Source organism: Mirounga leonina, unplaced genomic scaffold (genome assembly GCF_011800145.1).
Source record: "Mirounga leonina isolate KUSES-001 unplaced genomic scaffold, KU_Mleo_1.0 Mir_175, whole genome shotgun sequence".
NCBI lineage: Eukaryota > Metazoa > Chordata > Mammalia > Carnivora > Phocidae > Mirounga > Mirounga leonina.
In genome coordinates, this window is record NW_023270453.1 from 14,063,026 (window position 1) to 14,133,451 (window position 70,426).

At 50.4% G+C, this 70,426-nt stretch overlaps 2 protein-coding genes across 4 annotated transcripts in view; both read right to left on the minus strand.

Moving 5' to 3' along the window:
• Positions 1-16,094: 16,094 nt before the first annotated feature.
• Positions 16,095-34,950, minus strand: GATA3 (GATA binding protein 3). 2 transcript variants are annotated; one of them, XM_035021678.1, is made up of 6 exons: positions 34,801-34,950; positions 33,716-34,367; positions 30,762-31,298; positions 25,231-25,376; positions 20,782-20,907; positions 16,095-16,861 (listed from the first exon to the last, which is right to left on the minus strand). In XM_035021678.1, exons 2-6 carry the CDS (start codon positions 33,954-33,956, stop codon positions 16,577-16,579), a joined length of 1,335 nt encoding a protein of 444 aa, XP_034877569.1. In that variant the 5' UTR covers positions 33,957-34,367; positions 34,801-34,950; the 3' UTR covers positions 16,095-16,576. The 2 variants fall into 2 exon arrangements, with proteins under 2 accessions (XP_034877569.1, XP_034877570.1); XM_035021679.1 differs by lacking the exon at positions 34,801-34,950 and having other exon boundaries at positions 33,716-34,511.
• A 32,359-nt stretch (positions 34,951-67,309) lies between these two features.
• TAF3 (TATA-box binding protein associated factor 3) overlaps positions 67,310-70,426 on the minus strand; it is a 177,749-nt gene continuing 174,632 nt past the window's right edge. For both annotated transcript variants that reach the window (XM_035021681.1, XM_035021680.1), the window contains exons 6-7: positions 69,271-69,377; positions 67,310-68,495 (exon numbers count right to left, since the gene is read on the minus strand). In XM_035021681.1, the coding sequence (XP_034877572.1) occupies positions 68,381-68,495; positions 69,271-69,377 (222 nt within the window). In that variant the 3' untranslated portion in view covers positions 67,310-68,380. The remainder of the gene's footprint in view (positions 68,496-69,270; positions 69,378-70,426) is intronic.

A 70,426-nucleotide genomic window follows, 5' to 3' on the forward strand; every position in this document is an offset into this window, starting at 1 on the left:
ATGCTCAACTGACTGAGCCACTCAGGCGCCCCTTGGCTTTTCTTCTTAAAATGTCTCTTCTCTTGGCTTCTAAGAGACAGCCCTACCCAGGTTCTGCCCTTGCCTCTCAGACAGCCGTCCCTATTTGCCTGGCCAGCCCCTGTCTTTCCTGCCTCCACCTCTGAAATGGGGGTGATCTTCAAAGTTATGTCCCCGTCTATTCATCTGCATTTTCTGCCCTCAAGCTCTCTCTGTGATCTCATAGTCTTACCATGACTGCAAGGATCATTCTACACAAACCACCCCCAAATGCTCACCTCTTCCACACATCGGTGCCATGTATCTAACTCCCTGTTGGGCAATTTGATCAAGATATCTCATCTCACCAACAACTGAAGATGTTTGGGGCGAGGTTTATTGTTTTTTCATGGATTCCCTGCATCCTTGGGACCTGACATGCTCTTCTAAGAGTTAGGGGAGTGTCTGGGAGGCAGAGCAGGTGAGAATGGTGGGTCCATTTTCACTGACACCTAGTGTAGGCTCACTTGACCTCAGCCCATTTCATCTAATCTGTTCCTAAGGTCTATTGATTTTTCCTTCAGAATGTCTTTCCCATCCATCCCCACCTTTCGAGTTGTGACCCTGAATTAGATGCCATCTATTACCTTCTACTTAGGAGCCTGCCATGGCTTCCTGGCTGGTTTCTCTTCTGCTCATCTTTCTGCCCCCAACCCTTCCTCTACTTGTTGGCAAGTGTGTGAGCACACCTGGACCACTTCTCTGCTAAAACATCTTTTGCCTCCATACTGAGTACTGAAGAAAGCCCCAACCTTTTGACCTACCATTCATAATCTGGCCCCAACTTCCCTTTTCAGATTTTATATGTCCTCTATACTCTTAAAAATCCAGGCAACTCCAGGTGAGGGTCTCCTCCTCTCCCACCTCCATGTGAAGTTCACATCCTTACATCTGCACGGGTTGCCTTTGCTCTTCACACTACTGTGCCTGATGAAATCCTACCTCCCTTCCAACCCAGTGCAGATGACACTCACTTCCCAAATCCTCCTTGATTTCACTCTTTATAATCCACCTCATGCAATACTGTTGACTACAGGCACCGGATTGAAGAGCAGAGCTCACTCATCTTGCTCAACTGAAACAATATGCCCATTGATTAGTCACACCCCTCCTCCTGTGCCTTCCCTTCACCCAGCTCTTTACCACCATCATCCCACTATGTGACTCTAGGGATCTGACTATTTTGGATACCTCCTATAAGTGGAATCATGCAGTCCTTCTATAATAGCTTATTTCACTTAGCACAGCATCATCTCTCCTTCCCATTCTCATATACTGAAGAATTGTTTTGTTTTGTTGTTTTTTAAGATTTTATTTATTTATTTGACAGAGAGAGAGACAGCGAGAGAGGGAACACAAGCAGGGGGAGTGGGAGAGGGAGGAGCAGTCTTCCCGTTGAGCAGAGAGCCCGATGCGGGGCTCGATCCCAGGACCCCAGGATCATGACCTGAGCCGAAGGCAGACACTTAATGACTGAGCCACCCAGGCGCCCCGAATTGTCTTGCTTGTTTTCTAAGGCTGAACAGTATTCCCTTGTATATATATCCCACATTTTCTTTACCTAGGCACCTGTCAATGGACATTTAGGTTGTCTTTATACCTTGGTTATTGTGAATAATGCTGCAATGAACATAAGAGTGCTAATGTCTTTCAAAATCCTGATTTCTGTTCTTTTGGAAAAAGACCCAAAAGTGGATCAGATGGTAGTTCTATTTTTAATTTTTTGATGTACAAAAATTCCAATTTCTCTGCATCCTCACCAACACGTGTTCTCTCTAGCATCATTTTCAAAGGCATTAAACATATCGATGGCTGGACCCTTCTAATAAAACTACTAGCCACCATCTGTTGAATAGCTTTCTATGCCTTGCCCTAGACTAAATGTTCTACCTATGTTACCTCATCCAATCTGCATAGAAATCCCCATTTTACATATGAGAAAATGTATTTTCTACAATCATCTAAAAATGCACAAGTCAGTGATTCTGCCCCTGTGAACTTTATTTAAGCTCTGGAACCTAAGCAGGTAACTGGGACTTTGCCTTGGTGCCTAATTGTAAGAATATCTGAGTCTGTGTAGCCACTAATTCTCTTTATGAAGAGCCACTCATATGGAATTTGCCACTGCTATTAATCAGCCCTAGCCACGAGTCACTAGGATACCAGAGGCTGACGAAGCAGTCAAACCTGTTTGTCTTAATGTGTCTGAATCATATCTTTTTCAGTTTTGAACTTTTATGCATCTTTTATACCACTGATCACCACTGAAGGCATAGGCTAATATCTGGGACATAGTGGGCATGTAATACCTTTATTGAAATGTCCTTTTCCTTTTCAGAATGTGATCGAATCATTGTGTATGTACACATAATACATAACCAGGCAAGTGTGCTTGCTCACATGGAAACACATCTTCCAAAAGTTCAAAGGAGAAAGAACGGGCCTCCTCATCCCCTCTAGGGTTCTAAGACTCCTACATATTTGGGAAAGTCAGACACCAGAGTCTATATGACAACTGATTGCAGACCTGGCGTGAATGTTTTAGAAAACAGGTTTAGTAAAGAGTTCAGATCGCTGATTAACCTTAAAGAAATTCCAAGGACTCTTCCCAGCCTTTTTGTGCTCCACAAGAAGCACAAGGCCAGCAAGTCCACACAGAAGAGAAGCCAGTCTACACAGAGGACAGCACACTCCCCTGAGCCTGCCTCCCCGAGGAATCACGGGGCCTCTGAGCTCTTGCCAAGTCGCTGGCCAATCTCATCATCAGAGAATCAGAGTGGATCTCACCAACATTTTCCTCCAGTAAATTTAGCCCTACATAAAGAGAAGGCAACCCTGCAAAATATCTTCTTTCCCACCCAAATACTGAGCTTCCACTATCTGCTCTGATGGCAGAGGAAAAAAAAAAAACCCACAATCATTTCAAGATAATGAATAAACCTAAACTAATTTATGTTTGGATTGGGAATAACAAGATGGACACACAAGCAGGAAAATGCTTGCACATCCGTGGAGAAACACGTATACACATGCTCCCAGACAGAAGCACCCACTCTTGTGACCATGCTCAGTCTGACTTGAATCCGACCCTATGATCAGAGGCCAATGTCTCCATAATGTTAAGTGTTATTAACTTTTTCTTTTTTCTGAGGATTCCCCTGAACACACGTGGGGCTGATGTTCTGGCTGATATCAACATTGCCAATATTTTACTTGGGATGCCAAGAATATTTTATACATTGCGTTAAATAGCGTGTTGCCTTGTAACATTTTTCAATGTTGTCCAATACTTGACCTTACCCTTGGTTAGACTAGTAACCCTCAGGGGTAACAAAATAGGCCAAGATAGAGCTGACAGCACTTTCTTATTGATTCGCCCTTCACCAAAGGACTTACCGAAACTATAATTACCATGATATCTCATGGTCTTGAAGTGGGAGAACTGAAGCATGAGGAAAGTAAACCTCTTGCCAAGTATCACATAACAGGTGAAACTTAAGGCAAAACCAAGGATCTCTGGCATTCTGGATACTTTGCATCACTTGCTGTCACAAATCTACTGATTCCAAGAGGTAGAATAGAGAAGTTGAAGAATCAGCTCCAAGCCCTTAGCGGACACCCATTTCTCTGCATACCAATGACTTGAGTTCTTGCCCTTTTTGTCAAACTGAAAAAAAAAAAATGAGACCCTGAACTGTACTTATCCTTGCTATACCAATCCTTCAAATTCTAGGGATTTTTTAAAAAAGGAATTTCAGACATTTAGAAATTTAACTTTGTTGGACAATTCTTGGTGAGTAGCAGCCTCCATATTCCTGCTTATTGCCTTTGTAAAGCAGATCTTTTCATTGTCCTATAGCTGCCTTTTCAAAGTCCAGTAGCCACCTCTTGGAAAGTTAAGTCGTTTTGATTTTCATTTAGTTCTGGCTCATTATAAATGCTCTCATTTATTCTACCAGTCCTTGATGGGTATCACTTGAGGTATGCCAATATTGACTTACCTATTCAATGCAACATGGAATTGTTTGGTTTCTGGGATGCTCTGGTGTCAGGAATAATGCACAAGAGTGAATCATAGTGCCAGCCTTATCCTGGATATCACAGATAGTAACTGTGCCACCTTCAGAGCCCCTAAAAAATATAATGGTTGGCCTCCCTGGGATGCAAGACCATTCTTCATTAAGGCTTAAGGCTTCTTATATGAGTCTTGTTGTCTTTAACATATCTAGAAACAGAAATGCACTAAAGCAGTCCTCCCCAGTAGTGTCATCCCGATTCTAAGGCTTCCTCAAGTGTCCCTTCCGGCACACATCCACCCATCCTCCATGATTCCATCTTACATGCTGACTCCAGAAGATTCTCCCAATCTGGGATGTTTATCCTGAATAAATTATTTGGAATCATTTTCCAAAGCTTCAGGTTTGGGGCCACTTAGCATCTCACATACCCCAGTCCCGTCTTTGCCCATGAATGTTCTAGAGAGGCAGTTTTAAGTCCACTGTTCAAGGACCATTGGAAGGTCCCAAGCAGGATTCTGAATGGCAGAGATAGAACAAGGAAAGTGTATCTCTATAGCCCTCTGCTCTCCCTATCCAAATGATCCCTGATTATCTAGGATACCTTTCCTGTGACCCTGTCACTACCTAATCCTTGCCCGGTAATCCACTGGTAATAAACTCTGGAAAGACTTCAGGAGTTAAAGAGATAATAATAACTCCTCAACACTGTAGGCTGAATTGGTGCCCAACATAGTTCTAAGGACATTATATACAGTATTTCACTCAACCTCCAGAATGACTAAATGCATAGAATATTCTCTTATGGCAGACAAAGCAACTAGCACCTAGAGAGGTTAAGTAGTTTGCTACCAAGCGACAGAGCCAAAATCTGCATCCAGGCCATCTGGCTCCGGGATTTACTTTTTACCACTCTGCCATAGCTAGACAATGAAAGGGACAGCGAGCTGCCTGTTACAGGGCCTACTCGCCTTGGCAGCCCAGTCTGCAGATCAAGGAATCTATCTGGGCCCTTCTATCCCTGCCCATTCCCAGATCTTCCATCCAATGGGTGGGAGTCTGGGGGGCTCTGGTGTCCCCCAGGCTGTCACCCTTCCACCCCAAACTCACGGGGAAACTCACGCCTGACACCCCACCTTTGGAAAGTTGGCCACATGTACTGGGTCCTCCCCCTCACTTTCATTCCTTTTTCCAAAGCAACAGCGTCCATGATCCAGGTCCTTGGGAACCAATTTCAATCACTAACCAAACCTGCTTCTTGGCCAAGCCCAGCAAGCCTGGGAATAGAAACCAAACACACCCAGAGGCAAAGTACACAGCACCAGAAGTTGAAAACAGGCTTCTAAAATTCTGTCCTTACGGTAATTCTGTTCAAACCCCAGAGGGGAAAGGGCACCATGTAAATAAAACCCACCATCTCCTTCCCCCAACACTCCCCAAAAGAAAGCAAGACTGGACCCATATATCACAGGAAGTCAGTGACAAGGAGACCTGACAATATGGGGGGCTTCTGAATCTCAGTCCTGGACATTTACCACTTCCTTTCAATACACAGCTTTGGAATGCCCTTCCGGTCCTTGGACAAATGCTCCAGTGTTGCATCTCCATCTTCATTTTGAACACGCCAAGCGGTACCATTTATAAAAACAAACAAACAGAATCCCTGCTTCTTTTTCTAGATCCATACATAGTTCTGACAGGGCGAGTCATATTAATTAGCATTAGCCAGTCACTCTCAGATCCAGGATGAAAGGCAAGAGGCCCTGTACAGCGTACCACTATTAATAATATTATTATTATAATTATATCTTATGGCAGTTTCCCTAACCTTTACTGCTCAACACTGGTTAATTTCTCCATTATAAAAAGTGGGTTCTTTTATTGGACTGAGTGTTTTGTGATTAGTTTGGTTGCGTTTTACCAGCCATGTATAATTAAAGGCGGCAAGTCTCCAAGAGTGCCTGAAAACCCGTTATCCACTCAAGTGTGTGGGCAAGCAAGCCATTTGAAAGAACATGACCACTCTTCACAGGTCATCCAGTAAGAAACTGCATCCTCCTTCTGTCGTGGAAGAGGATTTTGAAACCAGAGCTTCCACGATGGAGATGATGCTGGGCTCCTGATCACCAATGACCACCAAGCAATGGAATCTAAACACAACATGCTTCTGCCAAGGCACGCCGGCTATGAGGCTTTATTCCAGCTTTGACCATCACCTGCCATGAGGCACAGGGCAAGTCACTTCCCCTCTTGGGAGAGCGGGTTCAATGATTAGGCTTCGCCGATGAGGGAGAAGCTGCAAGACAGTTGCTCAACCCAAAGAGCCAAGGGAAAGCGCTCTCAGGGAAAAAGAGCCCGAGGACATAGGAGCACAGCGTCCTTCCCTCAGCTCCTGATTTGGGTGGAGGAGCGGTGGCTGCCCACAGTGGAGACTAGAAGTAGCAACACAGCTCTGGGGTCTGACTGGCTGTGAGTTAGTTACTCAATGTAGCTTCTCTAAGCCTCTGTGTCCTCCTATGCAAACCGGGGATGGTAAACAACTACATCTTTGGGGCCGTTGGGATGATTAAGTGAGAAAACATGGGAAGCACGTAGAAGGAACTCATATGCAGGGTGTCCACCGAGTCTAGAAACATAGGCTAATACATCAGTGATTTCCTGATACTAACTTCCTGACACGATAAAATAATTGCTACGTTTCCAGACTTGGAGGCCACCTTATGCATTAGCTGATATTATTATTCAATAAATTGCACTGTTAGGTGTTGAAAGACACCAAAAGGCCCCTTTGCCAAAAGATATTACATTGTCGACGGCACTTAGGATTCCCATGGGACTCAAGTACTCGCTTTAAGTTTTAAGGCGTTAAAGTCTTCTTTTGCATGCAAAGCTCAACAAAAATGGGTAACTGTAAGCTGTTAAGAGCCATCTACACCTTAGCTTAAAAGAGTGTGTCATCTCTGACTAGCTACAAGCTCGGAGTCCGGAGGGAAGATTAGTTGATGTGGCCCAGAGTACAGGGAGCCTCTCGAATGGGGGTTCTGCAGCTAAATTCGGACAGTCCCAGGAGCTCAGCATCATAGTGACAGATAAGCAAGACTGTAGGTGGGCTTCAGCTCGGGCGGATGGAAGCGGATCCAAGGCAAACTTCACCTTCTTGAATCAGTCACATATTCCCTACCCATAATCCATCTCTCGGCAAAACTCATGGTTCTTAAAGTCAACATCCCACAAAATAAATGCCTGCTCTGCCTTATCAACCTCCGGGAAAACAAACCTTTTTTTTTTTTTTTTTTTTTTTAAGTGAAAGATCATAGTTCACCCCTCCCTTAGATGGCAGTCAATTTTGGCAGTGACATTCTCAGGTCAGCCTTGGTGGGATTTGCCACATGGTGGCAAAAAGGCTCCATTACCACTGGGAACTGATTTAGACACGCAGAAGAGTAACTCTCCCCTCCTACACACAGCCTAAAATAAACTATGGATTGCCGAGGATTCCATTTTGCTTTATTCCCTAGAAGCCTTCTTTAAACATCCCCTAGAGGTACCAGCCCATAAGTTCAGCGAGGCCATGCCTATGCAATAGTGATAGGCAGGGCGGTATCCAACAGGAAGCTGGAGCCATGTTAATTATAGGGCAAAAAGGTTCGGCTGAAGGGCTTCATGGGGCTTCTGTATCAGACATTCCATATTTCATGTGGACGAGTTTGATCCTTTAAGCTCTGAAAACACCAGAGGGCAAACTGTCAGCACCAGGCACAAGAATTTTGCCCTGAACAAAATGACCTTTGAGTCCTTAACTGGTTTCATATTCTTCAGGCTTCTGTGGACTTCTTCCTCTTCTTCCTCTCCAACACCTCACATGCATTTATTTGCTGGAAGGGTTGGCCCTCTGGCCAACAGCCACTGATTAACATCTAGTCTGCCAACTATGTAGAAATGTAATCCTTAACAAAATGGGGAAGTTGCGAGCAAGCCAACATATTGTATTGATTTGCAAACATCAGCCCGTCGTGAGCATCTGTTCTCACTACATTACAGCCGTCTGTCTTCACTGAAAGTCCACGGAGACTCCAAGACCAAGCTGGAACTCTCCGGTCACATCATCGCAGACGTTAAGTTCAGAGGCTGATGGGTGCAAAGCACAGTTCTAAGACATCAAATGGGACATCCATTGACATAAATGGGACTTTTTTTTAAGACGTGAAGTCAAGGTGACATCTTTCATTGGGGATATCTTCATCTAGATGTTAACCATCTTTTTCTCCGTGGTAAGCCAAGGCAGCATTTCCCTAAAGTTTAAGACTTACACACTGTAGACTTCTCTTTTATACTGTTCACGCTGAGGACAGGTATACCAGCTCTCCCGCAGTCTACAGGCCCTTGGGGACAGGCCTTTCTGTGTCTTTGGGTAACTCAGAGATGCCCCTAGAGCTTCAGTTTCCCAGGTCATGACAAAGGCCAGCAGTGTACCTTAGAGGACCAGGGTGATGGAAAAAACGGATTGATACATGCCTCTTTCTTTCCTCCTCTCCTTTCACCTTTGTCCAGCCAGCTGGCTGTCGGGGCAGACACCCCGCCAGCCCTTCTATCTGCGGTAATGGAAAGCAGAGACACCTAATCCCCAAGCTTTGTCTTCGACACTGCTGTAGCTGACAACCTCTACCTGCACCAGAGCCGTCGGTGATGAGGAAAGCATGCCGGCAAAGATGTCGCTGCCTTTCCTCCCCCCTTCTTTGAATGGACATGCTAAGCAGCAGAGGATGGGCTGGATCCGGAGTCTAGAAAGAAAAGCTGCAGAGGTAAAGGGCCTGTCTAATCCCCACAATGGTGGGTCAGCCTCTGATGGCCCCGGGGATGTGGTGCGGGCAGCGCAGCAGTGAAGAGAGTCAGGCTTCAGGCCCCACCCCTTCGGGCCACCACCTGTCACACCCAGGGTCCAGGCCCCGATGCAGTTAAGGAGGCATGGCCCTCTGGTCTCCTCCGTTGTAAGCATGGGATTGAGCCCCAGAATGTGCTCAAGCAGTGAGCCAGATCCGCAGTCACAACCTGTTCTCAGGCACAGAGATAGTCAGCCTCTAAAGGAGGGTTGAGCTCATACGTAGTTGGATTGGATGCTCACTTACATGTATCATTTATCAGGGGCCAAGAGAAGGCTGCTCCCTGCCCAGCTATGTCCTGCCCTTCACCCACCAGAGTCTCTGAAGTTCCATTCGAAAATCAGTGAGGGTGAAATGCCCTCACTGATACACAGTTAAGAACACAGAATAACAGGGGTCTTGGTCATTCCATTACACTCATCATTACGGGAAGCCATCTCGTCAGCGTGTCTCGAGATGTTCACATGAAATGAAAAAGATCACACTCTCACCTCACCTTGGGGTCCAAGGAACCCGAGTCGCCCTGTGAGATGACAGGTGTTGAACAAAACTGCCCTGGGCTTGGGTAAGGGTATTTCTTCATTTCTGATATTTCTTTCACCAGTACCTTGGCATCAGACTGGGCAGCAGCCCGTGGAACCAACTTCAGTGGACTAATGCCCGATGCTGATGGAGACAAGATGGTGCCCTGGCTCCGGATGGGGCTTGTTCAATACGCAGAGCAGAAAAACCCTCAGCTTCATGTTGCACACCCAACCCAGGAGGGGAGAGGATGGGGTCTCCCAAGCCACTTCTTTCCCCAGGGGGAGGGACAGCTACTCCCTTTTGATACACAAGGAGTAGCAGATGTGAGGGTGGAAACCAGAGCCTGGCATGGCATGAGAAAGGGCCACGAGCCAAGGATGCAGGGGGCACAGATCATCCCCAGGTCCTCCAGACATGTAAAGAGAATGAATTTGTGGTCATTTGTTACAGCAGCAACAGTAAACTAATACAGATTTTGGCTTCATGGAGGCATTGAACTTGATATTCACAAAGAGTTCGCCTGGAAGTCAAAGATTCAGGTGTTCCGGTGGATCTATTACCAGGCATCTGAGGAACTTCGAGCACATCCTGTCCTGTCTGTCTCCCACACTCCTACCTGCCCAGAATGAGGTCTGATTGACTGGAAGCCACGATGCGGTCTGATTGACTGGAAGCGATTTCAATTTCTCCTCTGAGAAAGGGACCAATACATGTTCAAAGCAGCATAGCATAGTCATTCGTGTTTCCAATAAAACGCTGAGTGTGGCTTCTGTGCCAGGCACCTGCTCGCCGGGCTGCCAATGAGCACAGTAGACCTGGCTGCTCCGTAGAGGGCAGGCCCTCCATCGCGTGGTGGGCTCTGCAACCAGCTGGTCCAAGTCTACAAAAACCCACTCATCAGAGGTGTGGCTTTGAGCAGGTTACTTGCTCTCTACCCCACAGTGTTCTGATCCATAAAAGGAGAATAATAACCTTCCCACTTAACAGGGCTTTTCTGGGAATTAAGTGAGAGCATCCACTTATGGGCTTATCGGTTAGGAGCTTTGTTAGGTATGTGCACCAAATGGCGGCCTCCCTGCCCATCTTCCCACTCCGATTCCTCGAATTGTCCAGTGTCCCTGTCCCAAGGGTCAGACCAAACACATGACCAGTCCCCTCATCTTTCCAGGAGGTCCCCATGGGTCCAGGCAGGTGTCAGGAGTCGTGGGGTCCTCAGAAGAGTGAACCTAACCAGTGGACCACTGGGAAATTTGGAATTCTCTGAGGGAGGCCCAGCTTGCTGCCACAAGGGAGCTCTGCAGATGCCCCAAGTGAAGACACACTCGGTTCTCAAGTTGGTCCAAGACGGGTCAACTTACGAGCCTAGCACAGGAGGGGTCTGCCTGTGGTAGAGAACTTGAATTTTGGACTGGGTGTTATGGGACTGTCGCTGGAGGCAATTCCAGGCAGCTGCAGCTGAAGCAGCAATGACCGTGGCCAGGGGCCGTGGCTGGTGTGTTCAGAGTGGCTCCTTGGTGTTCAAGCAGTACATGGGCTCTTCTCGCTTTGGCCCGGAAATGCAGGTCCCGATACAGGGGAGTGGAGTCTCTCCCCTGATCACAAGAGAGGTGAGGGCGGCCGCTTTTTACAAGGTGGATTTTACTTAATGATCCCATCCAGTTCATGAAATGGAATTTTAATAACCCTCAAAGAGCAAATATTCTACCCAAGCCCCTCCTGCCCCCCCCAACCTCCGCCCCCATCCCCACCCCGGGCCTAGCAGATTCGTTCAGGCATGTGAGAGCAACTAATGGAAAGACCCAACTGCCTGTGGCCGATTCAACAGCAACCCCCCAAAATCCTGTCTCTTCCACTACTTTGCTTTAAAAAAAAAAAAAAAAGCAAAACAAATTTGCTCACTAACGTCTTCACGAATTTGATAGTCAGAAAAAGAAAGCAAAGGAAGGAAACAAAACTTTCATTTTCTAGAAGGTTTTTATGCACCAAGGCCAAAAACAAAGGAAACCCAGATTGGTTGATTTCTTAGTCGACTACCTAGCAGTTTCGGCATCTTGCAGACACCATCCCAATCTTTCTGCAGTGGGGTCCCCTTCAGATCATGTCAAAGAATTAGGATCCCCGTCCAGGAGCTGATGGCCTTGCATGTGTCCACACACATCCCGAAGTTGCACAATTCTCAGCCCAGAGCTGCCTCCTTCGGAACACACACTCCCCTCCAGGTGTTTGCACGTCTTTGGGCTGGGGCTGGGGCCCAGGAGGTACAGATGAGGGCTTTATAATGCAGGCCTTGTGTTTAGCCTGAGACCTGGTGGGGGCAAGGGAGGGGAGGGCAGGGGGCGGGGGGGGGGGGAGGAGGGACAGTGGGCCAGCTCTCCAAATCCCCACTCCAATGTGCAGCCTGCCAAACTGCACACAGACATGACAGGGGATTGTAAAAACGCACCACAAACAATGTGGCTAATGTACCGGGATCCCCAGCAAAGGAGCTAGAGGGTGAGCAAGGAAGGGCCTAGAGACATCAGAATCCAGATAGAGCACCCTAAAAGGAACAGCTCTGGGGGGACATTGATCTACTTCCTCTGCCTATCCCCTTCTCTAAGGAGAAAGAGAGAGAGGGGGACCAGGAAAATGAAACACTGGGCTCTGGTTATCTCCCTAGAATAGCCTGTAAGCAATTCAGGCAGAATTTCTTTACACAATGGATGACTGAAATATGAACCACGCTGCCAACATCAGCAGGACAAGCAAGTCCTGTGTATTCCACTCAAGAGGGGCCTGGACACATTTCAGAAAGAGTAGGGAAAATCTGCAGACTGGGACACTAACTCCTGTCCTGAGCTGACAGTCACAAAATACAAGTTAATTTGTGTTTTGCAAGATAGGACCAAGGACAGATGGGAGTGGGATTACCCCCGGCCCATCTGGAATCTTATGAACTATGATCACTCTAGGCTTTTAGAATACCCTGGTCTATACTCTGACTGTGGGTGTGAGGACGTCTTTCCTAATAAAGGATAGTCTAAAAAAAAAAAAAAAAAATGGAATCATAGTATTTGTCTTCCCCGGTCTGTCTTAGAGATCATCCCATCCAATTATACAGATCAAGAGCCCATTCCCAGAGAAATCAAATAAATGGCCTCAGATCATTCCGTTCATTGGCGGAAGAGCCAGAGATGAAACCCAAGCTTCCAAACTCTAGGACAGTTGTCCTCACACATTCAAATGATCAATGAATTTCTCTGAAGTCCCAACTGACCACTGCACTGCATTTCTGCAAAGGGTGTGGACACGTCCAATCTGAGGGTGTATGCACCCTGTTTGAGCAACGTGAAATACACAGAAACGAAAATGTGTCCCAGAAGTTCATTTGAAAGAGCAGGAAAGGGGTTGGCGTGCCACTCAGCTGTTTCCAGATAATAGTTACAATGTTTGCTTCGTGGTAAAGATGATATATAAGACACGATCTCATTCCAATGTTTTCTCTTGAACTTTCAATCATTTTTTAAATTTCTAAGTGATTATTATTATTATTATTTCTAATCTCTGCTTAGCCTGGAAATTGAAGGGAATTTACCTAGAGGAGTCAAATCATAACTGCTGTCCAGGAGAGATCACAAAAATGATTCTAGATTTCAGGGTGGATTTGAGGTTGAGGATGGAGGATGAGGATGTGGAATGAAAGAGAGCGTGGAATGAAAGAGAGCATGGAGTCACAATGCTTCGAAGTCTCTGAAATGTAAATGGGACAAGTCACGTTGTGAGGAAAATACGGGAAGCGGGGAGGGAAAGACGGCATGTGAGTTCCTGCGTCTGAATTTTGTGAACAAACCTTTTTTTCCTGAATTCGGGTCAGGCACACAGTACCTGGGAAGGCTTTGCTGCCTTCCTCCACTCAGTTCTTAAGTAAGGTACACTAAAATAAAGTCCTGCGATGAGGACAAAGCTTGAAAAATGGTTCTGACACCAGAGCGAGGTTCAGAAAATAGACACGGATCTCAGAAGGCGGGCTCTGGGTGTCCCCACGTCTGCGACTAACCCAGAGGCCCAGCTGGGAGTTTCACCTCGGGGCCCGTCGTCCATAAAGGGGAATAAGATGTAAATGTCACACACTAAGAGTAAGACACTGGAGTTTGGGTTTCTTGATTTCCTGGTCTGCTTTAAAAAAAGAGAAAAAAAAGTGGTTTGAAACGGACTTCAGTCTAGACACTCCCTAGGTGTGTATTGACTACATGCTAGAAGCACGCAAAATCTAAATTTTTACTTCATGAATTTCCACTGCCATATATAAGAGGGGTTCATAAACAGCAAAAGCATTCCGTAACTATGTCCTTTATTTTTTTAATAGGTTGGCTTTTTAAATGTTTTAAAGAAATCATCCAAATTTGCACATATATATCACACTAACCTCCTAGGGATAAGCTAATGCAACTATCTCAAAAGTGAGACAAAACAGGTTGAAAATCGGTGGCTCAGTCGGTTAAGCAGCTGCCTTCAGCTCAGGTCATGATCCTGGGGTCCTGGAATCGAGCCCCACATTGGGGTCTCTGCTCAGTGGGGAGCCTGCTTCTCCCTCTCCCTCTGCCCCTCTCTACCTCTCTCTCAAAGAAATAAAATAAAAAAAAAAAAGTTTGAAAATTAATTAGGGATACAATTGCCTCAAAAATATCTGAGCAATATTTTAGATCTACAATCTTGTTCTGTGTTTTCTAGATTAAACCCTCTCTCCAACTGCCCTTCTAGTGTCTTCTATTTAAGTGAAGTCAAAAGGAAAAAAAAAAGAACAAAACCACGGAAACACGTGGTAACGCTCTAACGAAGAAACTGAATCATCGTTATCATGTACATTTTAGATCTTTTGCACCATCTTCTAGAAATATCTTAGAATGCCAAATCAACGGACAGAATGATAAAATGACACTTCTCTGAAGAAGGAGTAGGATCAGAGATGCTGTATCACCGCAGTCCCTCAAACAAAACATAGCTGGAGTACTGAGTTTGGGACTTTTCTACGTGTGCGCCCCCCCACCCCCACCATCCCGCCCCAAGAATGTCAAGAATTTGAACTCCCTGTTCTTAAGGTGAAAGAGCATGGACTCAAATCTGTTCACGAAGAAAGTAGGTGGCAGACCCTGAGACATTGGAGCTACACGAGAAAATCTCCCAAATTTAATATGGCAACAGATGATGAGTTCCTTCGGTGCTTTAGAAGTCGCTGAAAACAACATTCCAAGGGCAGGTCATTAAATTAGGAGCCAGTAAGATCTCCGTTTGCATCTCAGTTAAGTCTCTAACTCCTTTATTTCAACATTTAGCTTTAGGTTTAAAATATTTGCTAAGAAAGCAGAGAGGCGATTTAACAGAAATTTTAAAGTGTGTGCCATTGGTTACACATTCTGTCAACAGAGTAAAAGGAAACTATACAGCGTTAAGTTACAAAAACGGCTATTTCGTGTGTCGCAAACATGCCAATAAACCCTCCACTGCCGTGTTATTCAATTCAACAGTAGAAAAGCAAAACAGAGATGAACTCAAGCCCCAGCCCAGCTCCTTCACGTCTTGGAGAGAAGCACGAGGAATCCATCATCTGCAGTCCACCTGTGGATCTCCTCGAGGAAACTGTCCCCCTTGCTCCTGCGAGGAGACTTGGCTGCCCAGGCCCAGGGTCTGCAGCTCACGAGGGGACACAGAAGGTACTCCGGTCCCCCCGAGGGAAGCGGGGGGGCAGCCTCTGGGCTGCAGAGAGAGCTCCAAAGATGCCCGGCTTCCCAAAGGAATAAATATTTGCATTACCTCCTAGTGAATAACTTAACATGTTTGGGTTTTGTTTTTAAATTAGCTAGAGCTACCAGATTCTATAAGAGCTTGGCCACCGCTTCAATAACGATGTTATTTGGTGGTTTTTAAAATATGTTCACCTTATTTTTATATTAGTATTCCAACAGATTGTGTGAAAGGCAGTGATCACTAACACAGAACACAATAGGAGCTAACAGTCAGCCCGGCTGCTCTCAGGACCCCGTCTGTCCGGCCGAGGTCGCTGGCATGCACATCGGGAGCTCATACATCGCTCCCCGGACAGCCCAGGCTTCGGGAGGCGTGAGGGAAGAGACAGATGCTGCTGTACCCTTAGAAGCTAGTTAATAAATATCATCAAAAAACAAAATGGAAAAGAAGCCCTCCAGAGCACAAACCACCTTAGGTCAACTGAATGTCATCTAGTTTATTCAACCAAAAAATTGAGAAAGAAGGAAAATATGAAAACAAAAAGTAGTTCTTAACACTAGCAGTAAATAAATTTGTACAACAATTCAGTCTGTATAATATGATGAAATAAATCTACATCTCTTCTTATTTTGGTGCTTTGAATTATACATACAAACAACAATTACAGGGACTTGTTCACAAAGCGGGGAGGCCTGAGCGAGGCTCTGGGACCCCCTTGATGGCAATGTGTGCATGAGTGGCCACACTGACTGCCCAGAACTGATAGAATTTTCTAGACAGAGGCCCACCGCTTTGAACGAATGATTTGCCTACGACTTTTTTCTTTTTTTTTTCTTTTTTTCTTTTTTTTTTTTTTTCCTCTTAATGCATCCAACTGTGACCAGTGCAAGGAATCAACACTGGCGGTCTGTCCATGTGAATAGCAGACCTAGTTTCTTCTTAATTTCCACACTTTATTTCCCCCGTATTCCTTAAGATTCTTGGCGTCCTTTATGCCTTTCTTACAGCTCCCCAGATGCAATAACGTCTTCTTCAAATGTACAGTATTTTCTTACAATATAAGTTATACGCAATGTTCGGCATGGTTTGTTTTCTTTTTTTTTTCTTTTTTTTTTTTTTTCACAGCACTAGAGAGACCCTGATAAATAGGGAATATGAGTCTGAATGGCTTATTCACAAATGGGATCCAGATTCGGTGATCGAGAACACAGCACAGTGAGGTCCTTTGCAAAAGGGACAACCGCCCTTTTGCTTTCTGCCTTCAAAACATAGATCCATCGGTTCTCGGCTTCATGATACTGCTCCTGCAAAAAATGCACGTAGGAGGGCTGGAGGGGCTCTCGCCGGGAGGCCTAGAAGCATCGAGCAGGGGCTCTAGCCCATGGCGGTGACCATACTGGAAGGGTGGTGAGGTCCGAAGGAGAGGCTAGACGGGGGGTGCATCGGCGACGGAGTGGTCAGCATGTGGCTGGAGTGGCTGAACGGGGAGATGTGGCTGAGGGAGGTCATGTGTCTGGAGAGGGCAGCCGGGTTGAACGAGCTGCTCTTGGGGAAGTCCTCCAGCGTGTCGTGCACCTTTTTGCACTTTTTGGATTTGCTAGACATTTTTCGGTTTCTGGTCTGGATGCCTTCCTTCTTCATGGTCAGGGGTCTGTTAATCTAAACAAAGATCAATTTTTTTTTTTTTTTTACTTTTTGGCTGGCTCTGAAAGGGCATAGGCTTTCACCCCTCAACACGGCTGCTCTGACCGCCCCACGCCAGGGATCTGCTTTCAGGGGCCCCCTTCCTCCCCACCCCTTCCTGTCTCCTTCCTGGGGACCCCGCGTCCTGCAGATTCGGTCTGTGGCCAGTTCGGTCAGTTGCAGCAACCAAGAGATCAGGGGTGAGGTGTTCCATTGCAGAGGGTGTTAATTATGTTCATCTACATCAGTCACTTTGGGGAAAATGTTCCCCAGGAAACTCTGCATTCCCAAGGACTATGTTCTAGAGACCCACCTCATACGATTGCCTTTCTCTGGTAACTAAAATATAGTAACTGGTCTGATTGCACTAGAAACTCTTTCAAGCATTTCATGAAAATGGAGGCTAGGAAGGAATCTTTAAGACGGAAGTAACACTCTGTGCCCTCATCGGAAATCTGCACTACGGACCAAGAAAGCACTGACAATGTGATCAATCTCGAGAGTTGAAGTCCCTCTGCTTGGGGAGACTAGGGCTGCACCCCTCTCCAAACTAACATTCGGTTGCCTCTCTTCTGCCCGGCTTTCTCGCAGTATCAGGTGCTGTAAAAATCCTCCCCTGGAATGTGTAGGTTCTGGGGCCATGTTTGAATGCAGTGTGTCTCTCCAGAAGGTTGGTCCCTCGCCCCCATCACAGCAACGGAGCAATGACTGAAAGTTGCGATTTCTGCCTAGTTCTGACTCTGCACTCCTAACCAGTCAAAGAGCCAACCGACCTGTCACCGAATACTTGCTAATAAGCACTTCGGGGCGTGCAGAACTGAGCTGACATGAAAGCACCCTCATCCTGAAAATTCGAGAGCGGGAGTGAGCTCCAGGAAAGAGACAAGCAAGGGCCTACTCTGAAGGTCTTCAACTAGTCTTCCACATCCGAGACAGCATACCGTCTCTCTCTTTTTTTGAGAAGCCTCTGTCTGTTTTGTTCTTAAAATGCATTTGCAGGGAGTAGGGAAGGTGGGTAGAATCAAGAGAGGGGACTTTACAAAGCAAGCAGAGATCACTCCCCACAAGGAGTCAGAATCGGAGGCACCTCAATGGCAGACAGCTGCCCCATCCAGCAAACCACGCATCTGGCCAAGCATCAGGGAAACGTGGCAAACCACCTCGAGGACGGAATGTCAGGGTCCCAGTCGTTCCTGACTCCTTAGGGAAAAAAGCATCCTCTTCCACCCGGGTCCTCGAGGGTGGAGGAAGAGAAGAGGCTCTCCTGGCTCCAGGATCTACTGTCTGCTCCCCAAGCTGGAAAAGGACAGTTAAGGGAGACAGAAGCCAACAGCCAAGAGCAAAAGGCTGCCAACAACGCTTCTGGAGACAGCAGACACACAGCTTCCTGGGGCTGAGCTGGGAGAGGTCACCCCAAAGAGGGGCACAGAACCACACGCTGGAGCTGAGACCTAATTCCCTCGTGCGCCAGGAAGGTAGAAGGGCTAAAAGGTCACTGCCAAAAGAACATCTCAGGGTTCCTTCTTCAAAGTAACAATCAAGATAAAGACACAGGCTGCACAGGTGATAGGAATCTACGGTCCCATCAAATCTTCCCCCAAGATAATGTCTAGACACACGGCTCTTTACGGGGATATCTAGATATACACAGCCAGATATCGAAATATAATATCTAGTTACACAGATAGCAGCACAAACCCAGATAACTAGTCTCAACACCACCTAGGTACACTGATCCTGAGATAGGTAGTTATCGAAACACCCAGATAAGAAGAAAGGAGCTCCCTCATAGCATACATATACAGGCATCCAGATGGGCATAACAAACACGATGCGATGAGAATGTTAATAGATTATGATCTCCTGTTGTTAGATACACCTAAATTGCCTCCTTTCGTGAAGTCTTGCTAAAGCAGAGAAGACAGAAAAACCACTCCTGTTGGGGAGCAAGGTCCTCCCCCAGCCACTGGAGCCCAGCCACGAAGTCGGGAGCAAGTTAAGAATAGGGTGGGAGTGAGCAGTGAAGATCTGATGAGAAACCGATAGGCTTCCGAACTTTCCCTTAGATCGGACATAGTCGAGACCACATCTCACCATGGCTAAGCAGTCCCAGAAATTTACGGCTGGTTAATCTCCCAGCGTTCCTGTGCTTCTGTGGGAAGAGAAAAGAAATCTCTATATTCAGCCAATTCATTACTTTGAATTGAACTCCAGGACACGCTGAGATGAGAAAGTGTTTACTTTCCACCGGTCCCTATCAGTCCTCACACTCCTGCCTGACCTCGCCGGCAGGTCTGGGCCGCTCTGAAATCAGTCCCCACTCTTCCGCTCCAGCAGCCATGTTCATTGGCCAGTATCCTGTGATACTTGACACTCTGAGTCATAACGCCTTCAAGTACAACGGAAATAAAATAATTTCTGCCCTGCCTGCATCGTGGCTCGAATGTAATCAAGAAACTTGAAAGTTCTTTGAAAACCATAAATTACAGCCAAACACAATCGGGAGAGGCTGGGCCAATGGCTGGGTAGCCCAGGAACTCTGATGCCCCAAATCTTCCAGATTTTCATCACAGATCTGTTTCTCGGCACCGCAGGGAGCAAGTAAATTCCCCAAAGTGAAAGCGGAACTCGGGGTTCACTGCTGATAAGCAAGTATATGCTGCAGTCCGAGGTTCGAGAGGCAGTGACTAGTAAGACCAGTTCCATTAGGCTGGGCATCACACAGGGACCGTGGTAGGAGGGGATGACATGGAAGGCAGGGACCGGAGTGTCACGGGGTCCCTGGACATGGCAACAACTTACTCCCAAAAGGCAAAGAGGGACTAGGGTGCCGGGATCACCCTGAAGAAGTTCTCCTGTGACTCAAAAAAAATCTAACCAGAGAAGCTTCCTCCCGATTCCCAGGTATTCCTGGGTGAGATGAGTTCCCAGCCAGCATGGCCCTGAGCAAGAAGCCTCTTCCCCATTCAGCCCCAGACTCTGCCAAAGTTAGGTTGGCAAAGAGACGTTAGCAGAATCCGAGCAAAAGAGGCGAGTGAGAGAGACAGAGAGAGAGGACGAAATGGCCATTTTCTTCTTCGGGATGAATTAAAACTTCAGGCCTCATGAGGTCACGGCCTGTTAGCCAGAGTTATTTCCGGCACACACAAAAATACCTGATCTTTTCTGTTTTGAACATAAAGATATTACAAGACGGAGCAGGGGGGTGGGTCGGCAATGGAAAGATTAGAAACGACACAGCTACGCCCAGGTGACTGGCTGGTGATTCTCATTCTGCGAAGAAGACACGGGAGAGGAGACAAGAGCTTCTCTTCCCTGGGACGGATAACCCCACTCGGTGGCTGTCCTCCGGTCTCTGCTGGTGAGGACAGAGACATCGGAGGCAATCTGCCAGGCATCTCATTTCCCATCTTTTACACAGAGTCCATGTAACATCCACAGGGCAGGTGAGGTGAGGCTGCCGTCCTCAGCCCTGCACGGCCGCGCACACGACTCCCCTCAATTCTCTCCACCTTCCCCTCCCCTGCTCTTGCCTACTCTCATTCCCTCTTTTGCAAAAAAAAAAAAAAAGTGTCAGCTGCAGGGAAACCATCAAACTATACCGGTTTCCCAAAAGGGAGACTGGAAAGCGTAGGCCAGGCCCCCCTTGAGGCGCTGGATGGCCGCACTGCCATGTTGGTCCACACAGATGTGGGGCGCGGGGCGTCCTCAGCCCCACACTGTCCCGTCTCAGCACCGCCGGGGGGACAGAGCAGGTCCACTCTGACATTGCTGCTCTGAGGCCTGCTGTTTGGTCCAAGGGAGGGCGATCCAATGGAGAAGGGGACCCGGGGCGGGGGACGCCGTGTCCCGGGCACCCCCAGGACAGGAACCAGGTCTGGTCCCGGGACACTTACATTGTGAAGCTTGTAGTACAGCCCACAGGCATTACAGACGGGGTCCCCGTTGGCATTTCTTCTCCAGAGCGTCGTGGTGGTGGTTTGACAGTTCGCACAGGACGTACCTGCTCTTCTTGCTGCCGACTGGGAGTGGGGGGTGGGGGGAGAGAGAGAGAGAGGGCAAAATCAAAACAAAGGTGAAATGGGCTTTCAGAACCACGGAGACACACTGACAACAAGAAAAAGAAAAAAATTATCATTGAAATCAAAACTAGCAAGTGGCCCACATGAAAGTAATAAAGATCCCCAAAAGCCGCCTCAAGAAGAAAAATACAGCCAATCCCCTGGCACAGGATCGAGTTGCACGGTCGTCAAGGGGCCAGAATCTCGCCTGCCACTCTACGGGGCAGGATCGGGAGGCTCAGAGAGCCCACACCACCGCCCGGAGCTAATGGTCCCCCAAGCCTCAGCCAGCAAAGTTGCCCGCTGTTTAACTTGCACGGGTAGCAACTTTGAATTAGCGTGGTACCGGGCTCTCAGGACCCCCGTGCACCAGACTCCCGGGAAGCCGCTTGCAAGGGCAACTGCCAAGAAGATCGATGCTCAACGAGGCCATCACAACACATGAACAGCAAAGGGAGAGCGAACCCAAACATCCAGAGCACTTGACAGCTCCCAAATAAAGAAATGCTGAATTCAAAAGAGAACAGGGGGCCCGCACAGTATGAGAGCGTCCACGCCTGTGTGCGTGCGTGCGTGTGTGTGTGTGTCACGCACCCACAGGACCGGCCACTTAGGAAGCACCAAGCAGGACATCCTTCATGAGCCAGACCCCCAGCAAATCTGCAGCAGCCTTATACTTGCCTGGCCCACACTCCTGGTGACCGCCACCCTCCTTCTCGTTAGGTGGCTTTCAGTTCATGAGCCAAACTGAAAAGCACGGAGAATTCTGCTAATCAACAGGAACCCACCCCCACCCCCCATCCTGCTCTCATTTCATTTCACCTTCGTGAAATTAGGTATTTCCTATTTGCTGTTCACAGAGCCCAAGAGTGGCAGGTCAGATGTCAGGCTCAGCTTGAATTTTAATTATTTGGTTGTGTCACTGAATTCATTTCCTTTAAGAGGGAGATTTTTCTTTCACTTTTTGACACACTTAAACTTACGGAGGGTACTATTCTCTACGTCCACACTCTAAAGAAAAAAATATGTAAACTCAAACACTTTCCAAAGAAAACGAAGTTGGGTCCCTTTTAACATATACCTCTGTCAATTCCTTCTCCTCTTCCCCCGACCTACAAGGACAATTTTAACTACAAAAGAAGTATTCCCCGGCTCTGGACTGAAATATATTATCAAAGCCCAGAGGAGGAGCAAGAATTCAGCTATCTGTGATCTAGAAAACTCCGGCATGTTTACAAGAGCCTGAGATCAAACTAGAGGGATCGTGGTATGCTTTTCCATCAATATTTCATCAAGCAAAAAGTTAGGCCCAAAACCCAAAGCTGCCAGATATGGGCAACCTCGTGGCTATTCTGAATCAAGCCGACTGATTCCCTTCCCTTCAAACCACTACACTGTCCCACAGATAGGCTCCTCTTTCCTACAAGCTTGAAGAGCAGAGTTATGGCTTTTATTTATTTATATTTGGGGGGGTATTCTCTTTTTTCTGTGTTCTACAAAAACCGGGAAGAAAAACCAGCTCTTCTCCGTCATCACTGAGAAAGTCCTACTTTCTGGCTGTCCATTTGGGAAACAGTTCCCCATAGCCCAGGGGCGCCGCCTCTGACCCCGCACGTCCATGCCCACCCACCACTCGTGAACCGTGCTGGGCTGAGACCAGACTAACTGGTACTTGTATACTCTTGGGAAGAAATCAATACAGAAAATCAGTGCTTGATGATTCTGACAACGATGTGATCGTGTGATTATTATCTCCCTGTACTTTTTTCTTGACAACAGATACTGAGATCGAGTCGATTAATATCTACGCAGGCAGCAGATTTCCTAGCTCAGCAGGTTTAAATGTGTGCCACAAGCGCATAATACCAGCTGGTAAAAGTCAAGCTCCAAGCCAGGAGGTCCCTGGTGCAGTCCTTCCCAGTGTATTGACAGTAACGTAAATACAAGCGGCCTCAGAATACGTCTCTGGTCCACAGACTTGATGCGAATTTATACAGACTCTAAAAGCCACACTGTTTGGTTCACTAGCAGGAGACAAAGTACATTAATAAAGCAAGCTCGACTCGGCTGGCCAGTTAGACATACGAAAACCCTGGCAAGACTCGGAAAAAATATTCTATGGATCTCCTCTCTAGTCATTTCTTCTATTTCCTGCATGAGTTTATTCAGGGTTAGATAGGCATCTTACTGAAGAGCTAGCTACATTATGGGCTGGGTGGTCTTCAGCAAATCTGGAAATGTGTACAGCCAAAATAGCAAATTGGGGAGGCGGGGCTGGCGTGAAGGAACAGGAAATATAGGGAAGAAGAAAAAGAAAGTTCTAGGTACTCAGAAAGAAGTCAAACACATCTAAGGGCTAAAAAAAAAAAAAAAAAAAAAAAAATCCTGAATGTGCTCTGAGTCGCTCTCCGGAGCATATGAATTCCAGGGAACTAAAAATACAAAACCACCCAGAACAGATGAGTAAGAAAGAAAAGACAGCTTAAAATGTGACAGCCAATGAACTCCAGAATTAAAAGCAATTATTACTCAGAGTTCTAGAGATTTCTTATGAAAGGCAAATGAAGACAAACTTATATAAAATGCAAGTACAGCCCTCCTATGCAATCTTCCCAGACAGAAGAAACCCCAAGAAAATGTCAAATACACTCTTGCTCATCAACCAGCCCATAGTCTGAGACTTTATACCCTCTTTTTTCTTCTCTCTTTTTTTTACCTTAAAAAAAGTCTAATTATAAGGATGTTACCATGACTTATTTTAACAAGAAAGTTGTTGGTGGTGGTTTTCTTTTCCTCTCTTTCTTTTTTCTTTTTTCTTTCTTTCTTTCTTTTTTTTTTTTAACTAAGGCCAGGTTTGAGTGATTCAGAACATTCTTTTGTGGTGCGATCATATTCATTCTCTGCTAACACCTCCAGCCATTTTTTTTTCAAACACTTGTTCTGATATGTTCAAACATCTTGATGTTTAGGTTGGGGAAGCTGAGTTGTTGTTTATGAGTTATCTCCAGTGCTCAGATATCCGGCAGCTTTTTCCTAGGAAGTTAGCTTTGCACATGAGAGAAAGGAAAAAAAAATACCCAAGTGCATGGGGACAAGTGGGGGTAGGTTGAGAATGCTGGAGAAGGGGGCAAAGATCAGAAGGAATAAAGCCGGGAGACCCAGGATTGCCAAAAATTAAAGTCACGTGGGCACTTCCATCCCTAGAAAGTTTTTCCTTCTTCTGAAAAGGATGTGAAAGGTGTTAAGTTGCACTAAAATCTGATGGAGATGACAATTCTTTAAAATGAACAAAAACACACACTTAGAATTTGATGGATGCTGCTTTATCCACTAATCTGCATGGGGAAATTCCCCTCCTCCCCTCTCTACTTGGTGAATGTCATCACTACAAAAAGCATTTTGATCTCTTGACTGTGGTTAGAGTTATCATTTGCCCAGCCTGCTTTTATTTGTCTGTTACATACACTTGCTATTCAATCCAAGCCTGAGGTTCCAAAGACAAGTTCACCAATGAACTCCTCCTGCTAGTCTTCCTTATAAATTGCTCAAGTATTCCTAAGGGTCAAGACTTTTGAGAAAGAAAAAAGGAGGGGATTAAAAACCATCACCCTCCCGGTAGTGGTTCAAAGGGGAAATAAGAGCAAATGTTACATGAGACCAAGAGGCAAGACAGGAATCACAAGTTTTTCCCAAAGGCATGAGCTGTGGAAAGTCCTCAGTCCTTAAGATCAGGAAAGAAGAAAAACTCAGCTCGATTCAGGGGCTGCTGCTAGTGAGATTCAGCTAATGGGCCCCATCCTTCTTAAAGCACGGGCACAGGAGACCCCTCCGTGGCACTGAACCTGGCTCACTTCCTTGGGGGCCTGCCGCTCAGGGACGGGGTCTAGATTGTTCCTGGTACATGCATCTGCACACAACATCTCTCCGTCTGTGGCACAGCGATTATCAATGACTCTGAACTCACTTGCCCTGGTCCGCTCTCATTCTATTTGCAAACACATTAGAGATTTGATAACCAAAAACCCAGCATCCTTAAAAAATTTGGTAAGTGACTTAGGAAATATGAAGGGGGAAACAAAAAGAGAGAGAGAGAGAGAGCGAACTTTTCTGTATATCCAATTTGAGAAAAGAAAAGGGGGGGCAGGGGGGAAGGATCCCCAAGCAAGCTGACAGGATTTTGAGCTGTCCTGCCAATTTCCTGCAGCAAGCTCTCCTTCCTGAAGAGAGGAAATTAAAAACACACAATGGTTCGTGTTGGGTCAGTGTTTCTGGAGGAGAACTCACCAGCCTTCGCTTGGGCTTGATGAGGGGTCGGTTCTGTCCGTTCATTTTGTGGTAGAGCCCACAGGCGTTGCACAGGTAATGCCCGGTGCCGTCCCGCCGCCACAGCGGGGTTGAGGTGGCCCCACAGTTCACACACTCCCTGCCTTCTGGAAACAAGACCACACATAAGTCACTTATGGAAGGAACACTGACAGCACTCAGAAGGAGGGCATGAGAGTAAAATTGGGCACTTTTTTCTCCCCCCTCTCTGCTCCCTCTATTGGGGAACTTTCCCCCCACCTCCCACCCCCCAACTCCCTTAAGGCGGCTCCCAAGTGGGGAAGAGTCACCCCCTGGCCCTGTCATGGCTTAACCATTCCCGCACACACTCAGCTCCCGCCCCAAGAAGTGGCTCATGAATAAACAGCAGCAGAACCTTGCTCTGGGCCTGCCTGACTTGATGGGGAAGATCAAGTGCAGCCAAGGAAGAAGGCAAATGGCAACTTGAAATAGTTCCCTGAGAAAATGTGAAGTCCTGGACTGTGGCAAAGCAAAACATTCCAAGTTGGTTCCCTCAAAGGAAAACAAAGGGGCCCCATTACCATCGCGGGGTGTGTCTATAGAGATCAATTAAATCCTGTCGATTCAGATGGGGGAAAAGGAAAGATAAATTGATGGCTAGATAAACAGAGAATAAATCCATGAATAGACTGATCAATGGGCTGATTGATTTTGAGGACCCAGGACTTTAGATTTTACTTCCAATAAAACTGGAAATGTCCCCGGCTGGCAAATAATAGATGAAGACCCAGTGGGGTCCACTCATTCTCCCCCACCACCTTTTTTCTCTCTGTAGAAAAGGCCAAGGTTTTCTATGATTTACCGGCCACTGTGACAGACACCAAAGGTGAAGTATGACCCCAGCTGGACCAGGCCAGGAGGTGTTGGAGGGAAATACCCCTGGAGGTATTGGCGGGAGGAAAGAGTCGGAAGGAGCAGCATGAGGGGCAGATCGGGAGAATAGGCCAATTAAAGAAAGGGGGGGGCGGCCTCTCGGTCAGCTTATTAACCAAGGCCTTCCTGCAGTAGCTTTTTTCCCAAAAAAACAAACAAATAAAATAAACAAAAAACCGGCCAGGCCGGTTCACTCCAGGGGCAGGAGAGTGACCCAGACCCATCTCCTGAGGGAAAGCTCCTGGAGAGAATCCCTCAAAATACCATTTTAGGACCACAGAGGAGTTTTGCTCACTGATTTCTTTCCAACTTCTGTGGGAGAAGGAAAGGGAGGACAGTTTCTGGGAGAACCTGCCCAGCTCTTGGGGGGCCTCATCCTCCTGGCAGGCATGTACCAGCATCTCTGCCAACTAAGCCAGACTGGGAGGAGCTGCCTCCCCCCCACCCCCACCCCCCCGCCCCTGCAGGAGGCAGTAGCTCCAATGGAGCCGGTCTCCCAAGAGGAGGAGTCGGGCAGAGGATTTCGCTTTCTCTGGGGGTGCTAGGAGGGAGGTTTGGGAGGATGGTAGGGGACAAAGATGAGCCCCTAAGCGTTGTTTCGTTTTATGAGATTAATCGGCTAATTCCAAAGTACCAAGAAGACAGGGTGGAGGAAGAGAACCAGGCAGGCTGCTTGGGAATCTAGGTGACTCCTTACACCAGGAGAACACAGCAGGCTTGGGGGCCTGTTTGGCCTTTGGAAACCCCTAGACCAAGTATGAGGACGTTGGGGGTTCACACCTGTAAGCCTGTTTTGTTTTGTTTTGTTTTTTTCTCCAGGGACAGGTTCTGGGGAAGGAAAAAGACTTTCAGAAATGGAGGGCTTTGCCTGACATTGGAGTTCATAATGGTGCTAACTAGTTTTTGTCCACTTTCCTTTTAAAAGAAAAAAAAAAGAATATGAGGAGTTAAGAGAAATGTTATATATATATATATATATATATATTTTTTTCCTCTCACCCCCCACCAAATTCCAAAAAGCTGTTCAACCCAGGGTCTACAGAAAGCCTCCCACGAGCCACTGGCCTTCTCCCCAAATTCGGGCACTACTGAGCCAGAAGCACACGTCCAGGTACCCAACAGTATCTACCGGGCCTCAAAAAGGCTTGGGACCAAATTACCTCGACACCTTCCACTGGAGTCAGAAGCCTGCGGCCTCGGTGGTGGAACGAGGGGGAGGCACAGAGGAAGGGGGAAAGGGCGAGTGGGCGAGGAGGTGCCTGCTGCAGCCTAGCCTGGGGACAGGCAGGCCCAGCAGCCCCCGTGCCCCACGCAGGCACCGGGTGGGCCTTTCTGAGGACAGCGATACCGGCCTTTGCTGGCTGGGGCCCCAAACCCACTCCCCATCCGGCCAAGACAGGGGCCTCTCGGTCCCTCGGCACCCAGTCCCTTTCCCGCTGCGCAGGGAGGGCTCGGGCGAGGTTTCGCTGGCCCCCTCCTCCCTCCGCTCCCGCAGCACCCGCTCGGGGTGGAGTCCCCGCTGGCTTGGGGCCGGCAGCCCTGCTCCTAGGCACCCGGGGCTGGGGGATCTCCCGGCCTGACGTGATTAGTCTGATTTCCTTTCCTTTGTCAGCCCAGTGGGGAGGATGACAGCTTCCTTTTCAGAGGGACCTTCAAAACTAGCAACGGTTGCCTCTTCAGCCAGGCTCTGCACACTAGAGCAATTTTCTGTCTTGATTCACTCCGCAAGTTTGCGATTGCCTTGTCTGGCTTTTTCTTATTTTTTTTTTTTCTTTTCTCATTGTTGCCGCTAGTCTGTGACTTCAGCAAACAACCAATTTTCCTAATGGAGGCCCCGACTGTCTCCTGCTTTCTTTCCCTCTCCTCGCTCACTGCCTGGTGTGAGCTGCTCAGACAGATACCTCTCTCTCGTAGGTGACAAGAACCACAGGGCTGCGAGGCCTCTTGACATTCGACAGCCATTTTCAAACACCCTCCCTGCCTCCAGCTGAAATCCTGAGACCGGGGCTGGACGAAAGGAGCAGGAGCTGGGGCCGGAGGCTGCGAAGGGGAAGGTGGGGCGAGATACCAACAGCCGGGGGGTGGGGGGGGTGCCCAGAAAAGGCCCTTCGCTAAAAAGCTTTGTCTTTTGTTTGCAGAGGGAGACCCAGCACTGACAGCCCGGCGTTAGAAAAGCACGAGGTGCCCTAACCACTGCTTCAACCGTTCCTCCAAAATGCAACAACCCTCTCTCCTCCTCTCTCTACCTTAGGCAAGTGCATTTGCACAGAGTTAAAAAAACAAAAACAAAAAACGCAACCACGAAACCCCAGAGAACTCCCTGAAGAACTGCTACCATTTCCACCCTCTACCCAGAAGGGTCTAGAAACCCTCCTCCCCCACTCCCACACTCCCGAAAGTCCCAGCTCCCTAGCTGCCCAGGTGTGCTGTTTTGGGGTTTCTGACTGTGAGAAAGGAATAAGAAGGAGGAAGTAAAAAGCCAAATTGCAATGTCTTCTCTCCTCTCCCCACCTACCAAAAAAGAAAAAAGAAAAAGTAAAAAAGAAAAAAAAATATATATATATATATACATATATATATATAATACAATCGGTCCGTAGGTGCTCCTGGTTCTGGTTTAGGGTAACTGCACCCCTTCCTCCCACCCACCCCCAAATATTCAGGGGCTTGAGGAATGAGGGAGAGGAAGGAAAAGACTAGCCGAAGGCCCGAAGGCGTGCACACAGAGGGGAGAGAAACCAGAGACTCTGGAAAAGTCGTTCTGTCCCCTCCTCCACTCAAACCACCACCCCAGCCTCAGATGCCACGATCTTTCCCCCAAAACTTTGTGCTACCAGAAAAGAGAACTTAAAAAAAAAAAATTCCCATCACTACCTCAAAATGCATCCGTTTGCTCTCTTTGAAATCAGTCCTCAAGCCCTCATCTAATCCCGGCTTTTCTGAGCCAAGCTGAACCCCATTTCTCTGGAACCCTCCACTCCGCGCCCAAGCCCAGCCCCCGGCAAGGCAGCTTGGCCACTTTCCTCCGCCTGTTCTCCCTTCCTCTTGCTTTCTCTTTGACTCCACCAGCGAGCCTACCTCCCTCTCCCTCTGCCGACTTTCATGTACTGAACATGCAGGTCTGAGTTTCTCTGTCAGCCTAACCGCATCCGGACTCTATTAAAGTTCCTGGCGCGGGATAAACAATGCAACTGTCGCACGCAGCAGTCTGAAAATAATTGGATTAGCTAAAACATATCAACTAAATAGAGACAGTCCTGCCCAGGCAGTCGGAGTGAATGTCACCCTGGAAAAAAAAAAAAAACCCTGAAAACTGATCTCATGGTCACTGGGCTCCCAGAGCCCTCCCTCGGAAGTTTTTCAAACCCGGGTTTTGCAAGCCCGGTTTCAAGACTGCTCGTCCCACCCATAAAAGACAAGTGATTTTCACCACTTCTTTGTATATAGGATCTCCATAGATAGAGGGCGGAGGTGAGACGTTGGAATGAGCCAGGACAGAACAGACCCACCCCGAAATGGACCCACCCAAGGAGACAGAACAATCTTCGAAGAAAAATCATCTTTTAAACTAGCTAAATCTCATCTGAGAAAATCCCAAGATCTCTTCACTGCTTGGGTTAGAAGCAACATTGGCAATGGATTATTTTATTTTGAAAGCCAGAATATTTTGTGTGGGTTTGGTGTTGCTTTTTTTTTTTTTTTAAGCAAGTGTCTAGAGCCAGAGAATAAAGATGCAGCACGCTTTTAGACAGGGGGTGCTTTTTTGAGAGAGGATGAGCAGAGGAAGCGGAGACCCACACCTAGGGAATGTCGTTCAGTCTTGCCTACCTCCTCTGGCTTCAGATCAGTAGAGGAATAGGTCCTGAGATGCCTTCCTGCCCCTGCCTGTGCGGCCACCACAGGTAACTGGCGCCCCTGGACTTTGGATTTTCATTCCAGTTTCCCCAGGGCAGAGCCCACCTCTCTCCCAGAACTTAGGGGGGCAGCCTCTTTTCCATGCAAAGAATAGGTCAAGGAGGGTCCTGCCCCCCCCACACACACACACAAATATACCCATGCTTTATTTATCCATGTCCTCTGTTGCCTGCATGGCCCCCTCTGAGCTGAGCCCAGAGGAACAGGCAAATGGGGCTGCAGAGGCCAGGGGGGTCAAAGGAGGGACCTGTGTTTGTTTAGGTTTGAGGAGGTTTCGTTTTAGCATTAAACACTAAAGATTTATTCCCTGGGCTTTCCATTTGGTCTTGGAAACTGACTAGAGGTTCCTGGCAGAACCCAAAGGTCCCTGAGCAGGCGGGACAGGGTATTTGTTTTTGTTTGTCTTTTTCCTTCCCCAGCTGGGGGGCGGGGGGGGGGGGGTTAAATTAGATTCCACTTCCCCTCTGCTCTGTGGACTGGAATGAGATAGGACACACCTCATTCTTTGCCCCCGTTGGAAGAAAGGGAAGAAATCAAATCTCAGAAGGGTCTGGAACACCAACCAGATCCCCCCCACCCCCCAGGGGCCAGACTGAGGCTCCCTCCTCCGCGCCCTGGATTTAGGAGAAAGGAGAGGTGGGAGGAGGAGAAAAGGCCCCGGGGGAGGTGGAGAAGGTTCCTACCTGTGCTGGATCTCGCCTTGGGTCTCGACTTACATCCGAAGCCGGTGGGGGAGCCCCCCAGCAGGCTGCTGGGCGGGAAGAGTCCGGAGCTGTATTCGGGGACGTAGGGCGGGTACGTGGTGATGGGGTGGTGCGCCGACGAGGCCGCCCCTCCCAGGGTGGTCATGCTGCCCCGCGAGTGCGTGGACTCGAGCTTCATGCTGTCGGGCAGCGGCACCTGGTACTTGATGCACTCTTTCTCGTCCTGCCGGGCCGAGCCGGCCGAGCCCGGAGTGGACAGGGACGGGTCCGGGGAGACGTCCTTCGGCGGGGTGGGCGGGAAGGTGAAGAGGTGCGGGCTGGAGTGGCCCGCCGACAGCGAGGAGGACGAGGCCGGGGGGTAGACGGAGAGGGGCCCCGGGGAGCCGTGATGGATGGACGTCTTGGAGAAGGGGCTGAGGTTCCAGGGCGACGCGGTGTGGTGGCTGCCCAGAGCTTTGCCGCCGTCCAGCCAGGGCAGGGATCCGTGCAGCAGGGGCGGGCGGCACACCTGACTCCCTGCGCAGGAAGGGGGGGTGCGGGATGCAGGAGAGAGAAATGCCCGTGAGAGCCGCTTCGGAGGCCCTCGACACACCTGGGGGTTCTCCCCCTGCCAGGGCAATCCCAAATACACCCTGGATCTGCAGGCGGGCCCACTCCTTCACCCAGGCCGCCGCCCCCCGTCCCCCCGCCCCAGGACCTTGGCCAGCACACGCTTTATGCCCGTGTCTACCACATGAAGGTCCCCTCAAATCCAGCAGAATTAGGGGCCTGTGTCTGACACCCAAGAGGTGCTGGGACGGAGTGGAGAGAGCCCCTGGGCATATTTGGTCTCTCCAGATACACTTAATGGCATCCCCTGAGGTCCATCTCTAGAACCTGACTTGATTTATTGGTTTCCTTCCATGGCCCAGCGTCCCCCATCCCAGACCTAATCCCAGCCAGCCTGATAAGAGTCGGTTGTGAATAATGAGGCCTGATGGGGTGAGCCTGGCCGCACAAGGGCTCCACACCAGGAAAAGACACGGACCTGGAGAGAGGCCCACTCCCGAAATCCAGTGCAGGAAGGAGGGTGCTCGCTCTCGGAAAGGAGGGGAGGGAGCATTTTGGGGTTACTTCCCCGGAACCCTGCTTCAGTGCTTGCTCATAACTGGCGAGGCCTGAAGTGGGATTTGCAAGGACATTTTAATTGCCCAGACTGTTGGAGGTAGTTTCCAAGGCTGGACTCTGCCTTTCTCACCCTCCCAAATCCTCCAGAAGGAAAATAAAGTAAACCCCATATTTGCCCCCAAAGTTGGGATTCCACCAGTGCCATAGGTGGATTTTCACCTGAGCCCCCCGGCGACACAAAATTCCTGTTGACATATATATTTTACTTCTCCACAGAGCATTCGAAATACAGAGTTTTCAGATGGCCATAACTCAGACACGTCCATACACCCTGAGACGGGTCCATGCAGGGGGCAAGTGCAAATCCACACACTTATTGATCTTTTAATCCACTACCTGCCTCAGCATCTGACATTCTATTTAACCATGAAGAACAATACTGAAACTAAAATCTTGAGAGAGGAAGGGGAGGGGAGAGGGAAGGAGAGTTCTCTGAACGCCAAGGGTCAAGACTCAATGTTATGCAGGAAGTAGTATAGTAAATAATATTAAGTCTGCATCTACCGCATTTCCACTTAACTGCTGATCTGCACAGAACAAGGGCAGAGAGCGCCCCATCCGCAGGAACAATTGTTTAAAAGCTGGTGACAGCAGGGCGGAGGACGCCTGCTGCAGAGGGGCTCTGTCACCGGCGCCGATGCAGGCTCTGAGTAGGGGGACCAGGAAAGACTCCAGGCACCCGGACTAAGAAAGACTCACATTTTCTCTGCCTGAGATGGTGCCTCTATTTCTTCTTTAGGAACCCACTTACACTGGAAAGCTTAGAGCTTTCCCAAACCCCGACCCCTAACTACACAGGGCTTGATTTCTTAACCTTTTAGAACTCGTCTAAACTTTTCAAAGGTGAAAGAGAAAGAAAAAAAAGAAAAGACAACTGGAATCGCTCCCACATAAGAAAGAAACCCCGGTGGATCCTAAATCTTCTTTGGGAGCCTAATGGGACTGTTGTAGGCCGGAGGAGAGAGTAAGGCAAGGGTTTTGGGGAGCAGGCAATGAGGCAACCTAAAAGCAAAGATGCAGGAAAATTCTGTGCAGCCGGGAGTCTAGGAAATTTCAAATGTCTCCCATTTAAGACAGTAGTCTCTCCACCAAAACCCCGTCAAAGTACCAGAATTCCATTCCTCAGAGCCAAGAGGTGGCAGACCTGCCTAGGAACCAAATGCACTAGCTTTGGGGAAAAGTCAAAAAACAGGGATCAGGGATGCGAATTAAATTTCTCTTGGGCCTTTCTGAAAATGTGCCGGAAAAAAGAAACCGAAGAACGCTGGCAGAAGCCTCCTCCCGCCCCCACAACCCCACCCCGAGAAAGAACTACAGGGTAACTGGGGGAGCGAAGCCCTTTTTGAAGGAACCAAGTCCGAGCCGGGTTTGGCCGGCGCCGGCTGCGGGCCCACGGAGCCGTGGCCGCAGGGGCAGAGTCTCGGCCCCCGGAGCCCCGGCCCCCGGAGGCCCCCCGAACCTGCGGCCGGCCGTGCGGGGACAGAGGGTTGCAGTAGGGCGCCTGCCAGGTGAGCGCCAGGCCCGAGGCAGAGCAGCCAGCCGCGGAGAGACGCCTGCTGCGACTTTTTAAAAACACACTCTCGCGGCGATTGAGACTGCTTCCTCGCCCATTTCCGGGCCCCAATTTTTTTAATTGTAGCAGGAACGGCCCTTGGGGGCTTTGGCTGGGTCTCCCACCCCCTGGTCCCTCCCCGCCTCCCGGGCCTGGGGGGGGTGGGCAGCGGCGGCGGCTGGGCGGGGGTCCCCGCACCCCGGGGCGGACTCACCGTGGTGGGTCGGAGGGTACCTCTGCACCGTGGCCCTCACTGAGTTTCCGTAGTAGGAAGGGACGTGGTTGCCTTGACCGTCGATGTTAAAAAGTACATCCACCTCCTCGGGCAGGGGGTACTGCGCGGGGTCCATGTAGGAGTGGCCGAGGCCCGGGTGGTGCGTGTCCGGGTGCTGCCCGTTGAGGACCGCGGGGTGGTGGTGGCTCACCCAGCGCGGCTGGTCCGCCGTCACCTCCATGGCCCCGGCTGCGCTCGCGCCCTCTCGCCGGGCCCGGAACCCGCGCGCGGAGAGGGAGGGCGGTCGGGCTGGAGGGTCGCGGGGCTCTGAGGCTCTGCAGGTGCTCCTGCCGTCGGAGGGGCGGGGGTCGTTTAATGATTTGTTTTCAGTGGGGCAATGGGAAAACTAGGAAGGAAAGGTGAGCAAAGGAGATACAAAAAACAAAAACAAAAACCTTTAAGCAGTAGTTCAGCTAAGAGAAGAAGAGGAAGAAAAAAGAAATTCCAGAAAAACAGGTACGGAAGGATAAAGGGGGAACCAAATTCTAAAGGGGGAGGAGGGCGAGCGAAGGTGGCTGGAATTCTGCAAGTGAGGCTCTTCTGCACCGGGGCTTCCTCAGCGGCTCGGAGGCTGAGGCTCTCCTCGGGTCACCTGCGGAGGAGAGAAGGGGGAGACCTGGATGAGCTCCTAAGTACCTGAGCACCTGAGCTTATGAAGTGGCACCACCTCCCCGCGAGCCGCCCGGCCCCGCGCCCGCGCACCCAGGACACGCGCACACACGCGCACACGCGCACGCCTCCTCCCGAGCGAGGCCAACCGGGACGCGGCCGCCCAGGGAACGACTCCCAAGTACATCGCCAGCAGCCCGGCTCTCCCGAGGGCCCTGCAGTGACTGAGCGGTTCCAGTTCGGCCGACAGCTCCCTCCCCCCCGGGGACAGCGATCCCGGGACCTTCCTTCCAGGCCTCTAGCAACTCTCCAAAAGAGGAGGGTTGAGTTTAAAGTGTTTTAAAGTCCTCCCAAATGGAGCGAGGGGAAAAAAAAAAAATTCAAACTTAAAAAAAAAAAAAGTTGCCAGTACCAACCTGGGTAGCGAGGAGCAGAGAGGAGGAGGCGTGTGACCTGGGAGAGCAGAAACTGCTCGGTCAGATTGCGTGGCTCGCTCTGTCGCGCGCGCTCTCCGTCTCTCTCTCTTTTCCTCTCTCTCTCTCTCCCTCTCTCAGTATTTTTTTTTTTTTTACAGGGAATGCATTCTTTCTGAAAGTATCAAGACGGCGCCAGGCAGCTCAGTGTTCGCAGACAGCTGTGGCGCGACGCAACTTAAGGAGGTTCTAGTGTCATCCGCGCCGAGGGGGAGGAGCCTGGCGCTGGCGAGGAGGGGACAGGATCACCAGCACAAGGAAACTGCAACCCAAACCCGCTCCAGGACCTCACCACCCCTCCCCTGCACCCCTCCGCCCCTGCTCCCGCCCCTCCACTGACCGGAAGGGGGGCGCCGCGGAGGGCCGCCCGGGCGGAGGGGCGGCGGGGCGGGTGGGCAAGGCCCGCGGGGTTTGGGGCGGAGGGGGTGGGCAGGAGGGAATTTGCGCTCTGGCCCTTTAAATGTGGTTCCCGCTCCTGCCAATTCATTCCGGCTCGGGTGATTATTCCGTGCCGGGGAAACCGGCCTGCCCCATTCATAAAGTCAATTTCTACAGGCAGCCTTTATTTTCCAGACTTTTTTTAATGGCCAAACTTGTTTTTAAATTCAATCCAGGGTATTTGGGAGGCTACTGATTTGGGGCTACGTGCATATAAAACTGATCAGGAAAAAAAAAAATTTTTTTTAAATGCCGAAGTCCTTTTGAGATTTGCCTCTGGAGAGAATTGCCTAAGAGACTGAGGAATGGGGCAAGAGGAGTAACCTTTATTGGAATGTCCGTGTTACTTTGGTGGTCGTTGTCAACATTTCCCCCAGCCTTTTGTGTTCGCAAGCCCCTCGGATGGACGTTTCCGCTGTTGCAGCTGTCCCTTCCAGACCTGATATTTGTAATCGATGCGTGCTTCTGACTTGAGTGGCAGTAGGGACGGAAGAAAATGAAAGGGAGAGAGAGGAAGACGCTAACTAGCCCTCGGAGTACAGAGCGAGAGAGTGGTTGCAAAGAAAGAACTCGGGTCTTCTTTCCAGTTACCCAACTTTTCCCTTCACCCCGCCCAGGGCCCTACTTACTCTGGCTCCCGGCGTTTTTCCCCAGCCGAGGAACCAGCCCCCTCCACCTACCCCCATCCCGGCCGGCGGGCAGGACTGCGGCGACCTTCCCCGGACTCGCTCCGCCCGGCCCAGCCCCGCAGCCCCAGGCGGAGGGGGTGCGGCTCCAGAAGCCCCGGCGAGGGGGCGGGGCGCGCGGGGCGGGGTCTGGAAGGGGCCAATCAGCGGGCGAGGCTGTGGCCGGGCCGCGATTGGTCGGCCCCGCGGGCTCCAACCTCCCCGGCCTCTTTTGGTCCTTTGAGCCACTGCATCCCCTAGCGGCGCCCAGGCTCCTGCAGCCGCCCGTCCCGAAAACGCGGCCGGGGCGAGCAGGGGTCAGGCGGGAAGAGAAGACTCAGGTTCCACCCTCTGCTCACCCCAGAGCAATGTGTGCGAGGAGAGTGTGGGTTCACCCCGCAGGCTATCCCACGGACCGTACTAAGAGCTGGATTGGGGGGTTTATTTGAATTGAAGCCATTATTCCCTCTTCGCTCCTCTCCCCCATAAAACTCCCTACAAATACAAAAAGTCGAAACAGAAGAGACCGTCCCTAAAAGTAAGTTCTGGAGGATTCCTTTCATGCGGTCAAGGAAAATCATCAATATTCAGCCTAACTTGGTGTGTGTGTGTTGGGGTAGGGGAGAGAGAACACTTGTTTTAATACACAATCCCTGTAGAAAGATTAGTAAAATTTATTTTAGAGTAGTGGGAACGTGGGTCCTCCCGATCTCGGATTTGGAGCTTCTCCTGAGGCTCCGTCTTCTTAAATCTGATGATGTTTGTTAGAAATCAGGGTTGAGTTTCTAGATACGGGACAGGAAGAAAATTCCTAAATTAAACACACGCACACACCGCCCTCCCCCCACGTTTCTCCTGAGCCCATTTAGTTCCCGTTTATTAGGGCGGCCCAGTAAAGAAGCATCGATTTTTCTTTTCAGTCTGACCACTTCTCCCTAGAGCCAGCCAAGCTGCCGGCTTCTACTCCTGCTCACGGTGCTCTCCAAACCTTTTAATTATTTAGTTTCTGTCTACCATCCACCGGAAACCGCTTCATAAACAAGGACGGACCAGCGCGCACACATTTTTGCTACAAGTCCCCGAGATTAAGATGAAGGATGGAAGCAGAGAAAGAAAAAGAAAAGAAAGAAGGAAGGAAGGAAGGATGGAAGGAAGGAAGGAAGGAAGGAAGGAAGGAAGGAAGGAAGGAAGGAAGGAAGGAAGAAGGAAGGAAGGAAGGAAAAGCGCTTCTTGGCGCGTCAGCCCGGGACGAGGCGACGCTACACCCGGACCCCGGTTCAAAGTCACGCGGGGAATCCCAAACGTGGTTTTTTGGTCTGAGACCTGGAAGCCAGGGAAAAGAAAAAAGGGAGCCATCCTCGGGAGAAAAAAGCTGCTGACGCCAGGACTTGAAAATGTTAACTTGTGAGCTTAGAACAATTTTAAAAGACAAAGGGAAAATATTTGTGAGGACGAGGCCTTGCGGTGTGGCGCGGCGCCTCTCCGATAACGCCCAGAACTTGGGGGGCGGGCAGTATTCGTTTTCATTAAAAAGCACCGAGTCGGGCCGCGCAGCGATGGCGAGTCCTCCCACCGCACCCCACCCCCGCCCCCTCCCCACACCTTGGAAAAATAAAAGATCTCGAAGGCCCTTGGTCTGGATGGTTTGAAGCTGGCAGAGAGGTGTGGGGGGCTGAGGCTGGATGCCCGGTGTAATGGAGCCAGCCTGTAGGGGGTATTTAACATTTAATTCCCAGCCGGTCCGCCCCTGTTCCCGGACTGACAGTGGGTAATTGGGAAAGAGGACGTTGCTCTTTTGATGGCCCGCGCCGGCCAGTCTCGCCGACGCCACACTGGGTTTGACGTCACGGGCCCAGCCCCAGAGCCGGGAGCAGAGAGAAGGGGGGCGGGGGGTGGGTAGGGAAAAGGAGGGGAGGGGGATACCCAGTAGGGAGGGCCGAGGTCGGCCCCGGGATCCGTGGGGAAGCAGGGGGGGAGGGAGCGAGGCCGGAGAGAGGCTGAAGCGCGTGGCCTGAGGCGGAGAGCCGGGCTGCGGGGGTCTGAGCCAGGCCCGGCGCCGGCCTGACCCGCCACGCCGGCAAATGCAGGCCGGGCTTCCTCCTCCCAGGGCGGGCGGGGGAGGGGATGGGGCTCGAGGCCCGGGGAAGGGGAGGGGGGAAAGGTGGTCCAGACTCCCCCTCTGCCGTAGCCCGCAAAGCTGGGATCCTGGCCTCCTGCAGAGATGCCTCAGCGCCCTCCTGCCGCCCTGACGGCCCCCTCCCCAGGAACCCCGGCCCTGGCCTGGTCTAGCGAGTCTCCCCCTCCTCCCCGGGAGCAGCCGGCGGAGCGCCGGTAGAGGAAGCGAGGAGACCCAGGAGGATATCGCCGCCGCCGCCGCAGCAGGGCCCCGGGCTCCTGCAGGGCGCGAGGCCTCCCTCACCAGGGTAAGGGGCGGTCGAACGGCCTGGATGCCTGGGACCCTGGGGGCAAGCATCCGGGAGCCGAGCGAGCGACGGGGCGCAGCCACCGGCCCCCCGCCCAGGAGCCGGGGCCCAGGGCCGTGTGTGGTGCGGCAGGAGCCAGCTTGGCCTATCTGAAACGCCAGGCCTCGAGGCGGCTGCTGTAGGCGTCAAGTTGAGCGGGGTGTGTGTGCCCTCTTGGGGAAAGGGTAAGAAATGGAGCCTAACTTTCTCTCCTCGGTTGGGGTAAGCTGGGACCCACACACACCCCCAAACACATGCCCAAGTACAGGTCCCTCCCACCCGCCCTCCCGGGACTGCAGAGGCTCCGTCCTGATGGAAGTGGGACGCTCAGTCCCGCAAAGGAAAGGGAGCCCGCGGCGCAGAGGGGGAGGAGCGTGCCCCCAGGCTCACCCCTGGGGTCGCAGGACCCAGAGAGCGGAGATCCACGCGGCCAGCGTCACCCACCCGAGCCTGGCGACCGGCGCATCCAGGCGAGCTCCGCGGGGCCGAGGTGCCTGGAGAAGCCGCCCCGGGCGCCCGCGCGCTGCCCGCGGAGGATAACCGGAGAGCCGAGCCTCGGGGTCGAAGTCATAAAGTTACTAATCCGGCGCAGGGGGAGTGAGCGTGCTTCGGGCCGCCTGGGGCGGTCATTTGAGCGTGTTTACTTAAGGACTTTGCAAGCGGAGCGCGCGCGAAATAGTCGGATTTCCAGCGAGGCAGCAAATATTTGCAGGCAGGAGAAAGAAGCGGAGCCGGGCCGCGACGCCGCGTCCCTCCCCCCGGAGCCGCGGCGCCGGCCTGGGCGGACCCGGCCGCGCAGTTAAAGACAGAAATGAAGCCAGGAACCTGCCGGGCTGGGGGCAGGGAGGGCGCAGAGCTACAGCGAAGGCCAGAAATTGGAGCGCGGCCCCGAGGCCCTGGCGAGCCGGGGCTGGGGGGAGAAGTCCCTTCCCATTCCAGCTCGATCAATCTTCCGTGGCTGCGATCGGTCAATAAAAATGGTGTGAATCGGCCGTGGTTGCTGTACGTCTGGGGAGGAAGTGGGGGCCAGAGGTGCCGAGGCCGGCGCCGGCAACCCCCGCACCAGCCTGGTCCGCGGCGGGGCGGTCTGCTCGCTCCAGGCTGGAGGCCAGTTCGTCGCCCGGAGCCGAGCGCTGCCCGGCGGGGCCTTTAATTGGGTGTCTCCATTTTAATAGTGGCCATTGTTGGAGCAATTAGCGAGAGACAATAACCGCCAAGAGGCGTTTAATTCGATTCCTTGCTCTGGCTGCGCCCCGCATAGGGGCGCTCTGGAAGAGGCCGGCAGGGAGGATCTGCTTAAGTGCCGGCTCCCCTCCCTGCTGGTTTGGTCTTAGGTGTGGGAGTTCTAATGGGGCAAGCGGAAAGCGGGACGAGAGCAACCGGGTCCTGGTCCCGGACCGGGAAACCAGTCCTGGGCCTCGCTAGCCCGGGGGGCGCCTCCGGGGCCGCCGCGCCTGCTGGCAGCATGCGTCCTGGCTGCGACCACTGCGCGGGTCCCCGATGCCTGTTAGAGGGAGAAAAGCAGAGACGACAGGGACGTGGAAAACAGGCCCTCTTCCTCCTCAGCCCTTGGGCCCCCACCTCCATCACCCAATTTCCTTCCCAATCGGGAAGAGAGAAGATACCCCCTTCTGGCGCGTACAGACCTCCCCCTCCTCTGTCTCGGCCCTCGGATTAGGTTACCATGGCCAGGCGAGGATTTTTACTGGTTACGAGAATAGCACAGGTAAAGCTGTATAAACAGCTTGCAGGCTTGCCGGGCGGGAGGGTTACGCCGGGGACACGGCCCAAGGCGCCACCGCGGGGCGTGCGCGGCACGGGTGAAATGGCGGGGGAGCCTGCCTGGACGCGGCGCCCCGGGACAGCGCAGGTTAAACACAGATTATGTTGGATCTATGCAGTTCCCATCCAAGCCCCCTTTCTCTTTCCCGCATAAACTGAAATGCAGAGCGTGGGGAGAGAAAGAAAGGTGATAAGAAAGAAGCAGACAGTGGGCATGACGGCTGTTCTTTTCAAATGAAACACCGTGAGCAGGGGACTCGGGGAATGAAGAGAAAAGGGGGACCCCAAAACTCACTGTCAGAGGGCACATGCTGGAGGTGGAAACGTCAAAGGGGAAACCCACGGGTACCCAGGCGAAAAGAGTTCCGCACGCGCAGCTCTCCTCCCGGTTCCCACGCCCACCCGCCTCGGGCCTAGGGTCTACCTGCCCTGGGAAATGAGCCATCGCTTTGGGGGTGGTAGGTGGTTTGATTTACTTTTTTTTTTTTTTTTTTTTTTTTTTTTGCTAATTCATCTATCAGCGTTTAAAACTCAGAAGGAAACCCGCCCAGGCCAGAAGGAGCGGCGAGAGATGTGGAGAGTCAAAGAGAGAGGAGATGCTGAGATTACCCCCTCCTGCTCCGCTCCCCACCGCCAGGTTGGGCCCTCCTGCTTCGGGAGGTCCTGGCCCTCCCTCTGCCGCTACCCTCTTCTCCTCGGGTGAGAAAAACCCCGATTGTAACGAGATAAAAAATTAGGTAGGTAGGGGTGTAGCGGAAAGTGGGAAGAAGGAGGGAGAGGACGGGGGATTTCTGTTTTCGAGTGTAACAGCGCACAGGTTGGAGGGTGGCGTTGGGGGGAGCCCCGGTATTGGGGTAAGAGAGAAAGATTCCCCTGGAGGATGATTCAGAAGGAATGAGAGTCACCCCGGAGGAGGGGTGCACCTCCCAGCTGTCCCTCCCTCCTGGCCTTGGCGGTCTGGGGGACAGCGAGAGCCCCAACAGAGGAAGAAGGGATGGAGGGGCTCCAGCGGGTCGCCTGGTCCCTCCCGGGTCATAAGCCGTTTATGCAGCTCCCAGCAGGACCACGGGCCCTGAGGTAGAGCCTCGCTGTGTCTAGACTCAGGTTCTCCTCCTGGGGGGTTCTTAGGCCACTCCGCTGAAGCCTTCGGGGTTCCTGGGAAGGGGGCGGCCACCGCAGCCAGGAAAGTAGTCGGCAGTTGGAGTCACCCGTGCGAACTCCAGGGCCCAGCATTTTTCGGGCGAGAAGGGGTGCCCTTGGGCCATCTGCCCCACTCCGTTTCGCCTGCGGGCGCTCCGAGTTCGTCGGCCGCCGCCTCTCCGCCCCTGGCCGGGCCCCGGCTCGGAGCCTCGAGCGCTCGCCTTACCCGACTCTCTGGCCACTCAAACTTGGCATTGCAGGAGGAGGGCTTTATCTTGGAGCTCTCGTGTTTCTACCTCTCTGGATTAGCCGGGAGACTGCGGTGTGTTTGTTCCTGGACAACCGGCAGTGGGCTTCCAGGGAAAGGGGGCTTCATAACACACCCGGAGAGGGGAAAGTGGGGGCAGATGATTTCATTCAGGTCAGGAGACCGGAGAGGCGAGCTTCTAAAAGCACGAATTGTTCGTGTCCTCCTCTGGACACGCGGGAGACTCCATGATAAGTCTGCGAGCGTGCGGGGTTCCGGGGGGAGACGAGGACGGCCTCCCGCGTTCGCCCTCCGCCTCGCGCGCCCTCCCGGACCGTGCGCACCCGACCGCCTCTCCCCGGCAGGCCCCTGGCTCGCGCTCCGCTCTCCGCCGTCTGCCACCTCGTGGACCTCAGGCAATTTGTTATATAAAACAAAACAGCAACCACACACATGTGCCTGCAGACCCGCAGCGACGGACACCCAGGGAGACACCCTGCTCCAGCGCCTTGGGCACCGCGTTTCTTCCTCATCCTCCCTCAGCAATACTTTCAGTGCCACCACCTCTAGTCCCCGTCTGCCCAGCGACCCTATCAGCGCCACCACCTCTGGTCCCCGTCTGCCCAGCGACCCTATCAGCGCCACCACCTCTGGTCCCCGTCTGCCCAGCGACCCGAAGCAAAGCGCGGTTCGCACTCCAGCTCCCTGGCTTCCCTGGCCCGATGGCCACAGCTGTTAAACCTCTCTCCAGTTACCCCCAACCATGAAGAAGAAGGTGATCAGGAATATTCGGTCCACACACAAAGACATACCACAAAACGAATGCACATTTCTGCGTGAAAAGGCTCAGAGGCGGAGGAGGAAACATCTCAGTACACCCCAGAAATGATCAGAATAAGCGGGGCTAGAGAACACTGGGCTTTGGGATTCTGCCCCCACACACCTTATCAGGATTCCTAATTCCCTGCCACCTCCAAGGGTTCCCAGACCCAAATCGCCTTAAATTCCAAAAGAGGGGTTCTCAGCCACCCGCCTCCCACATCCCTGCCCCTTCCTGAGGCTCTGTGTGGCCCTGAGCTGCTGGGCGGCCCAACACAGAGGCTCCACCAATGAGTGCCCAGGGGCGCCCACTCCCATCCACTCACTGCACCCCCGACTTACCCCCACCTCATATATCAGCTGTGAAAAGGCAGGGTGGAAATAGCAATAAAGGAATATGCAGCTTCCCCTGTCTCTGGGCTTTTGGCAGTACCGGCTAACCCCAAGCCTGAGCAGCTCCCCCCACCCCCCCATCCCCCTCCCCGCGGGCTGGCAGAGACAGCTTGTGTGGAATGGAGGTGGGCTTGCGGAGATTGTGTACCATGCGCCACTCACCCGTATCCTCTGAACCCGGCTGGGTTCTCAAGCCAGGAACCTTAGGCCTGGCAGGGCAGCTGGCTGGAAGCTGAAAGCTGGACCTGCTCCTAGATCCCACAAGGGAATCAATAGTGGGAGTCCCGGGGACCAGACACCCCCCTAGGGCTTGGTCTGTCTGACCTGGATGCCATACCCCCTCCCCATTCAAATGGGCAGCAAACTCTTCTTGTCCTCAGAATCACACAAACGTTTAAAAGGGTTAATGGCAAGCCGCCTCCCCACAATCAGCCACTTGGGCCCTGAAACCATCTCACATCCAGACACCTGGATGGACTCCGCTGGCCTGACTGGGACTCCCTGTCCCCAAAGCCAGCCACAGGACCAACAGCCTCCCTCCTCCCCCACCCTCCATCCTCAACACACACCTTTTCTGCCACAACCACTAAGGGGTGGAGGACTGCCAACGCTACTTTATTATTTGTCGCTTTCAAGTTCATAAGCTTCCACCCATTACCCCAGTGTCCTAGTGAATGTGGGCAACAAGGGGAGGAGAAAATAGCCAAGAAACATGGAACCAAACTGAGGGAAGGTCCTGGAGGGTAGACTCCTTTCCATCCCCAGCCCTAGACAGAATCGCCCAGGGCCGGTTCCTCAGGCTGCGGTCTGTCTCCAAGAGGAAGAAAGGTATATCAAAGCAACTCTCCCATCCAGATTCACTCAACTTCCTACGCATTTTAACAATTTCTGTCCTTGTTGGGAACTGCCTCTGATTGAGTGACTGCTTGGAGGTCTGTTGGTCCGATGTTCCAGGAGAAAGTAGAATTCTTGCCCCTTCTGCCCGTCCTGCTCCCCACGACCCTGGGCACCCTCTCTTACAGGTTGTGGTTTTCTCACTCGATTCAGGGTGCCCCTGGAAGCAAAGGTGCCTCCCGGCCACCCCCAGCTCTCCAGGGATACCAGATGCCCACACATCTGGACTCCAACTTTTACATCACAGCGCAGAGCTGTTTCTTTAATTATATGCAGAGACAATGAGCCTAAGCACACACTTGTAAGCAGAGGGAAATAAACAAGCAATTGACACTCAGACCCAGCAGCTGAGCGGCTTCCCCCTAATGCTTTCTTTTCGCCAGTCCTCTGCCCTCCCTGAAGTGGAAAACGGGTGTCCAGCCCTTCCCAAGCATTCCTACCATCCCTCATACTTCTGTTTAGGTTTTCTCCACATGCTTAGCTCTACTAGCTCTTTCCTCCAAACAAGGGCGTACACACATGCACACACCATGCTCGCCCAAGGTCATTGCAGAACGCCAAAGATTGCCAGTGACCAGAAAAAAGCAATAAAGACTGGGGTCTAGTTCACTTTCTTCCAGGGGCAGCTGTCCCTTTGCAGTCTAGACCTCCTCCTAATTCTCTCCACGTGGAGCAGGGAAAGCGAGTGCAGAGTTAGAGAGAAGATAACAATATTCACTGACCTGGGTATTTTGCTCCCGCGGGCCAGCTGTATTTTTTTTTTTTTTTTGGTTTTTTGTTTTGTTTTTTTTTTCCTGACTTGCCGGAGATCCAAAGGCAGAAATGACAGGCAGACTTGGCCACTCTTGTCCCCGCTGCGGTCCTAAACGCCCCAGCTGCTTACGGCATCTCACGCGGGCTTCCAGCGAGCAGTAAAACCTGGGTGATGTGCATCCTTCCTAGGAATCCCCTCCCTCCGCCTTCTGCTCACTGTAGAGAGCGGAGCTCTTCCGGGTTGCAAAGGGGGAAAGGGAGGGAGGAAAGAAGACTAAGTGAGGAATGGATTTCACCCCCTCTTGCAAACACGCAAACCGCCCATCAGGGGTGTGTGAAACGGGCAGAGTTGGGGGAGGGGGCCGGGGAAGACGGCCTGAAATGTGACCAGCCCCTGGCGCCTACACAGCCCACTGTCTCTGGCAGGGATGGAATTGACTGCAAATGTCATCAGTAGTGTTGACTGGGTCATTACCTACCATAGATATAAAAGCTTTGGTGGAGTCTCTTCCTCCCATTTTTGGAGCGAGTGGGTACCCAGTGGGAGCGTCTAGAGGTACAACCCATAGCCACCATTCGCAGGGCCTCTCAGGGCTCTCCCTTTCCCTTCTGACTCTTCCTCCTGTTTGTTTATGCTAACGCTCACAAATGCCTGTGCTCTGCCTTCATCTGTCTTGGGTCCAGCTGTCCAGGACAAGTTAGGGGAAGCAGAATGGTTGGCGACTAGGCTCTGGACTTGCTGGTACTGTTTAGCCCTCACCGTAGGCATAAAAACATGTGGAGGTAGGGAGATCCGTGCACACACTAAGTAGAGGTTTGGGAAGGAGACTCTCTAGGGGTCCCAACTCTTTTCAAGAAGAAAAGAAGGAAATTTACCATCTAGGGGAGTGAGATAAGGGAGCGAGAATCAGAAGTAGCTCTGGGGATAAAAGGTCTGAAGGAAAATTATCCTATTAGTCTGCCCACCAGACCCAGCAAACCTCAGCCCTCTCCTGTACCATCTCTACTTCTGCTGGTGGGAGACCAAATAATCCACGGAGAAGGAAATCTGTCATGAATAAATTTCTGCAAGAGTAAAATGAAACCCAGTAAACACTAGGGTAGAAAGGTCAGGGTCCATTCGTTTTGACAGGTAGCGCTTTCCCTTCACAATATTTATACAACAAGAATATGGAGACTGACTTTAAAAATAAATAAATCTTTGGTTAGAAATAAAACAAAATTTATCCATCCCTGGGACAGGAAGTTAAGAACTTTCTTGCGGCGGTCCCAGGTCGGTATATAAGGAGTAACCCGCTTCGTGCTGGCAAGTGTTTAGGGGTGGTCGTTCCGTAGGGGTGGGGGTGGGGGGAGAAAGAGGCCACCGGTCAGCAAGCGCAGAATGAGGGGTGCAGAGGTGGGCCGCAACCCGAGGAGGGAAGTGGGGAGGGTCAAGGGGTGCGGCGGGAGAGTGAAGCTGGAGCGCCGGGTAGGGAGAGGAGGTCAGAGCGAAGCCCAGTCGAGGGGCGCCCCTTCGGGGCTCCTCGAGGGGCCCGCGCCCTGGCTCCCCGGGCTCAGAGCCCCTGGACTGCGACCCACCGCCGAGCCGCCCGCTCCCTCCGCTCCGCACCGTCGGGGTTCCGGGTTCCAGCCGAGGGAGGGGGCGGAGGGGCTTCTCATTTGCCAGCGGGGCCAGGAGAGAAGGGGGTCTCCCTGCCACCGAGGGAGCCCCGCAGCCCACCTGGCGTCACGAAGTCAGCCCCTCCCCGCCCCCCTGCCCGCTCCCTCCCGCCTTCCGCCACCCAGCGGCGGAGCCAAGTTCTTGGGCGCCGGGACGCGGAGTCGGCAGGGCTGCGCGTCGCGAGGACGTAGGAGAGAAGGTCACTCGCTCGACAGCTTCCCCCCAACCTGTTGCCCCGGCCCCTTCCAGGGGGGCGGCGGGGGCTGTGCCGGGAGGGCCGCGGCCCGCGGCGAGCGGAGGGTGGCGGGGAGTGCGGAGCCCCGCAGGCTCCCCGGACCACCTTGCTCCTCCTCGAGTGCTGCCTCCTGGGGGATTGACCGCGGGGCCCCGGGACACTGCGACGGTTGTCTCCCCGGCCTGGGTGTTAGCCGAACCCCGACTGGCCGTCCACCAGGCCCGTGGGGTGCTTTGCGTCTCCCCGCAAGCCCCCCTCCTCTCCTCCCTCTCCCCGCCGCGGCTGCACTGCCCCCTCAGCGCCGGCATGCCGCCCGGCACCCCCCGGGACCCAAGGCTGGCCCCGGCTCCCACCCCTCGAGTCCCTCTCCGCCACCCCTCCCACCCACACGCTCGCCGCCCGGTCCCTGGCGCGCGGTTCCGGCCGGTCTGGAGGCCCCTCTCCCCCGTTCCTTTTCTGCTGACGCGGGCACTTGCTAGACTCCAGGTCTGAAGTGACGCTTGGGTCGGGGACTGAGAAATCTGATCGCATACCCCGCTCCCCCATCACCCTAATACCACCTTCAGCGAAGGAAGGCTTCATTGAAGCAAATTCGGCCGCCGAAGACACTCGGGCTGAAAAGGACTTAATGAAAATGTAACTGATTTTCAGTGTAATGGTCAGGCAGAGCAAGATCCAGAGAGATACCCGCTGGGCAGTGCGGGTCGTCGAGAGGGACTTAGGGGCGGCAACTGCTGCTAATTAGGGATACAGGGGCGAATTCTTCCAGGAAGGTTGGGGGCGATTTGATGGTGGGGGGAGGAGGGGGTGAAGAAAGGGGAGAATTTATCCTGAGAAGCAAACAGTGGGGGAAAGGCGCTGGTCGCTCAGTCAGACGCTGGAGATGGATTCTTGATTCGCGGACACCGGCCCCTGCCCATTGTAAAGATGGTGCTTTAATGAAGCTACAAGTCACTTTCTGAATTTTGAAAGCTACCACTCGGGCCCGCAGATTCGAGGTTCAGGTCTCTGTGCGTGTGTGTATACCTGTGTGTGCGAGAGAGCAAAAGCACCCTCCATTATTCTGGGGCGCTGTCTGTGTTCAGTGATGAGGAGCAGCGGATCCTAGGTGCTCAAGAGCCTGCCCCATGCTAGCAAGTGTGAGGGGACAGGGTGGTTCCACTCCCAAGATCTCAGGACTCTCAAGTGAACCTTTTCATTGAGCAGTGCTTGTTTGGTTCAAAAAGGAACATCAAGGCCAGGAGGGCAGGCCCCCACCCCCCCCCCCCCCCGGGGGGGGGGGGGGGGGGGGGGCTGCTCCTCACCCATCGCCTGCACCCTTTGCCCACATACCCTGCTGCTGGCTTCCCTGACTCCTTTTCCCCTTCCCTGGAGCACCTACCACCGGCTTCTTAGCCCCTTAACCCTGGGCAAGCCATTATCCGTCCTTTCCTGGGCTAGGATTCAGAGGCTGAACCTAGTAGAGAAATGTGCTGGCTGAGGCTCCTGGGCCTGGGGACAGAGCTTGGTTTGGGATTCTCCCTGGAGGCAATCACGACATCCCAATGGGCACCAGCATCAACTGCTTTAAATACTGTGGTGTGCTGGGCCACATTCCTACAGCTAAGGCATTTGATTGGATTTTAAATATAAAAGGAAGTCACTGGGCCTGTGGAGGTAGAAGATGGATCAGTAAATGACTAATGATAATAGAAACACTGTGTCCCAGATCTCTGCGATGGCCGCAGAGATAGGAAGTTCACCTGTTGGATAAAGAAAAAGGAGACCCTGTAGGGAGAAATAATCGCTGGCAGAATCTCCAATCTTTCTAAGAATGTGTGGCCACTTCTGGTTGTTCTCAGCAGGGTTGGGGAACCGTATATTTATTCTTACAGGTTTTCCACATCCCATTTCTTTCCCCTAGAACACAGGTAATATTTTTCTTTCTGCCTATCGGTCCTCAGCATCATCCCCCTTTCCATTTTTCTACCTTCCTGGATATTCCCTCAGATTGGTGTACTTTTTCCCATGCGCTCTCTACCAGCTGAAAACGCACACTCAATATTAACCTGGGTTTAAAAGTCCTAATCTTTCAACTCCACCCATTGAGATTTATTATAAATGTGTAGGATAGGGGGAATTGGGAGGGTGTAAAGGAGTCTAGAGTGAGGAAAACCAGTTCTTTCATTTTTCTTTTCTTTTTTTCTGACAGAACATTTTTATTAAACTCAACTTTTAGGTCTGTGACTTTGCCTATGTTTCCATGACCGCCACGGGGGGAGGGTGGTACAGGACTGCATGGTGGGGTGGGGGCCTGGGTGGTGTGGAACCATGGACATCTCAAATGAAAGTTTCACAAAGCAGTGACTGGAAATTTAAAAAAAAAATCAGACCTATTCCACCCAGGCGCCCTAAATAAATAGCCCCGTTTGCAAATTCCTATCAATTATTACGTGATGGGAAAAAATCCTATCTGAAAATAAAGCACGTGGACGTGGAGAATTTTAATTAAATCTTACTGTGGATATAATAACATGGAAGTGATTTTTCATTCGGCGCTTGCCTGCTCACCAGTGTTTTATGGCGTTTTCTTGCCTCTGACTTTATTTTAAAATATTAGACGAGGTGGAGAATTATAAACGACTCTTTCCTTATCTGTACTGCTCACATATCCAGGATCAGAGGAGCTGATTAAGAAAGAAGTCAGAGGCAACGTTGGATTCATAATGATTTGGAATAATGAATCCTTATCTCTGCTTTCCAGATTATCTGCCTTTCAGCTCCCAATGTTTTGTTACATGGGATAATTTATTGCATCTAATACATCACAATGAATCTGATGGTAGAAAGTGATGGCCAGCGTTGTGAAAAGGGGGCCCTTATTTTTTATCCTGGGGCAATGAAACTGCTTTTTGCAGTTTTTAATTGGGAAAATATAAGGTAGATCTGATAAAAAAAAAAAAAAAGAGCTGGGTATAATCTTGCCTGCTCGTGCCTTACCACGCGGCTCTTTAATTAGTGTGTCAATTTCAGGCTGAAATTAACAAGATCGACCTGAAATGAGCGCTTAGTTTCTCCCCAGCCCCGAGATCCTAATTTTTAACATGATTTATTTTTATGAAAAAGGAGATAATTAATCATAAACACTGACTAAAGCACAGAGCCAAGTTAAGATAAAATGCCATTTGCATCTTTATATAGAAAGATACCAATAATGTTAATTTTTCTGAGATGTCCTCTCTCCTCGCCATCTCCTGCCCCCAAACAGCTCCCACCCCGACCGCTGCCCACTCCAGCCCCATTCTAAGTAAACAAGAAAAAAAAAATCAATTCCAGGTTTCTCTTATTCATTGCTCTCTTTTTAAAAGTACATATATATTTATTTATATATTCAGCTCTTCTGGCTTTGTCTGTCAACACATGCAGAATGTGCATGAGGTTTTTTGTTTTTTTTTTTCCCCCAGAGCAGAATGGTGGGTGGATCTGCCTGTTCTCCCAGATCCCCCCTGCACCTACCCTCATCATCTTCCCTCCATTTTAAGGTTGGAAAGAAGAGGACACACATCTCATTTAATGGTTAATTAGTTACGATAATTGGCATTTTTGTTTCTTTTGTATTTTGCCCTAACGCCAAAGAAACAAAAGCCATCTAAACGCAACAGGCTTTACTCTCTGCCTCTCTCAGGATGGATTTCAGAATCCCAGACTCTACCCCGAGTCCCCTCCCAACAACTGACACTAGTAACCTCCCGGCTTCAGGAAGCAGAAGGGGCAGGAGTCACCGGTAATTTGCTCTTTAAGCTTGTGCCTGTTGATTACTTTCTGGTTGCTTGGATTAAACAATCATTGCAAATATGCAAACCAGTGAGAGGAGATTCATACATATTCGTTCTCCAATTGTACCTCCTGACGTCAGATCATAATTTCTTGATAATTGGATGGTTTGTACCCGAATAACGTTCATCTATGAAATTCTCTACGTTTCTCTAGGTTGCGGTAGATTTTATACTGGGAGGTGGGGGGGGGGGCAGGATTTGATTTTTTTTTTTTTTCTTTAAGAATTCTTTTCAGTTCATCATAGTCCTATTGTCTCCCTTCCTCCCCACACTTGGGGACATTTACTTTTGAAATGTCACGACGTGGTTTGTTTCCTGGGAATGTCATTTCCCTGACAGTTCTACAGTGGGTTGAAGAATGTGGAACACGGGTGGTCAAGATGAAGGAAGTGGGGGGTGCAGTTGGGGCAGAAGCAGGGGTGAGGTTCTGTAGAGCCAAATCCACTTTTCCTCTACTTAGACCTACAAGAGTTCTGGTCAGTCACCCCCTCCCACCATTCAGCTTTCAACCCCTAGGATCACCCTAGGTCCCCAGCTAGCTGGAGTTCAAGTGCCAATTCCTGATCCCGGTCCCACACTCTTAAGCAAAGTAGGCATCCAGATCATTATAGATTTTAAAAACTTGGATCTTGATGATAAAGACACTTCAGGTTTTAGGTGGTAGTAGAGAGGGAGAGACCTGATTTTCTGGGAATACTCTCCTTTTATCTTTCGGTTCACTTTGGCCTTACTACAGTGGATTTCAGTTGTCTAGTTCCAATTATGTATTAAATATCACACGACTTTCCTCTCCTGCCTTTCTCTTCCTCTCCCTCTCCTTCTCTTCTTCACCCCTGCTCCTTCTCCCTTTCCTCTCTTCCTCTCTTTAGGACACATCACTCCAAGAATTTCAAGTATCAATTATAAGTAATATTAATTTCTCAGCCCCAACCAGTGAAGTGCGGATGATCTGATAGGAGTATAAAAACGGTGCTTCCCTAGATGAAACAGACCAATGGAGCCTACTGGGCCATTTCCCATGCCCAGATGAACATTCAATTTTCCGGCATTATCTCCGCACTTAAACTCGCGTGCTCCATTTCTGTGCCAAGATAAATTTGCATAATATTTGCAGCTGTAATTAGCTGATGAGCATCTCCCAGCCTCCCCCTTTTGTCTCTCTCTGCATTTGGTCTTCCACTGATGCCACATTTGATCTTTAATATTACAGGATTCCCGATAGAGGATTGCATATCTTATCTTCTCGGCTCCAAAATCTTTTAAGAAGGAGGGAGAAAGGGAGAGAGGGGGTTTGGGGAAAAGCGTGAGTGAGGAGAATGAAGCTTCACTAGTCAGAGTTTGAGCCGGTTACGATGGAAGAAGGTAGAGGTAGCGACAGAACGAATAAGAGGAATGGAGAATTACGGTGGGTGGGGGTGGGGAGAGGTGGGACCAGCCTCTTGGAAGGGGGAGAATCTGGAATCAGCGGGTTATTATTGAGAGAATTCAGGAGTGGGGCTACAGGGGGTGGGGCTGGAGATCTGGAACAGGGCTGAGGTTGGGGGGAGAGTGGTGGGTGGTCAGCCTCAACTCTGTGGCCCTTCCTCCCTTCTGGGGGAAAAAAAAAACAACCGGGTCCCTGCTGGGACTCCAAGGAAGGCGCTCAGTCGGGTAGCTCCCCTCAAGCAGAAACTGGAACTTTTGAAACCAGGCGACTCTCTTATCTGCTCATCTGGTCGTCTCTCCTTAATAGAGAGCACAGCGCTCCTGCATCTCTAATATGCCACAGACAGTTGCATTCTGCCCATTGCTGTTTATGAGAAATAAAAGCCACCCCCTCTCTAAGAAAAGAAGGGGGGGGGGAAGTGAAGAGACAGAGGGAAAGGAAAAGCAGGAGGACAGGGGAGTCCGTCCTAGCGAGCGGTGTCACCTCCTGTAGTGGGGCAAAACCAGCCAAGTGGCCCCCTAGTCTCCTCCTGGTTGTTACTGTTGTGTTACTTTTCTCCAATGAAGTTTTCTGACTTGGGGGGGGGGGGGAAGTGGATTAAAGGAGCCACTGGTTGCATGAGTATTTGTGGGAATCCGGAGGGGTAGAGAGAGAAGGGAAAGGAAAGAGGGAGAAGGAGGAAAAAAAGAAGACAAGAAAGAGTCGATTTTCATGCCAATCATTGGAACAAATAGCTAACATTTAGCGTTTACACCCGCACTGGCGGCGCCCTGGCGCTCCGAGGACCCGGAGCCGGGCTAAAATGTCCCGAAAGCCTTTGGAGAAAACGAGTTTCCAGCTATCAGGTTCTCCCCATCTCCCCCCGTCCACAGGGCTTCGGTTTCAGGCTGGACTTGTCCAATGTCTGCGTTACCGCTGCGAGCTCCTAAATGAGTGTCAGGGAGGCAAATATCAAATAGCGCCGGGGTCAAGGCGGTTTAGTTAACCGTGCAGGGCGCTCAGGACTCGAAACTTGTGTGGGACTCGCCGGGGAGTGAGGCCGGCGGCGGGAGGCTGGGCGGGCGGATGGAGGGATGGGTGGGTGGGAGGGTGGACAGGAGCCCTAGACACAGGTGGGCTGAGCGCACCTCCACAAGCCTCCCCGCCCTCGCAGGGCAAAGAAAGGCTCTCGGTTTGAGAAAAGTTGCTTGAAACTTTTTTTAATGAGGCCAATTTTATAAAGCGAGGTGGAGAAGTTGGGCCCTGGTCCTGGCCCTGTCAATGTGTGCCTTTAGTAACTGTTATTAGCTCAAGGCCTCAGTTTCCCCATCGGCTGATTGAGGGGGTTGGTCAAATGATGGCCAAGGTCCCTTCCTGCCGGGAAAAAAGAGCAGGCTCTGGGCCCAGGGCGGTTAATCGCGAGTGGAGGGTGCAGCCCCAAGGCGCCCTGGGGACCCCGCTACTGCCCCCAGCTTGGCCCATAGGCGCTGACCAGACTTCCAGAAGAGTGAGCCCAAACGCTCCTCAACTCGAGCACTGTGGGGCTCCGCCAGAGCCCAGAGCTCGGTGGCCGGGAGCAGCAACGACTATCCTGGGGTCGCCGTCCAGCTTCCCCTCCTGCGGCCCACCCACGTTCCTGCGGCGCTGTCTCTCCTCCGCGTCCTGTGTCTCTTGGGCGTTTCCAAAGCAGAACATCTTTGTTGGAGGGGGAGGTGGGGGGGAGCGGCTTGAGGTTGCTCTTAAAATTCCCGACTCCAGCGCCAGAGCGGAAGTCCCCGCAGAAGCAGCCTTTGGGCGGAGAGCGGGGACCGCGCGCCGCGTTAGAAATCGATTAACCGAGGCCCGCTGCGTGCCATTCATGGTGTCTTTTTCCTTTATTTTTGACCCGGGTTTCAGCGCCGGGGGCGGGGGGGGGGGGGCCCCCCCGCGCGCGCGGGGGGTGGGCGGGGGGGGGTTTGCCCCCCCCCCCCCCCAGGGGGGGGGGGGGGCGGGGGGGGGGGGGGGGGGGGGCAGCCGACTCTGCGGCTTATTTCCCCCCACGCTGAGTCGGAAATGCAGTGGAGGCAGTAGGCAGCCGGCCAGAGGTTGCTTCGAAGGCTGCTGCTCAGGCCCCCCGGGCTGGGAGCCCAGGTCCGCACTGTCCTGCCCGCCCCCCAGCCCTCAGCCCCCCCAGCCCCCCACTCCTCGCGCGCGTCTGGGGCTGCGTCCCAGGCCCAGCGCCAGGCCCCAGGCCTCTCGTCGGGTGTGCGTGAGACTGCGGAGTGCGGGGTGGGGGGGGTCTGGGCTCCAAGCCGGCGGGGGTGGGGTTGGGGGCAGCAGGGTGGGGCACAAGGTGCGGGGGGGGCTGGGGGGGGACACAAGAGCGAGATGCCCGGACCTCGCGGGGCGGGCTGGGGGGCCCTGTCTTCTTAAATAACCCTCTTTGGGGGAGTCTTTCCCTTCCCTCAGTGTAATTCTCAATGATAGTCATGAAGACTAATCACGATGCTACTTTTCCCCTTCTTTCTCAAATTAAAAAAAGACGAAAAAAAAAAAAATACGCACCCGACTCCACTAGCGTTCGGGTTCCGGAGAAATTCTCAAATAGAGCAGTGTAATTTCTCAGTTGATTTTGATTGACATACTGTCCCTGGGATCATGTGTTAATCCCTTCTTCACTCAAGCCTTTTCATAACTCATTTCTCTCCTGCTAGATGGGGGCTCTGATGGTTACCGAGGCAACGACGATAGCACTAAGCTATTTCCCTCTCTGCAAGGAGACCATTATTCCGCATGCATAGGCCATTTGCAGCAGAGGTCGTCACAAAGTCATTCACGACACAGCACACGTTTATTAAACTTTTATTCCCTTTTTTCCCCCAACACAGAAACTAGTTTGCACTTGTAGCGGGGGGGTGGCATTGTGCCGCTGTGTGTTGCCAGCGCCTGCTGGGGACCGCGGCCTCCCCCCGTGGACCATCATCTACGCGCGGCGCTCGTCCGCGCGGGGGCCACAGGTCTCTTCGCGTCCCCATCAGTCCCTAGGGTCTTCTCAGACGCCACCTCTGGGACCTGGAGGGTAAGAGGCAGGAGCAACATCTTAAGTGCAAGACGGCAGCGGGCTTCCCGGGTGTGCCACTCCGCGAGCCTTGATGAACAGTCACCTTGTGTCCCCTCTGGGCAGCATCCCTTTCTCCTCGCCAGCCCTGGAGCTGCCTCTTCCCAGGGTGCCTGTGGTCACCCGTGCTGGCTGCCCCGGGGGTGCAGGGGTCTTGGGTTTCTCTTCCCATTTCAGCCTTGCAAAGGGCCTGCTGGGGGCGCACATTCCTGGCCCGGTGTCCAGGACGTCAGGGGCACTGGGGAAAGCATGGATTTGGTTTTCAGTCTTCTCTTGCAGGGGGGCCTGGGGTGGGGCTGGTGGGTGGGCTGAGCCCAAGACTGGGACCTCTGGGCCAAGTCAGTCAAGGACATAACCCGGAGACTGGTCCAGGTTCCAGCAAGCATGGCAAATATTCTGTTCCCAAACTGCAAGGCCACCCATACCCAAGGGCAGTTTCGAAGGCCATTGATGGCCACTGCCTCGGTTTCCCTCACCATCTCCCAATTCTTCCCTCTCTCCTTTCCTTCCTTTCTTTTTCTTCGCTTTCAGCCTCCAAGCCTTTGTCTTTTTTTTTTTTTTCCTTGTAATGGGAGTGGTAGACTCACTGGGGCCTTAGGGTGGGAGTCTTGGGCTCCAGAGGCTTTTGTGAGCTCAACCCGCAAGAGGGGGCTCCCACCAGTCTTCTGCCTCAGTGACTGCTTTCGTGGGCTCCTAGAGCCCCCACAGTGCCTGCCTCCCATCATCCCGCTGCCATCAGCCTGCCTCAGCCCACAGCTAGGGGGCGTATCCCAAAGGAGGGCTTTCTGGGCCACCCACCCGTCAGGATCATGCCACAGCTGGTTACTCTGCACATCTAGGTGGGGGTCCCCGAGCTGGGCAAGGACAGACATGTGCCGGGGTAAGGGTTAGGGGCTGGGCTCCTAGATCAGCAGGTACAAGGTGCTCCAAGGGGCTCCTAGGGTCAACCTCCTTCCCCAAGCCTGGGGTTGCCCAACGGTCTGTCTCCACCAGCAGGTGGCGATGGAGGCCAGAGGGGTTGCCATTAGAAGGGGGCCCCCCAACTCCTGTCCTATTGCTAGAGTGGTGATGCTCTGCTCAACCACGGAGGTGACGTTGCCCGCCCCGTGAGGAACACGCCTGGCTCAAGGCTAGCTAGCACCAAACGATCGGGGGGGGGGTCCTCACGGCCCCTTAACAGCACCCCCACTCAAGGGGCAGTGGGGCCCCTCGTGCAAGGGAGATCCTGGAGAGAAAGGGAGGAGGGAACCTTTCTCTGCAAGTCAGCAGGCTTTTCCTGGTGTCTGTCCTCTCCACACCGACGCACCTCCGGCGGGAACATCATCTAGACACATGAACCCTCGTTCCAGCTCGCCTTCTGCAGGGCCTTCCCAAAGAGGCGTCAGGATGCTGGCATCTAGAGCAGCCTGACCCAGGCAGGGCAGGGGGTGGAGAGGGGACGTGGGGCATGGGGTGGGCAGTGGTGGCCCCAGTGGAGATCCTAGGTGTGGAGGTGTGTCAGATTCCAACTGCGGGGAGAGGGTCGAGGGCAGGAGGGGGTCCGGGCGTGTGTGGGAGCCGGGCGTTTGAGGAGTGGTAGGAGAGCGGCCACAGATCTCTGGCGCGCAGGGGGAGGCCCACGGGTGCTCCAAGCTGCAGGCCAGCTTATAGTAAGTGGGGGCAAACACAGTAATGGGGGCCGCGGGAGCCTTGACTGCCGGGCAGCTTTCGGTCTGACAAGTCTGCCATCCATGCATTTTAAGGCAGCGCAGGTTACACCACTCACCCCCCAACTGAGCTATCTTGGGGGAAACCGCTGGAAATCCTGCTCTGGGAGATGGTCCCCCTGATTACTAAGGCTTAGGCACTGGTGCCCAAAACTGTAACAGTATTATTATATAATAATAGTAACTGCATCCATCATAACGTCTGCGGGCTACAGGATAATGCTCGTTAAATACTTAGAGCATCCTCTAAGATAGGTCTGTCCCTTCTATACAGGTGACGCGGTCGCCTGGCCTGACCCCAGCTCTCGTCACCGCTCCGCGGACTTCCTTCTCTCCTGCCAGACCTCAGGATAGGCTGAGGGCTACCCACAAAGGTATGAGCATTTCTTTTTATTCACTTATCACTCCTTCCTTCCTTTGACATTGTGTTCTCCTAATGAGCACCTTGCTAAGCTCTGAGACTACAAAGTAGGAAACTTTCTCTGGTGGAAACCTTGATGGGCAGAGTGGCAAGAAAGACAAGCAAATGGACCTTTACAGATGCAATAAACACTCCGGTAAGTGCGTGCCATGTTGGTGTGTGAGCCCAGAGGACGGAATGGCCGGGAGCGTCTCCCGGTGCTTACCAAATTGGCAACCGCTTGATCTGGATCTCAGGGGATGCTTAGGAGCTCGTGGAGCAGAGCAGGTATCAAAGAGCATTCCAGAAAGGAGCAGGCAAGTGCAGTGGCACAGGGTTGAGGAAGGGGCACAGGGAGGTCAATAAACTGAGAAACGTGGCCTGCCCTGGGAGGAGAGAAGTGACAGGGGTCGGGACACGTGACCATGAAGGGCCTTGAAGGTCAAGCCAAATGGCTTTATGCTGTGGGTGCTGGAGAACCAGGGAGGGGAGTCTCTAAGCTGAGGGGCCGTGTGATCGGGAGGTAAGTTGTAGATTCTCAATGCCCTTCTGCTGAGTAGCTCCCTCCCTTCTCTCAGACACACACCAGGAATGAAAGTGTTTGCCTCCCTATTTCCAACTTCATGAGCAAAGTGGGTGATAACACTGGGTTTTCGTTTCTCAAAACGCCTGGGCCAAAGCGACATCCACCAAGGCTCGTGCTTCTCTATGTGTGGTTTCCATCTTGCCGCGCGGGACCTCAGTCCCGTGGGTTGTGTAAGTGTTCTGAGAACCGCGGTCCCCGAGGCGCTCTCACAGTCTCCCCACTCCCACCGGGATGAACCAAAGGCCAGAAGGCGAGCGGTGACACTACGGAGGGAGCCCCCCCACAGCACCGGGGCGGCGGTGGGAGAGAGAAGAGCCGTGCCTGCTCAGCAATATATGGCAGGTATCTATGAACCCTCACGCTAATTGATGGGCTCTCTATATATCATCCTAGATAAAGGACCCCAGTGCAGTAAATGCTGATGTTTAGAACATCCTGATAGGGCTTTGTTAACAAGAAGATAACAGAAGAGCAAGATATGTTTGTTTAGCTGCCTATAGATAAACCCAATAGGTCTTTGTTAACTTTTCATGACTGATGGCCACCACTAACCATGATAAATAATCCTAGAACAGGCAACTTTATTTAAAGTGCCGGGCATGGGGCCCAAATTTTTAGCTCTTTGGAGTGAGGAGGAAGCATTTTCTGCGCGTGAGGACACATACGTCATTGTAAGTCAGTACTCGACTTTCTCTAAATAATTTTAAACCATCAGCGAGAGCTCGAAACCAAGGTGCCCCTTGACAGGGGTTCGGGGCGCACTGTGTTCCAGTCACCTGAAACCCGAGCAAGTCTGAGGAACCGGATTTCTCAGACGAGTCTTCCACAGAGTGGCAGAACCTTGAGAAATCGAAACAGATATTTTCCTAGGAGCTTCGAATAGGTGAAAATCTGCTTTTCAATCCTCCGGAGGAACATGGTGGCCAGAGATGCTCCTCCCTGCCATTCTTTGGAAGTTGCAAAATCGTATCCAAAACTGATAGCAGCCTAAGAATTTATTTTCAGAAGCCGAGGAGGTAAATTTTGTCACTGTCTTTAAATAAGTCTTGCCTGCTGAGGTTCATCACTGTGTTAACAAGAGGGGGCCACGCAGTATGCTTTGCCCAGAACTCAGCCAGAGCCAAAGCCTCAAAGTACATGGAAGGAGGCTGTTGCATAAATCCCGTTACAAAGAGACCAAACTTTGGTGCGGTCGCAGAACATTTATCATGGCGCTGTTATCTTTAATGCAATCTTTTAAAAGAAGGCAATCATTTTTACTAAAAACATCATTTGAATTTTATCTTTACTAAAATGCTGGGCAGGAGGGGCGGAGTTTGACCCGACCATATAATCTTTCCCAACCTGCAGACTAATCAATTTTGATGGCAGAAGTGATACTGGGTCTCGGAAGTTAACCAGATTTGCCACCGGCAAATGGAGGTCCCGGGTGAAATGATGTTTCAGGTAACAAAAAAAAATTAATGTAGAAAAATTGCTATTTGCAAAGGCCACAGGTGAAATGTGTCCTAAAGTACTAGGGAAAGCTTCTTTCCCCTTTCTTCTTCTTCTTCTTTTTTTAATGTGTCACAACTAAGAAAGAGCTATTGTAATTCAGTTCTCATCTTGGTTCTAAGAGAAAACTCTGGCTGGATTCTCTCTTTGGGGCAGTGCGGTCCTGAAAGCAAGAGATTTGATTGCCTAGACTCCCTGGAACCGCAAGTTCACATCCCAGAGGGGCTGGGCTCAACCCTTCCTCCTTCCTAGGCAATAAATAGCATGGAAACCAGGTTATCTATGTGGCCAACTTTCAGGAAAGACCTTGAAACCAGAGCCCGGGTGGACCTGGGCGATCACGTGGTGCTTTCCATTTACCGTGGGGGTTTAACTGCAGGGTGGCTGAGCCAATCTGGGCCAGCCGGCAACTATCACACTGATCCCAGGAGATACTTCAACTGGGTTTTTAATAGAAGTCCATTTGAAAGCGTGCGATAGACGCGGAGGGAGCCGTCTCTGCTTACCCTGTGTGAAGCCATTGGGTGGCTCTATCAGATTAGGTGCAAGAGGGGTAGGGAATTTGGAATGTTTACTTTCATGTTTGCTATTCGGCCGCATTTCCATAGCGCCTTAATATCTTAGCACCATATTTGTATTCCTGATTAGTGGGTTGGCTTAGGTACAACATGATTAATGTTTCTTTCTTTTTCCTTTTTCTTTTCTTTCCTTTTTTTTTTTTTTGGCTCAAAGAGCTAGTTCCCTCACCTGAGTCCCAACAATCAAGTTACTGAAATTCTAGCACACGTTTTCAACCTGTGCAGCTTCTTTACATAAGGCGCACTATTTCCACTCGTCCTTGCACACCCCGTCTGCCCGATTGCTGACATGACTCCACTTCATATGAAAGGCCAGCTTTTCTTTTGGGGGGAAAAACAATCCGACCATGCCAGCGAAGGCCAGCGAAAGGCTGGGGTGAGGTTTGTTTGTTTTAGTGATATGGGCTGTCATCACGCCTGAGCAGGGACTGGGGGAGACAGCTCACCTGGACCCTTCCTTACTATAGCTCCAAACCTCTTCTTTTTCTTCTGACCTTCGAGGACGAAAGCAACGAGATTAACCACCAGAACTTGTAGACTCTGATCTTGTTCCCGAGTGCATGACACCCACTAAAAATGGTAGCCAGTTAGTGTGACTTTTCTGTCTGTAAACCGCATAACTGCAGACGTTCGACACAAATATATAGGTAAGTATGAAGTGTTGTGGGGTGTACGAAATAATGACGCCGTGTGTTTTCATACGGACGTCCTTCAGACGAATCTGAGAGGCAAACTCTGATACGCCTCTCAGAGACAAAGTGGGCAACTGACTACGTGAACCAGCTACTTGGGAAAGGAGGTGAATAACCCCTTACGGCAGAAATACCATCTATCTTTCGAATCCGGTCAGGATTTCTGCTGCATTAAATCGCTGTATTGTCTGTGACTACGAACTGAAACATGGGCCAACTTTGTTTCGGTGGTCTGGTAATCCGAAGCCCTCCAGTGGGGGGCCTGGTATTTTGCAATCAAAGAGTGGACCTTCTCTGTTGTTTTTAGTGATTTGAAACAAAGTTCGGTGACAATGATTTGCACATTGAAAATGTTTGAAAAAAATAACTCTCCATCCAAGAAATGAAGTGGATGCTGAAATGGTTTATATTACCTCCCAGAAGCTACCAACCTCATGCAAGCAGTTCACATGGCCACAGGTTGAATGTGTGTATATGAACAAGTACATCTCGTGTTCATATGAATGGTTAAATCAACGCAGTAGACAAAATTTTCACTGAAGTCTAATATGAACCCCTGACAACTGATCCTTTGTACATAGGTTCAGAGTCCTGGAGACATAAAGGATGTACTTAGTGAGGAATTGTTAGTAAGTTGAAAACAAACTCTTTCTTCAACTTGCCTTTTTCCATTTTATCTGACAATAAGCAATACACATGCTTCCATGTTGTTTTAGCCAAGATGCTGTCTGTGCAGGAAATGTTGGTCAGTATGCTTACCCCACCCCAGCCCGGCCACAGCCATCGTGCCTGATGGACAAACGTCCTTCTGCTGTTCTTTTTAAAATTTGCTCTTGCAAGAGGTAAACAATCTGAAAAGGAGAGCTTCTGTGCCTACTTTTTGTATCCTAACTTGACTTCTTTTTGTACTTTAAGCTTATTCTTTGTGGGGCACTGGGTGGCTCAGTCGTTAAGCATCTTGCCTTCGGCTCAGGTCATGATCGCAGGGTTCTGGGATCGAGCCCCGCATCGGGCTCCCTGCTCAGAGGGAAGCCTGCTTCTCCCTCTCCCACTCCCCCTGCTTGTGTTCCCTCTCTCGCTGTGTCTCTCTGTCAAATAAATAAAATCTTAAAAAAAAAAAAAAAAAAAAGGAGGGGGGAATAAGCCTATTCTTTGTGATTTTATTTATTTGTTTAAAAGATTTTATTTCTTTATTTGAGAGAGACAGAGACAGAGATGGTGAAAGAGAGCACAAGCAGAGAGGAGAGGGAGAAGCAGACTCCCATGCGGGGCTCGATCCCAGGACCCTGGGATCACGACCTGAGCCGAAGGCAGACGCTTGATGGCTGAGCCACCCAGGCGTCCCTATTCTTGGTGATTTTAAAACACACCCGTACTTTAAAAGTGTTGAGGGTAAGTAGTTTTCAGTTGGGTTCCACTACACAACGCGCACACCCCTTCACCTCTGGGTCTGACTCGTAACAGGCATTGGAGAGATTTCATGGGCCACCGCCTCTGAAACAGACCTGACGGGTCAAATCTCGAGCAGAGAACGCTAGAGCTGCAAGTGTATACAGATGGCACATGACGTCTTCGTGTCAAAACAAAAGGGCGGAGTAGAGCCTGTCGTTAGAAAGTGTGGCTGTGACCACGGCGTCCTCACGCACAGGGACGACTGGACTACAGCGCAGCGGCAAGGAACATCGACATTTGTGGATGTTCTAGAACTGCCCCGCGCAGTGCGGCAGCGACCGGCCGCCTGTGGTTGTTTAACTTCCAATGAGTTAAAATGAAATAAAGTTAAAAGTTCAGTTTCTTCGTTGGCGTAGCTACACGTCCAGTGCCAAGAGGCCATGTGGCCACGGCTGCCGTACTGGACGGTGCAGAAATTATGGGACATGCCCATCAGGGCAGGAAACTGCTCACCAGCCTGAGCCCCGAGTCGGAGTATTTGCGTATTGAACAGCTTCTTCAACCCGGAGAGGGAGGCGGCCGTGGTAGCTCCGCCACCAGAGGGCGCCCCCAAAGTTGGTGCCTCCCCACGGGAGGACCGCATTGCCCAGGCTGTGAAAAACACTCTCTCCTCATTTTAAGTGTGAGTTGGGTTTCCTTATCGGATACGTTTGCTGCACCGCAGCCTGAGGTTGTTCAAGAACGGGCTGCTGAACGTAAGCAAAGCGAATACGGCGTGTCCTCTGTGGTTTACTGTTCTGGTTAGTTCCCCGAGATTGTTTAGCAGAAGAATTAGAAAATGCCAATGCCAAATCAACTGCGTTTTGACTCGCGGCATATTGGCCTTGGTCATACAGTCCTGCCAAAGGATGTGCTGGGGTCTGGGACGGTGGCATGTATCTCCTTCTACTCTCTGCCTCTGTTCAGCATAGAGGCGAGATTAAAGTCGAGCTGCTGCCCGTTCTGGAGAAACCAGGGCACTGGGAGAAAGCCTCTCTCTCCTGGTGATCATCCATGGCCAATAATCAAATCATTTGATAATAAAATTGCCTAGTTACTGCCTTGTCCAACTTTTCAAGCCTCGATGGTCATATCAAGATCCCTCTTGGAGGGGTGTTGAAACTCATAATCTGAGGCTCGTAGAAAAATCCAGAATTCATAGAGTGCTGAGAAATTATTGAAAGAGCAAGATAATACATATTAACGGAGTAAGCTAAAAAAAGAAGCCTTGAGAGATGGTATAGCTGTCATTCATCGAGCATGTGCAAAGTGGTATACGACTTGATTAAATTTCACACCTATCCAAAGCAGGTGTTTTTATTCTCTTTTTTTACAGAGCAGGAAACTGAGAGTTAGAGATGTGATTTATTCAAGTTCATTCAGCAGTTGAGCAACAGAGCCAGGATTCAAATCCAGGTTCTGACTTACAAAAAAAAAAAAAAAAGTGTGTGCTTTTGGCAGCTATCATGCTAGATTCCTCAAAATCCAGTGAAAAATCTGAACACAATTTGAAGAGAAGATGTGCAAAGCAGCAAGTATCAGTTTAATGCGTGAAGCTCATCAGAAACACCATAAGCACCTTGATGGGGACAGAGTCGGTCAAACAGCGGGCAGGACTGGTCATCTTACCGTGAACTTCAGGCTGGGATCCTTTGTGAGGTGCAGAACATGTTTCCAATGTGATTGCTGGGGACAGCTCTCTACAGCACTGAGGACGTGTCTCATTTCACCTCTGCACCCCCATGCATGATGTGCCTGCCCAGAGAGAGGACGGGTGAAGATTTTTTTGAGAAGTGTTAGGATACAGCTAAGTGTAAGACATCCTGGGCCTATTATTTGTTTTTGTGAATGTTGCAAATAGCTACGTCGAAATTAACAGAAGAGAGGAAAGGTGAGGAATTGGGTTATTTAGAAATCCATTTACAGAGAATTCCCTTTCTAAAAGCTAGCAAAAGAAGTTTAACAAACATTCCAAAAGAAATAATCAGAGGGGTGCCTGGTGGCTCAGTCAGTTAAGCAGCTGCCTTGGGCTCAGGTCATGATACCAGGGTCCCGGGATCGAGTCCTGCATCGGCCTCCCTGCTCAGCGGGGAGCCTGCTTTTCCCTCTTCCCCTCAGCCTGATCATGCTCTCTCTCTCTCTCCCTCTCTCTCTCAAGTAAATGAAGTCTTTAAAAAAAAAAAAAAAAAGAAAGAATCAGAATATAACCTGGTAATATTTTTGGACTATTAGAACTCCCTCTGATAAGTACTTCGATAGGTCTAAATGAGATAACTGGAAGCAGCACCAATATTTTCTTCAAAGCACTTAACCTGGCAATACTTAGCTCATTAAGGGACAGTACCAATGGTATTCTTCAGGTTTGTATCATTTTGCCCAAGATAGTCTCATTCTAAATGTTCCATTAGTCAAAAATAAGACCAAACTCAAAACCCTGACAAAACTTCCAAAGTTTACCAAAATACTGACTAGGTTGCCAGGATACAATAGGAAATTATTGTTTAGGGCAAAGTACCAAAAAGATGCTGCTTCTGTTTCTTTTTTTTGAGGGAGAGGGAGAAACAGGCTCCCCGCTGAGCAGGGAGCCCACATGGGGCTCGATCCCAGGATGCTGAGATCGTGACCTGAGCTGATGGCAGCTGCTTAACCGACTGAGCCACCCAGGTGCCCCAGATGCTGCTTCTGTTCTGAAAGCCTCACACATTTAAATCTTGTGGAGTGTGTATGTATGTTCACATAATATCAGCTCTGCTAGTTCCTCCGGTAATGTAACCACTTGCCAAGCTTTTAAATCTTTTGTCGTAAACACAAACATTTCAAAGCGGAAAGCTCTATTAACATCAAAACCACCTGCGGTCTGGAGTGGATAAAAGGTTATGTATAGAACAATGGCAGAAGAACAGCACGGAAGGTTCTCAGGATTCGATGAAATATTTTAACACCTAGTGTGTATGTATGTATGTGTGTGTATTTATAGCCTGGAGAAAGAGAAACAACTAGCATACCTCACAAGCCAGACCCTGGGAAAAACCAAACTTGGCTCTAACCCGTTTTTGCCATCTGCTTGAAAGGTGCCCAGCAAATGTTGAATCGACAGATGGAAGCGTTTACAACTGTTCTTCCACAAAAGAAACGAACGACCGGGTTGTCCAGGTTGAAAAGGTAGTTAATTGCAGTCGTTCTAATAACTCACACCTAAACCCAATGTTGTGTTGAAACGATATTAAGCATGCACTGTTTCGCTGTCCATCTAAAGATCTAATTTCCAGTGTCATCGACTGGCCTTCACGCATGGATTAATAGTTACTTTATACTTTTTAGCTACTACTAATGCAAGATTCTCAAAGAAATCCTCTCCTTGAGGAACGGCTGATCCCGCTGCAGAGAGACCTCATTCGGAACATTATCTGTCTCGCTCTTCAGTCAGGGGAACTCATCTACTTTTAGACTTAGACCTTCTAAAGAAAACTGCTGTGATCTAAAGAGATTGGCCATAAAACTGTTTGCATTGAAAACTTAGCCAGCATGCCTTTCGTGAACTTCGTTCATTAGCATTCTTACTGGCAACATTTCCATATCTCAGTGTTCATTTTAGACTTTCATTTGGTTAGTGGGCCTTTGTTTCATGGTCCTATTGAAAAAGGAACAAAGACGGCTTAGGTGATACGGTCGAGTAAGGCACTAGAGTTTATCTCTGAAAAAAGCCCGACAAAGCCGGAATGCTCTGATACCCTCTGATTTTCTTTGGGACGTTGGGAGGCATGAGTCAGCCAGAGGAGAAGGATCCTCACTGTACTTCGCTGCAGACAACTTCAGAAGAGAAACCGCACGTCGGTCACACACAGGAATCGCACTTCACCGGCCACATAGGGCTCGGCATGTGGATGGTCTCATCAGAAATTAGTTTCCACCTCCTCCAGGAAAATCACCAGCCAGGATGTTGTGGGTCCCCCGCCCCCAACCACCTCCCTTTATAAAGCGGGGCCTGCCCAGGGCAGGTGGTGGTGGTGGCCCGGGTGGGGACAGCCGGGCTGGTGGACAACGGGGAGGCCTCCGCCGCTGCAGAGGCGGGCCCTTTCTGTCCCGTGGTGCCCAGTTCTGTCACAGTTCTTCCTCATGTCACTGCTACTCGGCTTTTCTTCTCTGCCAAAAGTCAGAACCCGCTTTCTTCTTATGGCTCGAGTCCCCTAAAGCTTTTCTCCGGATTACATCATCTTTCCCAACAAGTGTCCTCTCACCTCTCGTCCAGCGCCGGCCTCCTCTTTGCCGATTTTGTTCGACTTCATTAAGCAAAGCGAGTCACGTCCGCGCTGTCTGTACTCCTCCTAAGTTACCTATCTGTTGTTCTTCATTCGACTTGATGGAGAATGGCGATGCCCAGCTTTCTCACTTTGCTCTGTACCCTCGGTGTTTTATTTTCAAATCCATATCTCCGTGCAGTTTCTTGTACTTCCCTTGGCTGGTGCATGGACGGCCGTCCGGCAAACACCGAGACCACCAGGCCAGTTAGCACAGGCCACGGAGCAGTCAGAAGATGGTAACAACTTGGGGTCTCTGGTGACCTGCACTGGATTCAACTCACTGACCTAGAGGTGAAAGGCTCTGTATTCCATTACTAATCCCCTGAGCTATCCAGCCCCCTGAAAATGATTCTTTGGTTTTATTATTGCAAAGGCCATTTATAAAATCATGAACTGGATTTAGGAAAGCAACCATGAAATAGCAAGGGACAACAACTGATTGAAATTCCTTCAATGTATTATGGGCTGAAGTTTCTCGACAGTAGGATTGGGGGGAAAGTTATATAGAGGCACCTCCGTTCTTATTTCAGTAGTGTGACCGGCTCACTTAAACGTGGCAACTTTAGATCCACTGACCGTGCCTCAAGGAACTAAATCCTAAATAAATAAAATGGAAAAGCAAACTATGAAATAGCCAATAATCTTTATTTTGCACTTCCCCACCGCCCCCATCCCTCTCCAAAAAGCACTAATGGGTAGATCTGTGCATGTGAAAATACTGTATAAAGTATTTAGGATGATCTCAAATTAATAAAACAAAACAAAACAAAACAAAAAAACCACATATCTCAACATAGATGCTTCGTTTCTTCGTAGGGATAGAAACATTTTGGCTTCTAGAACAAGGAGGGCAGTGAAATACTGCACCCTGAAAAGGTTGGCTCCGTTTCCACTGATTTGCAATTTAACATTCATGGCAGAAAACCTCATTTCTCTAACCACATAATAAGTTTTAAAATATGACTAATTCATACACTATCAATTTACTTGGCATTAAAAAAATTCACAATTTCTATTAATATATTTGTATTAGGTTCAAAGCCAATATTCTAGCATTCAACATATCCATTACACTGGCCCAAATTGGGATTATTTCAAAATCAAGTAAAAGTCCATATTTATTCCAAAGTTGCTAAAATACGCTAATAAAGTTAAATTTGATGTTTTACATTAAAAATAAAATATTTGGTTTATCTCTCAGACATCTACAACATATAATAAATAGTGGGCAGTATAGTAATATAATAAAGTTTTGTGATACCCTGAAATTTGATGAGTTTTCTTTAAAAAAAAAATTCATAATATACTTCATTTCAGCCTTAAACCACAATCTCAATGAACAGATTTGCAGAAATAAAACAATATAAACACAAAATGCTACAGTATATATGTTTTTTCGGGTTTTTGTTTTTTGTTTTTGTTTGTTTTTTGTTGTTTTTTTTTTTTTTTACTTTCGGGGAATCTACATGTCCATTTAGTAAAAGTAAGTCAAAGAAACTTAGAGTTAACAAAACAATCTCAAATCATAAAGTATAGACTTAAATTGCCTTGCTGTCCTTCCAACTGTAAGGCCCTCTGCCCCACGGTGTCCGGGGCACGGCACGGGCTCAGCTCAAGGTAGATTACTTGGAACTATGGCTCTGCTTCTAGCCTTCTTTGTGTGTGTACAGCAGTAATTACAGACACGGCTGAAACCACCGTGGATTTCAGAGAAAGCCAGAATTAAACACGATAAAAATTTAAAAAATAACTACTTCATAAATATTTATTATTTACATTAGGGGAGATCTTCTAGTCGGGGTGTTTTTATACAAGTCGGTGAAATGTAGAAGCCGTGAGAAAGCCAGCAGTTTGGAGAAGGGCACAGTCAGGATGCCACGAACGTAGAAACCACGTGCGAGTCAACAAAAATAATCTGCGCAAAAGCAAACAGGACATGATAGAAACCTTTTTCTTAAAAAATATAAGGTATTTCACAAAAGCCTGAACATTTTACATGTTAGTACTAAAAAGGGGGGGGGGGGTGGGGGCGGGGAAGCTTCATATATTTTCATCACAAAAATATTTACCGGTACTCCAAGTGGAGTTTTCTTTTCTGTCATTATGATTATCTTACTAGAGAGAGGGGAGAGGTTGCAAACTGTACAGACTAATGGCGTCCAGGAGTTACAGTCGAGGCGGCTGACACATTGTCTTCTCATCTAATATCTTAGCGAAAAGGCCCTGGAGAGAATAAAGAGAATCAGAAGGGAAGATTACAGTCTTTTTATTAATAATACTTGTCACTGGTCATAGAAAAGCGGGGACGTGGCGGTCCTGAGCCACGCCTCGACTTGAGTCTGTCTTCAGTCACACGGCCATGTGGGCCCAGGCCAGTCTGTCACGGGGGCCAAATCCAGAGTGGACAGTGCATTCTTGTCCTTGGGCTTCCGAGATCCGCTCTCTGCGGGAATGTGGGTGGTAGACGGGATGCCAGGACTGCCCCAACTCCCCTCCGAGGCGATGCCACTCGTCCATGCCACCTGACACGTCAGTGGGCCCGGTGCTTTCGCTTTTTGTGCTTTTTATCCTTCTTCTTGTTGGCACACTTGGGACAGAACCACTGCATTTCTTCCGGTGGTGCAGCCATTATTCCAACACAGGGCCTACACGGGCGTAAACAAACAAAAAAAGATTTTGGATAAACCAGCTTAATTTATGTAAATATTTATGTATATAATTAAATAATTTCTAAGTCTGCAGCCCGTTTAGCAGAGTCCAGGCTGAAGAGTTCTAGCACAGACAGCGGTGCTGCTAGACGTGTGCGTTACTGGATTTCGCGGTAGGGCCCTTTCGGACGCCCTGCTGTGGGAGTTAGTGGTCATTCCTCCTTTCAGCCACAACGGGCTAGTTCTTCCGAGCAGTGGCCTGGCTATATCGTGTGACCGAATGGATTTCTATCTTTTTATATCTGATTTTTAAACTATAAAATGAGGAGATTATTTGCATAAACTCTGGCAGTGTTTCTTCAGTTCGGGGCACGGTTGGGAGAGCTATGAAGAGCACACCAGCCGTCTCTTCCTGCACCTTGTGATGTGTTTAGCAAGGGGTTCCCTCCACGCTACCGTCAAGTGCTGCAGCTTATAGAAAGTTACTGGAAAAAAAGGAAAGGGAAACCCTTTGTCTCTTTCTCTCTCTCTTTTTTTAATAAGAAGGATATATAGGCTAGGCCAAATATTTGGGATTTAGGTTGAAGAACAACAGTCCTAAGATTCTTGATTTTTGGCGTTAATACTAATCACATGTTAATCTGACTGTGACTGTGCTCCCTACACTGCTCCTCGGACAGTCGTGGAATTGGGAGTGCGTCCAGGACGGACTGCGGTCACCGCTGTGCCCCGAGGAGCCCCCCTCGCGGCCGGCCCGGCCTGCAGCGCTCACCAGTGATACCAGTCGTCACAGTCATCACAACCGATCATGGGACTCCCGTCGTCGGGCTTGTTGCATCCGGGACAGATCCAGATCTGATTCCCCCACTCATCTCGGATCTGAGGTTTTTAGATGGGGGAATGGGGTGGGAGGGGCAAAAACAGAGACGGAATGGGAAAAAAGAACCAAAAAGAGGACAGGATAAGAATGATTACTTTATCATTTTCTCCCGTGAACCTCATAAACAAGTTAAACTAAAAAGAGAGCCGGTGGTTTTACAATTTATTGAAGTCATGATCGCCATCATCACTACCCTGGGATCGCATGAAAAAGAGAGAGCTACTAGGTACTCAGTGAGAAGACATTTGTAATGAATATTTTCAACTCTCTTTTGTAAGTCATAAAAACAAAGCATTTTATAACCAGTTCTATGAATGGTATGACCTGTAGCCACTATGATCTAAAAACTACCGTAAACACATGGGTTGGTACTGATTCGGGTCATCACGGCAGTGAAAGCTGATATTTGTGCAAGCCATGGAGCTCGACCATATGCAGCCTCCTCAGTCACATCCACGGGCATGGAATTAATGTATGCAGCCCAGTGTGCGTGCATCACCTTATTACTTATTAGCCAAGCCCTTCTCCTGAACTAGCTGATAAGATCAAGGATATAAAAGAGCTGTTACTAAGTAACTTTCCATTCCCTTTATGACATTTTTCAGTAAAGCACAATCAAGTAAAGGGCAAATAAAATAAGGGGTGCAGGAGGCCAATGAGCTACACATTTTAACATCATTTTGCTGTAACTGTGGTGTGCTCTGGAGTTTGCTTTCCTTAACTTAGCAGCTCCAAATGAGAAGCATCCCGAATTATGTCGCTTCCTCAAATTCCATGTTAACCAAACCAATTTGAAGAAACAAATCTATGACGGGCCTTCAAAAAACAGCAGACTACGAGCTGATTTTCAAAGGTTTTTAGAGTAACACGGCAAATAGTCTCATTCAGTTTATTTTGCAAGGTACAGTCGGTTCCTATACTTTCAAATACAACACTGACCCGATATTCAGAAAAGAATGGCTCTCTTCGTGTGCGATGGGCGTACTGCGGACACAGATGCTTCATTCCACTGACACGAAAGCTTCCTGAGAAAACCTGGGCCGCTACA

Coding starts and splice junctions, on each gene's coding strand:
- GATA3 (XM_035021678.1), bottom strand. CDS start 33,956: ATGGAGGTGACGGCGGACCAGCCGCGCTGGGTGAGCCACCACCACCCC. Junction 31,299..33,715: donor GTACCCTCCGACCCACCACG/GTGAGTCCGCCC, acceptor CTTCCTGCGCAG/GGAGTCAGGTGTGCCGCCCG. Junction 16,862..20,781: donor TGTACTACAAGCTTCACAAT/GTAAGTGTCCCG, acceptor ATCTTTGTTTAG/ATTAACAGACCCCTGACCAT.